General features: G+C 44.5%; 4 protein-coding genes and 1 pseudogene across 22 annotated transcripts in view; 1 reads left to right on the top strand and 4 right to left on the bottom strand.

Annotated features, from left to right (window-relative positions):
- The window catches only part of LOC110524516 (phospholipid phosphatase 3), a 42,774-nt gene extending 24,052 nt beyond the window's left edge, over nt 1-18,722 (bottom strand). For both annotated transcript variants that reach the window (XM_036978327.2, XM_036978326.2), the window contains exon 1: nt 15,117-18,722. In XM_036978327.2, the coding sequence (XP_036834222.1) occupies nt 15,117-15,222 (106 nt within the window). In that variant the 5' untranslated portion in view covers nt 15,223-18,722. The remainder of the gene's footprint in view (nt 1-15,116) is intronic.
- Nucleotides 18,723-24,652: 5,930 nt separating this feature from the next.
- On the top strand, nt 24,653-39,551 carry LOC110524515 (5'-AMP-activated protein kinase catalytic subunit alpha-2). 5 transcript variants are annotated; one of them, XM_090235883.1, is made up of 12 exons: nt 24,653-24,883; nt 26,812-26,953; nt 28,211-28,347; nt 30,014-30,107; nt 31,831-31,975; nt 32,511-32,598; nt 35,022-35,246; nt 35,409-35,571; nt 35,794-35,976; nt 36,245-36,400; nt 36,756-36,882; nt 37,155-39,551. In XM_090235883.1, the coding sequence occupies exons 4-12, from the start codon at nt 30,048-30,050 to the stop codon at nt 37,409-37,411; spliced, it is 1,404 nt and encodes a 467-aa protein (XP_090092009.1). In that variant the 5' UTR covers nt 24,653-24,883; nt 26,812-26,953; nt 28,211-28,347; nt 30,014-30,047; the 3' UTR covers nt 37,412-39,551. The 5 variants fall into 5 exon arrangements, with proteins under 5 accessions (XP_090092009.1, XP_090092007.1, XP_090092011.1 ...); XM_090235882.1 differs by having other exon boundaries at nt 24,776-24,883; nt 30,014-30,122; XM_090235881.1 differs by lacking the exon at nt 28,211-28,347 and having other exon boundaries at nt 24,658-24,883.
- A 309-nt stretch (nt 39,552-39,860) lies between these two features.
- Nucleotides 39,861-56,279, bottom strand: LOC110524513 (uncharacterized). 11 transcript variants are annotated; one of them, XM_090235870.1, is made up of 19 exons: nt 56,030-56,265; nt 55,776-55,880; nt 52,676-54,165; nt 52,377-52,555; nt 51,505-51,678; nt 51,156-51,294; nt 50,832-50,968; nt 48,113-48,138; nt 47,743-47,925; nt 47,114-47,273; nt 45,082-45,267; nt 44,495-44,579; nt 44,230-44,264; nt 43,110-43,179; nt 42,929-43,024; nt 41,158-41,198; nt 40,566-40,602; nt 40,346-40,442; nt 39,861-40,244 (listed from the first exon to the last, which is right to left on the bottom strand). In XM_090235870.1, exons 2-18 carry the CDS (start codon nt 55,782-55,784, stop codon nt 40,367-40,369), a joined length of 3,123 nt encoding a protein of 1,040 aa, XP_090091996.1. In that variant the 5' UTR covers nt 55,785-55,880; nt 56,030-56,265; the 3' UTR covers nt 39,861-40,244; nt 40,346-40,366. The 11 variants fall into 11 exon arrangements, 9 of the variants coding, with proteins under 9 accessions (XP_090091996.1, XP_036834213.2, XP_090091995.1 ...); XM_036978318.2 differs by having other exon boundaries at nt 52,365-52,555; nt 56,030-56,219; XM_090235869.1 differs by having other exon boundaries at nt 52,365-52,555; nt 55,776-56,279.
- Nucleotides 56,280-62,902: 6,623 nt separating this feature from the next.
- Nucleotides 62,903-63,637, bottom strand: LOC110524512 (uncharacterized; annotated as a pseudogene).
- Nucleotides 63,638-65,903: 2,266 nt separating this feature from the next.
- Nucleotides 65,904-70,000, bottom strand: part of LOC110524511 (disabled homolog 1) — a 96,116-nt gene continuing 92,019 nt past the window's right edge. For all 4 annotated transcript variants that reach the window (XM_036978313.2, XM_036978315.2, XM_036978317.2 and 1 more), the window contains one exon: nt 65,904-66,619. Coding sequence is in view for 2 of the 4 variants with exons in the window: in XM_036978315.2 (XP_036834210.1) it covers nt 66,554-66,619 (66 nt within the window). In the remaining 2 variants the exon portion in view is untranslated. The remainder of the gene's footprint in view (nt 66,620-70,000) is intronic.

Genomic DNA, 70,000 nt, shown 5'->3' with positions numbered 1-70,000 from the left:
GTGTGTGTGTGTGTGTGTGTGTGTGTGTGTGTGTGTGTGTGTGTGTGTGTCTGTGAGCGTGAGCGAGCATGTATGAGAGGGTGCCTGTTTAGCGCCGGGTGCCTGTTTGATTGGCTTTGGGGTTAATTTTGGGGTTGCGCTCAAGAGGATGGATTCCTTTCTGAACTTCTAGTGGCACTATACATGGCTTTAGACCCAGACAGCATTAGAACTATATATACCCTGCTCACTGCTCACTGACTAAAATGTAAACTAGGGGAGGGATGGGAGGATGGGGGTGAATGGCCGGAGTTGTAGCGAAGAGGAATAGGCATTGTGATCTGCTCAAAACAGAGGATTTCCTCTCTGTCTCTCTGTCACACAGACCATGGTCAACCCTGACCGTGGAGACAGAAGGACAGGGGATAAGGATAGAGGGGAGGGGGTAAAGGGTTTGACCCTGTTCTCCCTGCTAGTCTATTAAAGCTACACTCCTTCTTTTCTGTCTCTCCTCCGCATGAAGATACTGTAGATCAGCTCAGCATTAGTGTGCATGCAACTGTGTTTCACAAAGGCCTTTTGTGAAAAGGCTGGAGAAACTGGAGGGAAAAATGTGTGAAAAGGAGGGAGAGTTCAGTAGGGTACCTGACACCTTTTTATTTGTATTTTATTTCACCTTTATTCAACCAGGTAGGCCAGTTGAGAACAAGTTCTCATTTACAACTACGACCTGGCCAAGATAAAGCAAAGCAGTGCGACACAAACAACAACACAGAGTTACACATAAACAAACGTACAGTCAATAACACAAAATAAAATAAAATGTGAAAAATCTATGTACAGCGAGGTGTACACCTTTCTGAGGAACTGAACATTCTATCTGGTCCTAATTGATGACGTTCATTAGCTGAGCCCTAGTTCCCCTATAGAACACTGTGTGTGTGTGTGTGTGACATTAAGCCATGTGTTGACCCTGAGGAACTATTGCACTTTGCAAGGTTAGAGATTAATGGTCAGGGGTCAGAGAGTGACCTCACACAAGATGAGTGTTAGCCTGAAGTATTGTAGGCCTACCAATGACTTGAACATCTTCTCTCCTCCCTTCTTTCTTTATTTAACTAGGCAAGTCAGTTAAGAACTAATTCTTACAATTGACACTGGGCCAATTGTGCACCATCCTATGGGATTCCCAATCACAGCCAGATGTGATACAGCCTTGATTTGAACCAGGGACTGTAGTGATGCCTCTTACACTGAGATGCAGTGCCTTAGACCACTGCTCCAGTCAGGAGCCCTTCTCATACTTTCGATTCCTCTGTTCTCGTCTCCCCTCTTTGCTCGCATTTTCAATTCTACCCCACAGCTGATCTGTGTATGAGTGTGTTTGAGAGAGCTTTGTCTACACAAGCTGCTGTCACACACACACACACACACACACACACACACACACACACACACACACACACACACACACACACACACACACACACACACACACACACACACACACACACACACACACACACACTGCTGTGTCAGCAGAGCAGTGTACAGAATGAATGGCCTCTTTTCTGCTGCAGTGAAAAGCTGCCAGCTAGCCAGGGCTAGGCAGGGTAGGGGGTGTGGCTCAAACGTGCTTACTCTGAAAGATTTTATTCACACCAATAAACAACCAGCTTTTTACACAAAGGCACCTGATTGGACAACCTCTGGGCCAGGAGACTTTACAGACATGCACCTGCAAAGGAGAGCCGCTGGGGTTCTTGTTCCAGCCCCCCCATAGAGATGGAAAGAGGCCTCATCATTCTATCTGTGCTATTATGGCATCTGTGACAGCATGGGCAGCGCCATTGAGGCAATCTCCATTTTGAAGTAGTCATTTTCTTCTTCACAGTTGGTTGATCCCTCCTGATGACCCGGTTGGAGTCACTAGGAGGGATCAGCCAATGAAGTTGGAAGTCCCATCCAGTTGACTACATTAAAATGGTGGAAGCCCTCAATGGCGCTGCCCACGCTAATACTGCCTTTTGGCCACTATAGGTCTCTATCATTCTATATGAGCTCCCCCTACCCTCTACCCCTAGCCCTTAAGTGTTTTTAGATCGGAAGGAAGAGAGTAGCTGTTACATAACTCAACCTTCCCCCTAGTCTTTTCTTTGTAAGTGGAAAAACAGCTGCTTTCCATAGGATGGGGAGGCTGTGCCCAGCACGACACTTTTGAGGCAGTTCTGCTGTGCACAAAGTTCAAACGATTTGATCTTCCACCTGCTCCTGTGCCTGACCCCATGGGGACTGGGGAGTCCAGCACATTTCTGCCATCATGTGAAATCTAGTTTAGGAGGGAAACCCGAGACCACATATGACTCCAGCAGCACACAAACTCCCAGAGCTATATAGAGTATAGACTATAGAGTATGGAGCCGTCTGTCAGGCCCGCTGGGCGTTTCTCTATTGTTGCTATAATGGTGTTATTACAAAGACCTGGTCTGGAGAGGAGGGCTGGATGCCCTTTGAAAGTTGATGACCCTCCTCTCCTCTACCCCTCCGTCTCTCTACCTCTACTCATTCCCCTCTCCTCCTTCCCTTCTCCACCCATCCCTACCTCAAGGCCCTGATATCAGAGCAGCAGAGTTCCAGCTGTCACTAAGGGCAGAGTGTACTGTAATAGCGGCTAGGGTGTCTCTATCTGGGCTAGAGATCAGGGCTGGTTTCCCAAAAGCATAGTAGCACTAAGATCATCTTAATTCCATTTAAACTAAATGGATGAAAGATTATCTTAGTGCTACCATGATTTTGGGAAACCAGCCCAGCCCAGACCTGCTACCCCTGTCATAGACTACAATAAGGACTACTGCCAACCACAAGTCAGTGTGTGTGTGTGTGTGTGTGTGTGTGTGTGTGTGTGTGTGTGTGTTCCTAAATCAAGACAATGGGTGTTAAATCATGGCTAGGCTGTGAATGTTCTCGGTATTGTTCTCCAGTGAAGCTGTGAGCCTGTCAGCCTCTCCTCTACATACCTCTGTATGTAAACAGGATAGAGAGATAGAGATAAGGACAAGAACTAAAAGCTGGATGAAACCACAGCCAAACAACAATCTTACACAGTGTAATATACAGCCACATATCAACAAGCTCTCTGTCTCACTGCAGAATCAGACGTTTGTCCATAAAAGTCAAATTTGGAAGGTTAAGTTTAGGCACTACTTACAAATGGTCAAGGTTTGGGGTAGGGTTAAAACATTACCTGGACGGATGTCAAATTTCGCAGTGGATCTTGAGCGACCTGTCTGCCCATACAGCCACCTCTGTAAATCAGTCTCCTGTCAACTAAATGACCAGCCAATGACACTGAGGGAGGGGAGGAGTAGCTGAGAGATACACAAGAAGTGAGGAACTCTCTCTCAATTAAATTCGAAGGGCTTTATTGGCATGGGAAAATCATGTTTACACTGCCAAAGCAAGTGAAATAGATAAACAATCTCTCTCTCCGTCCCGCTCTCCCTTTATCTCTCCCCCTCCATCGCTCGCTATACTAGAGGACTATTAGTGCTCATTAGCGATACGATACAAAGAGTCCAGACGCATCAAAAGAACCATTGTTCCCCTAAACAGTGAATATCTCCCCACCCCGAGAGAGAGCGAGATAGTTAGTATTGAGGACAGAGGGGCCGGTGTGACATTGAAGAGAAGAGATGAGGCCCTATCAGGGAAGGTAAGGCCAGACAGAAGGGAGAAGGAGAGACCAGAGGTAGAAACCAGAGGGAGAGCCCAGAGGTAGAAGCCAGAGGTAGAGGCCAGAGGTAGAGACCAGAGAGAGAGACCAGAGGGAGAGACCAGAGGTAGAGACCAGAAAGAGAGAGACCAGAGGTAGAGACCAGAGAGAGAGACCAGAGAGAAGGGAGAGGTAGAGACCAGAGGTAGAGACCAGAGGTAGACCAGAGAGAGAGACCAGAGAGAGAGACCAGAGAAGGGAGAGGTAGAGACCAGAGGTAGACCAGAGAGAGAGACCAGAGAGAGAGACCAGAGAGAGAGACCAGAGAGAGAGACCAGAGAGAGAGACCAGAGAGAGAGACCAGAGGTAGAGACCAGAGAGAGACACCAGAGAGAGAAACAGAAGGGGTGGTCAGATGTTTATGTGTCATCCCCACACACAGAATTCCACTTAACACACACTTGAAACCCAAACTTTAAACCCACACTTAGAACATACTGCTAAACACCCTGGAATTATATTCAAGAGTTCAACACCACTCTAAAACAGTTTGTGGAAGAAAGACCCCCACACACACACAGGAGAAGACAGTTACAGTGAGACCTCATCCCAACTCCTATCACTCAACCTGCTGCTGACAGCACGCACAAGGGGACTGCATATGGCAAACACACACACACACACGTCCAGTCCAGTCCAGTCCAGTCTGTCACACTAACATATATAATGACAACCCTGAGGTCTCAGAAACCTCAGGAGTGTATCATTATCATCTAGCCATACAACCCATAGTCTCATACACCAACTGTGTGTGATGTACTTATAATTTTTTTTTTTTTAACTAGGCAGGTCAGCCAAGAACAAATTCTTACTTACAATGACGGCCTACCTCGGCCAAACCCTAACACGATTGTGAGCCACCCTATGGGACTCCCAATCACAGCTGGTTGTGATACAGCCCAGAATCGAACCAGGGTTTGTAGTGACACCTCTAGCACTGAGATGAAGTGCCTTTGAACGCTGCACCACTCAGGAGCCCTAAAAGTGGTAGTTCCACTGGAGCCATTATACCCAGTAGTCAGAGACCAGCTGGCTGTTTAAGGGACACACATCAGCCTGGGCATGGTGCCACAGTAGCTTATCAACATGCACACAGTCTGGGTGCCCTATATGACGGTTGGTGTAGTCAACATGCAAGGATCTCAATCTACTGTAGTTATGCAACCCAGTACATTTCTGGAGCTAAAGCCTCAGGAGCTGCCTCACCTTTGTAGCTCAGTTGGTAGAGCATGGCGATTGTAACGCCAGGGTAGTGGGTTTGATTCCCGGGACCACCCATACATAAAATATATGCACGCATGACTGTATGTGGCTTCAGATAAAAGCATCTGCTAAATGGCATATATTACACAACACAGGGTCTGAATAGAGAAGCAAACCACACCCATAGGCCTAACCATATACCAACTATCCCATGATATCACAATACCAAACTATAAATGTCCTATAAATGATATGAACCATGTTCACATGCCTGACTGTATTAATGCACAGAACTGTAAATGAATGGAGCAAGGGGAGCATGTGTGCACAGTAAATGTCAGGCATAGTACTGCAGACCTCCTCTCTCACCCTACTACAGCTATGGCAGAGGAGAAATGAGTGGGAGTGTATATATAATTATCTCTAGATTATATATTAGATTACATATAATCTCGTCAATCCAATAATGGTTTGTCTCTTCTCTCCTGAAGTATACAGCCCTGTAGACATATCGGTAGTCTGTGTCCCTGTGAGTATAAACACAGCTCCTCTTCCCATATCAGCCTAATGATTCCCACTCCAACTGCTGTCTGTCTGTAGTGTGGGGGCCGGGATCATTGTGTATATACTCTAAAGTCTAGCCCCGTAAAGGGCTATAATACCGTCTGGAGCTGTAAGAATGGGGTTGTAATACTTCACTGTAAACACAACTGTGTTTGGTCTACAGGAGAATAAACAGCACCGGACACAACAATTAACCCTAAGTACGTGTTTGTTTTTTGTGTTTGTCTATGTCTCTCTGTGTGTGTGTGTGTGTGTGTGTGTGTTTGTCTATGTCTCTATGTGTGTGTGTGTGTGTGTGTGTGTGTGTGTGTGTGTTTGCCTATGTCTCTCTGTGTGTGTGTGTGTGTGTTTGTCTATGTGTGTGTGTGTGTGTGTGTGTGTGTGTGTGTGTTTGTCTATGTGTGTGTGTGTGTGTGTGTGTGTGTGTGTGTGTGTGTGTTTGTCTATGTGTGTGTGTGTGTGTGTGTGTGTGTGTGTGTGTGTGTGTGTGTGTGTGTGTGTGTGTGTGTGTGTGTGTGTGTGTGTGTGTGTGTGTGTGCGCAATAAGCTCTCACAGTCTCACTGCAGAATCAGATGTTTGCCCATAAACGTCAAATTTCAAAGGTTAAGTTTAAGCATAAATTCCAAATGGTTAAATTAAGGGTTTGTGATAGGGTTAAAAGTCCAGTGCAGTCCAAAAAAATTGGGATATTACCCTGTGTTTTATATACAGTATTTGCACACTGAGGTAAAATAATACTGTGAAATCGTGAAAATTAAGAAGTCATTCCCCCCCTCCATCCTTAACTTATCCTAAATAAGTCTATATAACATACTGTCGTTGTTAGAAGTTTTTATATCACAAACAAAACTGGAGTTATAACCAGTTTTAGGAGGGAGTGTCATTTTTTTGAATGTTTTCCACGTTGCCCCTCCTTCTCCCAAACATTTGAAGGTGCCGTGCCCAATTGATAATCACCCGATAATTGCCTCGAAACTGAACCTAAAATATACGGAAACTAATTTTACACATATAAACAGATGAAATATGATGGGAAAGAATTGGTTGAGTTGATGGCGAGTAGCAGCGAACAATGCCTAATTATGTAATCACCAATTGTGAATGAAGAACGGGGCAGGCCATTCTACTGTATTTATTAATTAATTATTAACTAATTATAATCTCTAAATGATATGTCCCCTATATTAGTCCACCAAATCCAAGTAGTCTTATCAGTCCACTCTGGCCTACTTGGAGTACACAGTGAGAGTGCACAATTTACAATGGCATGAAGACCAGACAAATGGATGCACATGCTGTGTTAGCATTGCTGCAAAATCTGAGTGAAAACGACTCAGATGGTGGGGACGTTGCACACTGATCAGGTGCCCGTGCCACCACCTAATAAAACGGTGAGACAGCAGAGAGGAAGGAATGACACTGTTTGGATAGAACAAGCCGGTGACAATGCCAATTATCAGACCAAAATGTCATCACTGACTGTGCGTCTTGGTGGTTGGGGTATTTATTTTTATTTGGTTGTTATAAAGCTGTTACCGCATTCCAACACGACTTTCTTTTTCATAGTTGTAACAAAGGCATCCACCAATAACATTTATTAAAACACTTGAAGTTGTGTTTTTCCTTTTTACATGTAGCCTACAGAAACATAAACTAAAAAAAATGCAGTGTTATTTGAAATTAATTTTAAAAAATAGTCATATTCTAATGTTACCTAAGACCTTCATAAACACAACTAAATCATTATTTTTGCCAATATAAAATGTATTAATTACACTGGTAGAATGTTGCTGTCACGCACTGACCTTAGAGATCCTTTTAATGTCTATATTTCGGTTTGGTCAGGGCGTGAGTTGGGGTGGGAATTCTATGTTTTGTTCTATGTTTTCTATTTCTGTGTGTTTGGCCGGGTGTGGTTCTCAATCAGAGGCAGCTGTCTGTCGTTGTCTCTGATTGAGAACCATACTTAGGTAGACTTTTCCCACAGGGTTTTTATGGGTAGTTAATTTCTGTTTAGTGTTTTTCACCTTGCAGGACTGTTTCGTGTTTTCCCTTTGTTGTTTTTGTTTATTCAGTGTTCAGTTCAATAAAGAAATATGAACACTTACCACGCTGTGCTTTGGTCCGACTACTCTTCCTCATCCGACGACAAAAGCTGTTACAGAACTACCCACCACCAAAGGACCAAGCAGCGGGGTGTAATGGACTCCTGGACATGGGAGGAGATTCTGGACGGTAAGGGACCCTGGGCACAGGCTGGGGAGTATCTCCGTCCACAGGAGGAACTGGAGGCAGCTAAGGCTGAGCGGCTTTGGTCCGACTACTCTTCCTCATCCGACGACAAAAGCCGTTACAGAACTACCCACCACCAAAGGACCAAGCAGCGGGGTGTAATGGACTCCTGGACATGGGAGGAGATTCTGGACGGTAAGGGACCCTGGGCACAGGCTGGGGAGTATCTCCGTCCACAGGAGGAACTGGAGGCAGCTAAGGCTGAGCGGCTTTGGTCCGACTACTCTTTCTCATCCGACGGCGAAAGCCGTTACATTTGCAGTCAGAATGAGCTCAGCGGTTCTAGTGTTAAAACCCCCAAATAAAAAATTGTCAAACACTGGGATTCAACACGCGACCCTAAGCTCATGGCTTACCCCCATCCGGTATCCCCGTCTACAATGCCCTAGCAAAACCCAAGCCTACTTGAAGTCATCTTCGGATATCCTGCTTACCTGGACGGATGTCTAATTTCGTAGTGGATCTTGCGCGATCTGGCTGGTGTGTGTGTGTTTACAGTTGCCATGTGAGCCACCTATGATTAGTCATCCATCCAACAGGCGCCTGGCAAACACTAGCCCTAACAGCCTGCCTGTAGACCACTCATGCTAGGCCCAGCTACATCTATAACTCATTACTTCCACAGACCCAACACATTCCTCCCTCTACAGGGTCCCACTCGCACCATCACTCCACTGATTGGAGGGAGAGGGAGGAGGGGAGGAGGGAGATGGCAGAGTGGAAATGGGGTTACAGGGAGGTAGAGAGAGGGAGAGGGAAGAGCCGGAGGTAGAGGGATGTGAAGAGGAGGGGGGAAGGGCTGGAAAGTGGATGGTATTATGTTTCACAGCAAAGTGAGCCACACCTACATCCGACTGACACTACCTTTCCGTTTCCCACCCTTTCCTGAGTGCCCCCTACACACACACACACACACACACACACACACCAGATGTCACTTCAAGAGAGCTCGGTACTGCTGGCTGATGAGGAATGTAAGAAATTCTGGAAAATATTTATAGAGCCGGTTGGTCAGTCAGAGTAAAGAGCCTGGGGAAGTAGATGTACAGGTAACTGCCAAATTAAAGGAAACACCAACATAAAGTGTATTAATAGGGTGTTGGGCCACCACAAACCAGAACAGCTTCAATGCACCTTGGCATAGGTTCCTCAAGTGTCTGGAACTCTATTGGAGGGATGCGACAACATTCTTCTACAATAAATTCCATAATTTGCTATTTTGCTGATGGTGGTGGAAAATGCTGTCTCAGGGGCCGCTCCAGAATCTCCCATAAGTGTTCAATTGGGTTGAGATCTGGTGACTGAGACAGCCATGGATTATGGTTTACATCATTTTCATGCTTATCAAACCATTCAGTGACCACTCGTGCCCTGTGGATGGGGGCATTGCCATCCTATGGGGGCATAGCCATGGTAGCCAAAATGATGGCCTGCCTAACATTTTTATACATGACCCTTAGCATGATGAGATGTTAATTGCTTAATTAACTCAGGAACCAGACCTGTGTGAAAGCACCTGCTTTCAATATACCTTGAATCCCTCACTTTCTCAAGTGTTTCCATTATTTTGACAGTTACCTGTACCTTTTACCAGAGGAGGAGAAGTACTGGGTTAACGAGATGTATGTGACTGAATGGGTTAAAGCTAGAATGTGAAACTGATGTAATATAATGTAACGCTATAGGTCTTAATGGGAGGTAGAGATGAGGGTTAATGCTAACATCAGCTATAGGAGTATAATACTAGCATAGGGTGATTTCCCCGGGCTGTAAGGCTACTCTCCCATCTCCCACAGAGACTGACTTCAGGTCAGACTGCACATAAAAACACACATTACCTCAATTCTTATGGTCAGCTAATGGTAACACGGTAACAGGGCTGAGATTTCACTCAGCTGTATTTCGAAATTAACAGGAGATGTGTCTCTGCTCAAATTAATAAGATTGGCCGCTATAGAGACTAGAGGTCGACAGATTAATCGGAATGGACGATACCTTTATTATAATCGTTATACCTTTACTATACCTTTATTTAATATTTATTTAACAAGGTAAATCCGTTAAGAACACATTCTTAATTTCAATGACGGCCTAGGAACGATGGGTTCACTGCCTTGTTCAGGGGCAGAACGACAGATTTTCACCTTGTCAGCTCGGGGGATCCAATATTGCAACCTTACAGTTAACTAGTCCAACGCTCTAACCACCTGCATCTCGTTGCACTCCACGAGGAGCCTGCCTGTTACGCGAATGCAGTAGAAGCCAAGGTAAGTTGCTGGCTAGAATTAAACTTATCTTATAAAAAACAATCAATGAATCATAATCACTAGTTATAACTACACATGGTTGATGATATTACTAGTTTATCTAGCGTGTCCTGTGTTGCATATAATCGATGCAACGCTGGGGAATTACTTAACAAAAGCGCATTTGCGAAAACAATCGTTGGATGACTGTACCTAACCATAAACACCAATGCCTTTCTTAAAATCAATACACAGAAGTATATATTTTTAAACCTGCATGTTTAGCTAAAAGAAATCCAGGGATGCCACCCGTTAGATAAAATACGGAACGGTTCCGTATTTCACTGAAATAATAAACGTTTTGTTTTTGAAATGATAGTTTCCGGATTCTACCATATTAATGACCATAGGCTCGTATTTCTGTGTGTTATTATGTTATAATTAAGTCTATGATTTGATGGAGAAATCTGACTGAGCGGTGGTAGGCAGCAGCAGGCTCGTAAGCATTCATTCAAACAGCACTTTTGTGCATTTTGCCAGCAGCTCTTCGCAAGCACAGTGCTGTTTATGACTTCAAGCCTATCAGCCTAATGGCTGGTGTAACCGATGTGAAATGGCTAGCTAGTTAGCGGGGTGCGCGTTAATAGCGTTTCAAACGTCACTCTCTCTGAGACTTGGAGTGGTTGTTCCCCTTGCTCTGCATGGGTAACGCTGCTTCGAGGGTGGCTGTTGTCGATGTGTTCCTGGTTCGAGCCCAGGTAGGGGCGAGGAGAGGCACGGAGGCTATACTGTTACACTGGCAATACTATAGTGCCTATAAGAACATCCAATAGTCAAAGATATTTGAAATACAAAATGGTATAGAGAGAAATAGTCCTATAAATACTACATTAACTACAACCTAAAACCTCTTACCTTGGAATATTGAAGTCTCTTGTTAAAAAGGAACCACCAACTTTCATATGTTCTCATGTTCTGAGCAAGGAACTCAAACGTTAGCTTTCTTACATGGCACATATTGCACTTCTACTTCTCTTTGTTTCTGCATTATTTAAACCAAATTGAACATGTTTCATTATTTATTTGAGGCTAAATGTATTTTTATTGATGTATTATATTAAGTTAAAATAAGTGTTCATTCAGTATTGTTGCAATTGTCATTATTACAAATAAATAAATAAAAATCTCTCTAATAGAGACCTTTACTTAGCATTGACTTTCACTCTTTGTTGCTTTCTGAGCAGCCAACTGGATAACAAGTCAGAGTGGAGAGGAGAGAGGGAGAGGAGAGAGGGAGAGGAGAGAGGGGGAGGACTTGAATTTATATTCTGAGAAAGACACCAACCTTGAATAGCTTCCCAGCTCTAGTCCGAACATGAACACACAGACACACACAGACACACACAGCACTCCAGTCCCATTGTGCAGCTGTAGAGCAGGGCTGGGGTCTGTTTTTAGAAGTGTTGTTTCCTAAAGAGCACAGCGTCTCTCCACATAGAACATCTCTTCTAAAAAACATCCGCAATCTCCACTCTCCCACAGCCCCGGGACGCTGTGTGTGTGTGTGTGTGTGTGTGTGTGTGTGTGTGTGTGTGTGTGTGTGTGTGTGTGTGTGTGTGTGTGTGTGTGTGTGTGTGTTATGCTAATCAGCAGATACTGTTTGTGTCCAACTGCCAGTATGGGATTATCTCTCCACAGTAAATCTGTCTGTCTCAATTGTTCTCTGGGCTGCTGTTCTCTCTGGCAGTATGGGATTATCTCTCCATAGTAAATATGTCTGTCTCAATCCCTCTCTGGGGTGCTGTTCTCTCTGGCAGTATGGGTTCATCTCTCCATAGTAAATCTGTCTGTCTTAATTCCTCTCTGGGCTGCTGTTCTCTCTGGCAGTATGGGATTATCTCTCCATAGTAAATCTGTCTGTCTCAATCCCTCTCTGGGCTGCTGTTCTCACTGGCAGTATGGGATTATCTCTCCATAGTAAATCTGTCTGTCTCAATTGTTCTCTGGGCTGCTGTTCTCACTGGCAGTATGGGATTATCTCTCCACAGTAAATATGTCTGTCTCAATCCCTCTCTGGGCTGCTGTTCTCACTGGCAGTATGGGATTATCTCTCCATAGTAAATCTGTCTTTCTCAATCCCTCTCTGGGCTGCTGTTCTCACTGGCAGTATGGGATTATCTCTCCATAGTAAATCTGTCTGTCTCAATTGTTCTCTGGGCTGCTGTTCTCACTGGCAGTATGGGATTATCTCTCCACAGTAAATATGTCTGTCTCAATCCCTCTCTGGGCTGCTGTTCTCTCTGGCAGTATTGAAGATGATGTATTATCTTAGATCTACCCAAGAGTAACAGGAGGGTCTATAGACTGTCTGCATAGATGGTGTTCACCAGCAGACAACACACACACACACACACACACACACACACACAAACAGACACACGGGTGAGGGCAAAGTCCATTCATAATCACACATTCTTCAAGTGCTCTGCAAACGCACATTCCTCCTTACCCCTTTCATTCCCCCTGATAGCCCCCCTCTATCTCCTCTCCTTAGTCACTAGATCCATCCCCCTCTACATCCCTCCCTCCCTTACCCACACTAAACCAGGCCATCGAATCAATAAAAGACAGCTTGTCTGTATTTAGAATCACAAAGAGGGTATGTGTATGAGTGTGTGTGTGTTGACAACAAGCACAATGCGCCCAAGCCTGTGTTTGTAAAGCGGAGGAAGTTGGTTTGTGGAGGAAATCTACTCCACATGGATTCAAAGACTGTCACAGAGTTTATATGAATCAGTGTTTCTGTTTCGGAGTTTATATGCTAGAGATGAAACACTGTACTGTATGTTCGTCTGAGATGTTTTAATAAGCTCACTAATAGAAATATAAACTCGCTGGAAAACGACGTCTGACATTTGTAGCTATTTCTAGACAGGGTGATGCTTGTGAAGAAACTGGGACATTATCTCTACTATATATGATCAAGCTTGTCTTGTGAGGGCAAAAACTATAGAGCTGTTACTGTTATTTTGCCTTCCCTAATCTCTCTGTCGCTCTTTCTGTCTCTCTCTCTCCCTCTCTCTCTCAGAGCACAGCGCTGGGCTTACAGTGAAGAGGCATTTCCCCCTGCCTCACAACACAAATGTTTAAGCAATTACTCCACGCATTCCCCGTAGAGAGAGAGAGATGGGTTGGCATTGTTCAAACGAGCCATCATCACCTCAGACAAACAAACACAAACACACACCATTGCCTTGCCTGCGTCAATGCTGCATGTCCTATAATGAATGTCTGACATTTATAGCTGTTTCTAGACAGAGTGGTGCTTGTGAGTAAACTGGGAACTTTATCTCTCCTATATCAGATTGTCTTGTGAGGGCAAAAACAATAGAACTGCTATTGTTCTCTTTTACCTATTGCCTTCCCTAATCTCTTTCTCTCTCTGTTGCTCATTTATCTCTCTTTCTCTCTCTGTTGCTCATTTATCTCTCTCTCTCTCTCCCTCTCTCTCACTTTCTCTCTCTCTCTCTCTCTCTCTCTCTCTCTTTGCACACCACTGGGATTACAGTGAAGAGGCATTCCCCCTGCCTCACAACACAAATGTGTAAGCAACTACTACACGTAGAGAGAGAGACAGACAGAGAGAGAGAGAGAGAGAGAGAGAGAGAGAGAGAGAGAGAGAGAGAGAGACAGAGAGAGAGAGAGAGAGAGAGAGAGAGAGAGAGAGAGAGTGAGAGAGAGACAGAGACAGAGACAGAGACAGAGACAGAGATGATCTGGGGGGCATCTGAAGGAGATTTGCTGTAGGGTTGTGGGAGAGAACGTGTAAAGAAAGAGAGAAAAGGGGGGAATGAGAGATAAAGAAAGAAGGAGATGACTGGCATTGTTCAGACAAGCCATCATCACCTCAGTCAAACAAACACAAACACACACCATTGCCTTGCCTGACCTACATAATGCTGCATGTCCTATAATGAATGTCGTAATGGAATAGCACTCCAGAGCATAATCACATTCTATGTTCCATTTATATTCCAATTCCACAGCATTCCATTTGTATTCCAATTCCAATTGCACACCATTCCAAAGCTCTAGTCCTGTTTCATACCATTCCTATTCTCTAGATGGAAAGGCAGCTCAAGAGGGTAATAGCGGCAATAGGGGTAACGGAGGATGGTGGTAGGGGAAAAGGCTGTGGAGAGGGGCTGGCAGACTTTTAAGGGGCAGTAAAATGGTAAAGTTGCAGCACTTCAAAACACCTCCAACATCTCTCACCCCTGGACACACAGACATAAACATAAACACACACACAGCAGGGACCTTTCCCACTGTTAATTGGGATAATATAATATCCAATTATAGAAACATTTATGAACAATTTGACTTAATCGCAACTAAATGCATCGAGTAGGTTTATTCTCATAGAGTATTTTTCAGTCAGACAGTGGTCTTTAGGAAACCATAATAACCTGTTTGACCACTTCACATCACGTCAACCACAGTGTGTTCTCTCACTCTCTCAAGGGCACTTAAAACAGAGTCCCGTGGTCCTGGTTCTCACCGTCTGACAACTATTTTACGGTCTGATCACGTTAACGATAAGCGTGTTAGGTGGACATGTTGCCGGTTGTTAACATATTAAATTATTTTTAATATAGTAGGCCTAACCTGTCCCTCTGTGGAAATGTTGGCGTTGTCTCCTCTCTGACTCCCTCTCTCTCTGCTCAGGGCAGCGTATCCTCTCTTCCTCTTCCTCTCTCTCTCTCTATCTCTCTCTCTCTCTCTCTCTCTCTCTGTTGTAACACACTCTGGCAGAGTGGTTCTGTTTGTATTTCTTACTAATAACACACTACCGCACCATATACATTCTGGCCACACCCTTTAAAGTGTTAAATATGTTATGTAGCCTAATTGTCCAGTGTATTATAGGCCACACTTTTTCCTGATGCCATTACAGTGTGACAGTATTGGAACGTTATTGTCATGTTATAGGGTATTCAGTGCTGTCAAGTCATTTAATTTGTTTACAATATTTGCCGAAGATGTTTTTGAAACTCACCTAGTAGCAGGCAGAAGAGGTCCAGTCCTGTCAACAGCTTCCTCTTGGTGATATCGGTGCCGTTGTTGTTCAATGAGGTCCCTCCGTTTCTGGTCTGTTGTGCCATGGCTTACTTGTACAAAATAGCCAACTGTTGCATGGAAGAACTCCGTCTCCAGTTAAAATTCCACCAGCTCTCCAAACAATCTAAATCACGTTATTTAGTCCGTCAAGGATTCCAGCCGAGAAGAAGCAGATGTCACTCAGAAGCCAACTATGGGAAACGAACTTCCCAACTAAGTAGAGGACCTGCAAACTTTGTATCAGCGCTGCAACGATGCGATGCCTCGTCTGTCCAAATATTTTACTTTAAAAAAGCATACTTTTCACCATAAATCGCCTCTTCAGATACTGGATTAAAACCTTTCGTCTGTCCTGTTCACGATTTGGGATGGTAAACTTCTGTAAAGGCGCTATGATGAATGAATCCTGCTTCTGTCTCCTCTCTCTCTGTCAGCTTCAAAGCCTGGCAGAGAATAGCGCTCTGAGCGCAGAGAGAGAGATATGGTAGTTTTATCAACCCTTCCTCTTCTCCTCCTCCTCCTCACCCTCCTCCTCAGCAGTTTGGCTCAGCCTTCTTCTCTTCTCTCTGCTACGGCTCAGTAATTAGCTCCATACCTCATGCTAGTAAACGTTCTCTGGACCTGGATAAGAGCAGTCTGACACTGCTCCCAGCGGCGGGTACTGGGGAGGCCAACACAGAACACAGAGCGCACAGGGCGCACCATGAAGCGGCGTCGGTGGGCAGCGAGCCCCTTGTCACTACTACCAACCTGGTCTCAGAGCATTTCGTATTATTCTGTACGTAAATCCGTGAAACTGAATTCATCATGATGTTATGTTTCGTATGGTATGTATTAATATGTGGATTTCAATGATCAATTTCGTATGATATGTTACCAATATCAATTCGTATGATATGTTACAAATTGCAATTCGTACAATATGTTACGAATTGTACATACATATGATATGTTACAAATTCCCATTTGTTTTGGATAAAGTTAGCCATGTGGCTAACGTTAGCTAGGCTATGATTCAGGGTTAAGGATTAAGGTTAGGGTTAAGGTTGGAAGTTAGGCTAAAGGGTTAGGGGAAGGGTTAGCTAACATGCTAAATGAAAAGTAGCAAAACATGTGTAAGTAGTTGCAAAGTTGCTAATTAGCTCAAATGCTAAAGTTGTCCATGATGAGATTTGACACGCAGCGTTATAGTATGTAACCATACCAAACATATCATACTAATTTCAGATCCCGGATTTAATTTACTATGTTACGTGTATGAGTGTATGAGACCAGGCTGCAACTATAGTAGGCCTTCATTACTGCATTACTGATGGAGGAAAAAATCTGCCAAATATCTGAGTCATGCATGTACAGTTGGCATGAAACAGAAGAAATCGCAAAGAAATGTAATGAAATTAAGAGGTATCTGAATGTGTCCAAAGGAAGCTTGTTTTAATGCCACTTTGCCAAACGTTTTGGTACAGTATGCCTTAATGAACACGACCTTGTACTCACACGTAACTGGTCACTGAAAGTATGGGCATTCAATTTACAGAGTTTACCAAACAGGACTTGAACCAGCAACCTTTTGTCTGTCAGTCCAACACCTCCCCCAAATACCATTGCCAAAATATCTGAAACTCTTGATGAGATTAATAGTGGCTAACCTAGTCAAAAGTTCCTGATATCCACTCTAGCACAGGTGGGATTGAAAATATTAATAAATATTCCAGATTTAGATTAGATCCTTGGGGCTTTTGCCCATTTATTAGCAGCAAAGATTTTTTTTAAATACTTCAAGAATTCCATACAGGCACATACAGGCCGTAGACACATTTCATAGTTCCAAAGTGTGGATGGTGAGCACGGTAACTGTATAGCAGAGAGACAGTAAGTGGACACAGCATTGTATCGCAAATCCAATCAATTTTTATTTGTCACATACTTTGTAAACACCTGGTGTAGACTAACAGTGAAATGCTTACTTACCAGCCCTTCCCAACAATGCAGAGAGAGAAAATAGAAGTCATAAATACACAAGAGTAACGATAACTTGGCTATAACAGTACCGAGTCGATGTGCAGGGGTACAAGGTAATTGAGGTAGATATGTACAGTACCAGTCAAAAGTTTGGACACACCTACTCATGCAAGGGTTTATCTTTATTTTTACTATGTTCTACATTGTAGAATAATAGTGAAGAAATCAAAACCATCAAATAACACATATGGAATCATGTAGTAACCATAAAAGCATTAAACAACAAAATATATTTTAAATTATTCTGGGCCTCGGCGTAGAGGAGGGCCCCGGCCATGGATCTGGGTTGTACGCCGCACCCGGACTGGGCACCGGCGCAGAGGAAGGCTCCTGCCATGGAGCGGGACCGGACGCCGTGCCTGGACTGGGCACCGGCGCAGGGGAAGGCTCCTGCCCTGGAGCTGGACTGAACGCCTTGCTCGGACTGGGCATCGGCGCAGAGGAAGGCTCCTGCCCTGGAGCTGGAGGTTCTGGACTGTGGACCATCGCAGGAGGTTCCGGACTCTGGACCGTCTTAGGAGGTTCCGTACAGTGGACCGTCTCAGGAGGTTCCGGACAGGGGAGCATCTCAGGAGGTTCTGGACCGGGGACCGTCGTCTGAAGCTCTGGACTGGGGAGGCGCACTGTAGGCCTGATGCGTGGGGCCGGCACAGGTGGCACCGGACTAGTGACACGCACTTCAGGGCAAGTGCGGGGAGCAGGCACAGGACGTACCTGACTGAGAAGGCACACTTGAGGGAGAATGCGAGGAGCAGGCACAGGACGTACCGGACTGGGGACACGCACTTCAGGAAGAGTGCGAGAAGGAGGCACAAGATGTACTGGGCTGTGGAGGTGCACTGGAGACCTGGTGCGTAGAGCTGGCACAGATGGTGCCGGAACGATGACACACTCGCATGGTGAGTTCGGGGAGCTAGCACAGGAAGTACCGGGCTGTGGAGGTGCACTGGAGACCTGGTGCATAGAACCGGCACAAATTGTACCGGAACGGGGACACACACTTCAGGGCGAGTGCGTGGAGGAGACAGGACGTACTGGACTGGGGAGGCGCACTGGAGGCCAGATGTGTGAAACCGGTGCAGATGACACCGCCCGCTCTGCAGCACTCCCATCGCCACCACCTCTCTCCGGAATCTTTCTCAGAGTTCCTCCTACGACTCCCTGACGGTCTCAGGCTCATTCGACCACCCCGTGTGCCACCCCCCCCCCCAAAAAAATAATTTGGGCTGTCTTTTAGGCTTACTCTGTGGCCGCAAACCCCGGCCTTCGTCGCTGTCCTCCCTTCGCTCCTGCCGTCTGTTTCCACGGCAGGCTTTCGTGTCTTGTCAAGACTTCCTCCCAAGTCCAGGATATTCTTTCCTCGATCTCTTCCAAAGACCAGGATGCCATCTCCTCCTGGGCACGCTGCTTGGTCCTGATGTGGTGGGATCTTCTGTTATGATTGTGTGTAGAGACGGACCAAGGCACAGCGTGCTCTGAATTCCACATCTTTATTTTTGTGAAACTTACAAAACAAAAAGAAAACAAACAACATAAGAGGTGCAACATGCACTAACTCAAAACAAGATCTCACAAAACACAGTGGGGAAATGGCTGCCTAAATATGATCCCCAATCAGAGACAACAATAAATAGCTGCCTCTGATTGGGAACTATACCAGGCCAACATAGATATGAACACTCTAGATCACCCACCGTAGTCACACCCCGACCTAACCAAAATAGAGAATAAAAGGCTCTCTCTGGTCAGGGAGTGACATGAACTTGATGGTTTTTGCGACTGCACTTGAAGAAACATTCAAAGTTCTTGACATTTTCCGGATTGACCTTGCTTCATGTCATAAAGTAATGATGGACTGTCATTTCTCTTTGCTTATTTGAGCTGTTCTTGTCATAATATGGACTTTTACCAAATAGGGCTATCATCTGTATACCAACCCTATGTTTCTAAAAGTTAATTTGTGGAATTTCATTCCTTCTTAATGTGTTTGAGCCAATCAGTTGTGTTGTGACAAGGTAGGGTTGGTATACAGAAGATAGCCTTAGTACAGTCGCAAAAACCATCAAGCACTATGATGAAACGCTCTCATGACGACCAACACAGGAAAGGAAGAGTTACCTCTGCTGCAGAGGATAAGTTTATTAGAGTTAATAGCCTCAGAAATTGCAGCCCAAAAAATGCTTCACAGAGTTCAAGTAACAGACACATCTCAACATCAACTGTTCAGAGGAGACTGAGTGAATCATGCTTTCATGGTCGAATTGCTGCAAAGAAACCACTACTAAAGGACACCAAAAAAGAAGAGACTTGCTTAGGCTAAGAAACACAATTAATGGACATTAGACCGGTGGAAATCTGTCCTCTGGTCTGATGAGTCCAGATTTTAGATTTTTGGTTCCAACCGCCGTGTCTTTGTGAGACGCAGAGTAGGTTAACAGATTATCTCCGCATGTGTAGTTCCCACCGTGAAGCATGGAGGGGGAGGTGTGATGGTGTGGAGGTGCTTTGCAAGGCACACTTAACCAGCATGGCTACTACGGAATTCTGCAGTGATACTCCATCCCATCTGGTTTGAGCTTAGTGGGACTATCATTTGTTTTTCAACAGGACAATGACCCAAAACACACCTCCAGGCTGTGTAAGGGCTATTTGACCAAAGAAGTAGAGTGATGGAGTGCTGCATCAAATGACTTGGCCTCCACAATCACCCGACCTCAATCCAATTGAGATGGTTTGGGATGAGTTGGACCGCAGAGTGAAGGAAAGCAGCCAACAAGTGCTCAGCATATGTGGGAACTCTTTCAAGACTGTAATAAAAGGATTCCAGGTGAAGCTGGTTGAGAAAATGCCAAGAGTGTGCAAAGCGGTCATCAAGGCAGAGAGTGGCTACTTTGAAGAATACACAATATATTTTCATTTAATGTTATTCGAAAACATAATGTTAACTTTCACTGCTATGCGGATGACACACAGCTGTACATTTCAATGAAACATGGTGAAGCCCCTAAATTGCCCTTGCTAGAAGCATGTGTTTCAGACATAAGGAAGTGGATGGCTGCAAACTTTCTACTTTTAAACTTGGACAAAACAGAGATGCTTGTTCTAGGTCCCAAGAAACAAAGAGATCTTCTGTTGAATCTGACAATTAATCTTAATGGTTGTACAGTCGTCTCAAATAAAACTGTGAAGGACCTCGGCGTTACTCTGGACCCTGATCTCTCTTTTGAAGAACATATCAAGACCATTTCAAGGACAGCTTTTTTCCATCTACGTAACATTGCAAAAATCAGAAACTTTCTGTCCAAAAATGATGCAGAAAAATTGGTCCATGCTTTTCTCGCTTCTAGGTTGGACTACTGCAATGCTCTACTTTCCGGCTACCCGGATAAAGCACTAAATAAACTTCAGTTAGTGCTAAATACGGCTGCTAGAATCCTGACTAGAACCAAAAAATGTGATCATATTACTCCAGTGCTAGCCTCTCTACACTGGCTTCCTGTCAAAGCAAGGGCTGATTTCAAGGTTTTACTGCTAACCTACAAAGCATTACATGGGCTTGCTCCTACCTGTCTCTGATTTGGTCCTGCCGTACATTTCTACACGTACGCTACGGTCACAAGACGCAGGCCTCCTAATTGTCCCTAGAATTTCTAAGCAAACAGCTGGAGGCAGGGCTTTCTCCTATAGAGCTCCATTTTTATGGAACGGTCTGCCTACCCATGTCAGAGACGCAAACTCGGTCTCAACCTTTAAGTCTCTACTGAAGACTCATCTCTTCAGTGGGTCATATGATTGAGTGTAGTCTGGCACAGGAGTGGGAAGGTGAACGGAAAGTCTCTGGAGCAACTAACCGCCCTTGCTGTCTCTGCCTGGCCGGTTCCCCTCTTTCCACTGGGATTCTCTGTCTCTAGCCCTATAACAGGGGCTGAGTCACTTTCTTACTGGGGCTCTCTCATGCCGTCCCTGGAGGGGGTGCGTCACCTGAGTGGGTTGATTCACTGATGTGGTCATCCTGTCTGGGGTGGCGCCCCCCCCCCCCCCCCCCTTGGGTTGTGCTGTGGCGGAGGTCTTTGTGGGCTATACTCAGCCTTGTCTCAGGATGGTAAGTTGGTTGTTGAAGATATCCCTCTAGTGGTGTGGGGGCTGTGCTTTGGCAAAGTGGGTGGGGTTATATCCTTCCTGTTTGGCCCTGTCCGGGGGTGTCCTCGGATGGGGCCACAGTGTCTCCTGACCCCTCCTGTCTCAGCCTCCAGTGTTTATGCTGCAGTAGTTTGTGTCGGGGGGCTAGGGTCAGTTTGTTATATCTGGAGTACTTCTCCTGTCCTATTCGGTGTCCTGTGTGAATCTAAGTGTGCGTTCTCTAATTCTCTCCTTCTCTCTTTCTTTCTCTCTCTCGGAGGACCTGAGCCCTAGGACCATGCCCCAGGACTACCTGACAGGATGACTCCTTGCTGTCCCCAGTCCACCTGGCCGTGCTGCTGCGCCAGTTTCAACTGACCTGAGCCCTAGGACCATGCCCCAGGACTACCTGACATGATGACTCCTTGCTGTCCCCAGTCCACCTGACCGTGCTGCTACTCCAGTTTTAACTGTTCTGCCTTATTATTATTCGACCATGCTGGTCATTTATGAACATTTGAACATCTTGGCCATGTTCTGTTATAATCTCCACCCGGCACAGCCAGAAGAGGACTGGCCACCCCACATAGCCTGGTTCCTCTCTAGGTTTCTTCCTAGGTTTTGGCCTTTCTAGGGAGTTTTTCCTAGCCACCGTGCTTCTACACCTGCATTACTTGCTGTTTGGGGTTTTAGGCTGGGTTTCTGTACAGCACTTTGAGATATCAGCTGATGTACGAAGGGCTATATAAATACATTTGATTTGATTTAACACATTTTTGGTTACTACATGATTCCATATGTGTCATTTCGTAGTTTTGATGTCTTCACTATTATTCTACAATGTAGAAAATAATAAATAATAAAGAAAAACCCTTGAATGAGTAGGTATGTCCAAACTTTTGACTGGTACTGTACATATAACTAGGAATAGAGTGACTAGGCAATTGGATAGCTAATAAACAGTAGCAGCGTGTGAGATGAGTCAAAAAAGTTTGTTCAAAAAGGGTCAATGCAGGTAGCTGTTTGCTAATAGTTGTTTAAATAGTTAACCAGTCTTATGGCATGGGGGTAAGAAGATGTTCAGGGTCTTGTTGGTTCCAGACTTGGTGCATCGGTACCACTTGCCATGCGGTAGCAGAGAGAACAGCCCATGACTTGGGTGGTTGGTGTTTTAGGGCCATACTCTGACACCGCCTGGTATAGAGGTCCTGGATGGAAGGAAGCTCAACCCCAGTGATGTACTTGGCCATAAGCATTACCCTCTGTGGCGCCTTGCAGTCGGATGCCAAGCAGTTGCCATACCAAGCGGTGATCCATTATCCCAAGAGGTCCAAACCTGATGACAAGGTCTCTGGTGTCATACTGCAATGTTCTTGAAGCCACTGCACTTAACCTGTCCTGCTTAGATTCAAATTAAAACACCAGCAGTCATCACCAAAAAAATAGAGATTGTCTGTGTGTGTAGAGTAATAGTTGAGAGTTCAGTTTAGAAAACGCAGATGTCTTTTACCTATCTGCATATTGAGGGTTTCGCCTGTCTGTCTGCCTGTCTGTTGTTGAGAGTTAAATGTATAGTCGTGGCCAAAAGTTTTGAGAATGACACAAATATTAATTTCCACAATGTTTAAAGGCATTGTTCGTCACCAAACTGTTCCTGGATGGTTGGGAGAAGTTGCTCTCGGAGGATGTGTTGGTACCATTCTTTATTCATGGCTGTGTTCTTAGGCAAAATTATGAGTGAGCCCACTCCCTTGGCTGAGAAGCAACCCACACATGAATGGTCTCAGGATGCTTTAATGTTGGCATGACACAGGACTGATGGTAGCGCTCACCTTGTCTTCTCCGAACAAGCTTTTTTCCAGATGCCCCAAACAATCGGAAAGGGGATTCATCAGAGAAAATGACTTTACCCCAGTCCTCAGCAGTCCAATCCCTGTACCTTTTGCGGAAAATCAGTCTGTCCCTAATGTTTTTCCTGGAGAGAAGTGGTTTCTTTGCTGCCCTTCTTGACACCAGGCCATCCTCCAAAAGTTTTTGGCTCACTGCGTGCAGATGCACTCACACCTGCCTGCTGCCATTCCTGAGCAAGCTTTGTTCTGGTGGTGCCCCAATCCCGCAGCTGAATCAACTTTAGAAGACGGTCCTGGCTCTTGCTGGACTTTCTTGGGCGCCCTGAAGCCTTCTTTACAACAATTGAACTGCTCTCCTTGAAGTTCTTGATGATCCGATAAATGGTTGATTTAGGTGCAATCTTACTGGCAGCAATATCCTTGCCTCTGAAGCCCTTTTTGTGCAAAGCAATGATGATGGCACGTGTTTCCTTGCAGGTAACCACAGTTGACAGAGGAAGAATAATGGTTCCAAGCACCACCCTCTTTTGAAGCTTCCAGTCTGTTATTCAAACTCAATCAGCATGACAGTGATCTCCAGCCTTGTCCTCGTCAACACTCACACCTGTGCTAATGAGAGAATCACTGACATGATGTCAGCTGGTCCTTTTGTGGCAGGGCTGAAATGCAGTGGAAATGTTTCTGGGGGATTCAGTTCATTTGCATGGCAAAGAGGGACTTTGCAATTAATTGCAATTCCTCTGATCACTCTTCATAACATTCTGGAGTATCTGCAAATTGCCATCATGCAAACTGAGGCAGCAGACTTTGTGAAAATTAATATTTGTGCCATTCTCAAAACTTTTGGCCATGACTGTAGTGTTGTCTTCTGTCTGTCAGTGCGCCTCATAGACATAGAGAGGAGCAGTGGTCCCAGGCACAAAAGTGTTACTGATGAACACCAATGAGTATAGGAGGCCAGGGGATCAACACTGAGCTCTGTCTGACATCTAGTGGTAGAAACACTCAACTGTGCCCTTGTTTAGAAAAAAAAATCCAACTGTACACTGTTCAGAAACAACCCCTCTTTTCCAATCTGGACAAATTAGTGATGTTTTTCTCCCTGAGTTAATTGATTGGCCAGAGAGTCCACTCACTGGTGCCCCAGGTCTGATTTGATTAGAGAGAAAGCAGAATGCAAAACATCAGTAGCCTGGGCCTACTGCTGGCCTTGAAGGCCAGATGTCAGCATTCCTTAACTAGCGTTTCTTGATAGGCACTGAGTTTATGGGAACGTAAATGTAACTATGGCGAGAGAACCAGGGCAATAACAATACTGTAGTATAGGACAGTATGTAATAACAGGCTACATTAATTATCTTACATTATGCCTAGAATAAATTACATGATCTGTAATTGATTTCTGACCCAATATTTGACAAGGCCCAGGCATATTTAACAAAAAAAAGCCTATATCTATAGGCTTCTCCTCCCCTCGCGCAATAGAGCGCTGTTGATATTCGAGATGAGAGTAGTTGGCTTGTCCAGTGTCCCGCGGACACACCTCCCCCGCACGTCGCGCTCGGCAGCCAGCGCACAGAGCAGAGAGCTCAAGCCTACCGGAGCCGTTTAAAGATGGCAGAACGACAGCAGAAACACGAAGGCGGCCGAGTGAAGATCGGACATTATCTTCTCGGAGACACTCTGGGCGTCGGCACCTTCGGCAAAGTAAAGAGTTAAGTCGCGTGCTTGTCCACGGTCATGTCGTGGGGACGTTTGCTGTTATTGAGTGTAAATACTCGTAGCCTGTGTTTTCGCCCCCAACTCTGTGGTGGGCTATTTAGATAGCTAGGCGAAGTACGTAGCTTTGGCTGCGTGGTTACGAATAGGCTAGAATATATTAAGGTTGTCTTCGTTTGTGTAGAGAATGTGGTTTGTTTAAGGTTAATTCTTCCAGCAGCATAGCATACCCTCCTGACCAGTCTCATCAGTAGTGATAGGATTTATATGGATAATTAGGCTACCTTCGGCAACAATGATGGTGTAAACAAACAACTCGCACGTAATTGTAACGTCTGACCTTCAGTGAATGTCGAAGGTTGACTTTGCTAGTGGCAGTAGACCTTTAAACTTGTCTTGTGGCTATGGACATTTTAAAACTAAAATAAACCGTAACGTCATAGCTAAATAGTGCTCATCATCACCAGTATTCCTCAATCAAATCATGGTGTGAATTATCCCATGGCATGGACAGAATGAGCATTTAGAACGCCTCATTAAATGACCTCGTCTTCCCCTCAGCAGTCTCAACTTGACCTTGTCGAATGCAGACCCCACTCGAGAATCCTCCCCTTCCTCTCCCACTGCGCTGCAAGTGGTGTGTTAGATTTGAGACATTAGTAGGAGAGTAACCAGCTACTAGCCAACAATAAGTGTTTATTCTTTGTTACAGACAGACAATATTGTTACAGACGGCCAATAACCGTGTGGCTACAGACAGACTATAATAATGTTAATACAACGTGACAGACAGGTCGCACTTGACTTATTCACCTTGAAGTTAATGTGTGTAGGCTTTAGGCTTACTGTAATTGGTGTGTTGTCTTTAACCTGTTTCACTGAATGTTACTTACTGTTGTGAACAGATATAGCTAGTCCAGTAATGTGGAAATAGAGATGTTCTGACTCATGTCAAGTTGACTACTATGAAACAGCCACGATTCTGTTCTTTATCAGGCAATAAATGTTTAGCTGAGTAGTATACACATTACAGCACACATTTCCCTAGCTGTCGAAAAAAAAACTTCTATGTCCGTATGCAGTGTTTTCAGCGGTTACATTCGCCCACATTTGGCTCCATGTGAATTACAATTCCAACGCGGTGTTTTAACGTTTCGAAAAGTCAACAATAATCGCTTGCATACCGGTTCTCGAAACATATGCTGATATGCCCCTTATCTTTCATATCAGAGAGAAAGAATCCAGTGCCTCGTTAGTTTACACACTTGTTTGGAGCGCGCCTGATAGCTAATTACACAGGTTTTTACACTGAACAAAAATATAAACGCAACATGCAACAATTTGAAAGATTTTACTGATTTACAGTTCACATGTCAATCAGTCAATTTAAATAAATTCATTAGACCATAATATATGGATTTCACATAACTGGGAATACAATTATGCATCACAGAGACCAGTTATGGTCACAGAGACCTTACAAATTATGTTCGCTGTCCATAGTTAATTTCCTGCCCATACCATTGGTGCACTATGTTCATAATGTTGACATTTGAAAACCGTTTGCCCACACAATACAGTTCAAACTGGGATTTATTCTGGGATTTATTCGTGAAGAGGACACCTTTCAGGTGGATGGATTATCTTGGCAAATGAGAAATGCTCACTAATGGATGTAAACAAATTTGTGCAAAACATTTTAGATAAAAAAGCTTTTTGTGTGTATGAAACATTTCCGGGATCTTTTATTTCAGCTCATGAATCATTGGACCAACACTTTACATGTTGCGTTTTATATTTTTGTTCAGTGTATATATGTGTCCCATCAGCACAATTTGTGCCTTATAGCCTACATTGCAGCAATTGAACAGAAACATTCTAGTTGGTTAATGTGTGTTTCTGTCTGTCCTGTCTGTCGGGTAGTTGGAGAGCACCAGTTGACAGGTCATAAGGTGGCAGTGAAGATCCTGAACAGACAGAAAATCAGGAGTCTGGACGTGGTGGGCAAGATCAAACGAGAAATACAGAACCTCAAACTATTCAGACACCCTCATATCATCAAACTGTGAGTACAACATACACACACATAGACTCAGTGTTTGTTTAGGGGGGGGGGGGGGGGGGGAGTGATGCATTAGCCTAAATTTAAACTGACAAAAGCACATATCACAGCATATTACAGGTCGCAGAGTGATCTACCATTTTTGGGTTGGAGAATGACTGTGAGAAGCTCAGTTCTGGTGACTTTTAAAATGATATCCTACTCCAATGAAGGAAAAATATACAGTTGAAGTCGAAAGTTGACATACACCTTAGCCAAATTCATTTAAACTTAGTTTTTCACAATTCCTGACATTTAATCCTAGTAAAAAGTCCATGTCTTAGGATCACCACTTCATTTTAAGAATGTGAAATGTCAGAATAATAGTTGAGAGAGTGATTTATTTCAGCTTTTATTTCTTTCATCACATTCTCAGTGGGTCAGATGTTTACATACACTTAATTAGTATTTGGTAGCATTGCCTTTAAATTGCTTAACTTGGATCCAACGTTTCGGGTAGCCTTCCACAAGCTTCCTACAATAAGCTGGGTGAATTTTGGCCCATTCCTCCTGACAGAGCTGGTGTAACTGAGTCAGGTTTGTAGGCCTCCTTGCTCGCTTACGCTTTTTCAGTTCTGCCCACACATTTTCTGTAGGATTGAGGTCAGGGTTTGTGATGGCCATTCCAATACTTTGACTTTGTTGTCCTGAAGCCATTTTGCCACAACTTTAGAAGTACGCTTTGGGGTCATTGTCCATTTGGAAGACCCATTTGCAACCAAGCTTTAACTTCCTGACTGATGTCTTGAGATGTTGCTTCAATATATCCACATAATTGTCCTGCCTCATGATGCCATCTATTTTGTGAAGTGCACTAGTCCCTCCTGCAGGAAAGCACCCCCACAACATGATGCTGCCACCCCAGTGCTTCACGGTTGGGATGGTGTTCTTCGGCTTGCAAGCCTCCCCCTTTTTTCTCCAAACATAACAATGGTCATTATCGCCAAACAGTTCTATTTTTGTTGCAAACCGTTGCTTCTTCCTTTCTGAGCGGCCTTTCAGGTTATGTCGATATAGGACTCGTTTTACTGTAGATATAGATACTTTTGTACCTGTTTCCTCCAGCATATTCAAATGTCCTTTGCTGTTGTCTGGAATTGATTTGCACTTTTCGCAGCAAAGTACATTCATCTCTAGGAGACCGACTGCGTCTCCTTCCTGAGTGGTATGACGGCTGTGTGGGCCCATGGTGTTTATACTTGCGTACTATCGTTTGTACAGATGAACGTGGTACCTTCAGGCGTTTGGAAATTGCTCCCAAGGATGAACCAGTGGACGTCTACAACAAAAAATTCTGAGGTCTTGGCTGATTTCTTTTGATTTTCCCATGATGTCAAGCAGAGGCACTGAGTTTGAAGGTAGGCCTTAAAATACATCCACAGGTACACCTCCAATTGACTCAAATGATGTCAATTAGCCTATCTGAAGCTTCTAAAGTCATGACATCATTTTCTGGAATTTTCCAAGCTGTTTAAGGCACAGTCAACTTAGTGTATATAAACTTCTGACCCACTGGAATTGTGATGCAGTGAATTCTAAGTGAAATAATCTGTCTGTAAACAATTGTTGGAAAAATGACTTGTGTCATGCACAAATTAGATGTCCCAACCGACTTGCCAAAACTATAGTTTGTTTTAACAAGAAATTTGTGGAGTGGTTGAAAAAACAGTTTTAATGACTCCAACCTAAGTGCATGTAAACCTCCGACTTCAACTGTATATATGCTAACACATGATGCTGACACTATAATTGCCCCCTCTAGAAATGAGCCCAATATAACTTATTAGTCCATATGATCAGGCAGGTGTGTTATTTAGCAATAATTATTATCGCCTGATGTAGCCCACCTGATGCAGCATAGTGGCTATAAATAAATGGGCTGAGGGTTGCCCCATGTACCGCATTGGGCTAGTCATTAGCTAGCTCACAAACTCTAAATTCTAAACATTAGGCTATTGCAAGCTTATTGCAAGTTGTAGCAACATATTGATGACTTGAAATTCCACCCAAAGAAAAACATTGCACTGGCACTCAGCCAACCAAAGGTCACCTTTCTACTGTGAATATAATGTAGGCTGACCTGTTAAACCTGGCGTGTTACATTTAGCCTCAGTCTTCCCTGTGCATTCAACGCCATTGGCGACCACTAACGCACATAAACCATGTCACTGCTAAAAACGTGTATTTTATTTTTAGGGGTAGATCAGCTTTAATACTGCAGATAGATTGCAGCTTCCATCAATGTAGTTGTCTGCATCATTTCCAATCCCCTATATATTTTTTGTAAATATATACTGTACATATACACTACAGTTCAAAAGTTTGGGGTCACTTAGAAATGTCCTTGTTTTTGAAAGAAGAGCAAATGTTTTTTGTCCATTTAAAATAACATCGAATTGATCAGAAATACAGTGTAGACATTGTTAATGTTGTAAATGACTATTGTAGCTGGAAACGGCTGATTTTTAATAGAATATCTACATAGGCGTACAGAGGCCCATTATCAGCAACCATCACTCCTGTGTTCCAATGGCACGTTGTGTTAGCTAATCCAAGTTTTATCATTTTAAAAAGCTAATTGATCATTAGAAAACCCTTGCAATTATGTTAGCACAGCTGAAAACTGTTGTTCTGATTGAAGAAGCAATACAAATTTGAATGCGCCTCAAGGAATATTATTTTTCTCGCATCGAATGTCTTTCGCTCTCTTTCTCTAGCTCTCTCCAGCTTTCTCTCTCTCTCTCTCTCTCTGGGAGTGTTAATTTTAGGGTTAGGCCACAGTGACAGTGTGAGCTATGGTAGACATTTGTTGGCTGCTCTCAGAACAGTGTAATGAAATGACAGACTTTCAGCCTTTCCCAATGTATTCAGCACAATAGCCCTGTCTCTGTGAGAGAAGGAAGGAAACGAAAGAGAACAAGTGTATTTCTGACATTTCTCCTGTGTGTGTGTGTGTGTGTGTGTGTGTGTGTGTGTGTGTGTGTGTGTGTGTGTGTGTGTGTGTGTGTGTGTGTGTGTGTGTAGGTACCAGGTGATCAGTACGCCTACAGATTTCTTCATGGTGATGGAGTATGTCTCAGGAGGAGAGCTGTTTGACTACATCTGCAAACACGGACGGGTGATATATGAAATTGTATTTGTCACATCCGCCAAATTTGTATTTATTATGGATCCCCATTAGATCCCCACTGCCAAAGCAGCAGCTACTCTTCCTGGGGTCCAGCAAAATGAAGGCAGTTTATACAATTTTAAAACATTACAATACATTCACAGATTTTACAACACACTGTGTGCCCTCAGGCCCATACTCCACCACTACCACATATCTACATTACTACATCCGTGCGTGTGTGTGCATGTGTCTGTGTCAATGTTTGTTTTGCTTCACAGTCCCCGCTGTTCCATAAGGTGTTTTTTTACCTGGTTTTTTAAATCTAATTTTACTGCTTGTGTCAGTTACTTGATGTGGAATAGAGTTCCATGTAGTCATGGCTCTATGTAGTGCTGTGTGCCTCCCATAGTCTGTTCTGGACTTGGAGACTTTGAAGAGACCTCTTGTGGCATGTCTTGTGGGGTGTGCATGGGTGTCCAAGCTGTGTGCCAGTAGTTTGCATTCAACATCAACCTCTCATAAATAAAAGTAGTGACATGCATATTATTAATATTAGTTCTCGGTGTGCATCCAAGGGCCAGCCATGCTGCCCTGTTCTGAGCTAATAGCAACGTTTTTTTTTTTGTGGCACCTGACAACACGACTGAACAGTAGTCAAGGTGTGACAAAACTAGGGCCTGTAGGACCTGCCTTGTTGATAGTGTTGTTAAGAAGGCAGAGCATCACTTTGTTATAGACAAACTTCTTCCCATCTTAGCTACTACTGTATCAATGTTTTGACCATGACAGTTTACAATCTAGTGTTACTCCAATCAGTTTAGTCATCTCAACTTGCTCAATTTCCACAATATTTATTACAAGATTTAGTTGAGGTTTAGGGTTTAGTGAGTTTGTTGTTCCAAATACAATGCTTTTAGTTTTAAAGCCAAAATACAACAGGTATTACAATGAAATGCTTACTTAAAAGCCCTTAACCAGCAATACAGTTAAGAAAAAATAAGTGTTAAAGGATTTATGTAGGTATAGGTAAAGTGACTATGCATAGATAATAAACAGAGTAGCAGGAGTGTATAAATGGGGGAGAGGGGGGTTAATGCGAATAGTCTGGGTAACTATTTGATTAGCTGTTCAGGAGTCTTATGACTTGGGGGTAGAAGCTGTTAAGAAGCCTTTTGAACCTAGACTTGGTGCTCTGGAACCACTTGCCGTGCGGTAGCAGAGAGAACAGTCTATGACTGCGGTGGCTAGAGTCTTTGGTAATTTTTAGGGTCTTCCTCTGACGCACTGTCCTCTGTAGTGCCCTGCGGTCGGAGTTGGAGCAGTTGCCATACCAGCCAGTGATGCAACCAGTCAGGATGCTCTCGATGGTGCAGCTGTATAACTTTTTGAGGATCTGAGAACCCATGCCAAATCTTTTCATTATCATGAGGGGGAATAGGTGTTGCCGTGCCCTCTTCACGACTGCCTTGGTGTGTTTGGACCATGACAGTTCGTTGGTGATGTGGACACCAAGGAACTTGAAGCTCTCAACCTTCTCCACTACAGCCCCGTCAATGAAATATACGACTGACTGACTGACTGACTGACTGGACTGTCTGGATTGATTGATTGATAGATATAGACAGAGGCCATTATATGGTGACATTTGTCATAGTGACAGTATGTAGTATCATTAGAATAGAATCATCTAGTAACCTCCTACTCTTTACCCCATATTGTGTGTTTTTAGGTAGAAGACAAAGAGGCTCGTCGGTTGTTCCAACAGATCATCTCAGGGGTAGACTACTGCCACAGACACATGGTGGTGCACAGAGACCTCAAACCTGAGAATGTTCTGCTGGACCATTCCAAGAACGCCAAGATAGCTGATTTTGGTACGCTACACACACTCATGCATGCACATAACAAATTGAGTTAGCCACTATATTAGCAGTAGCAAATGTCAAACAAAACCACTTGTCTTTTAGAATATACTGACACCTATATGACTCTGATTACTCTGGACAGGGGGCTTGGGTGGGGTGCGTGTGTTTGGAGGAAGGGGGTTGTTGCTTAGCAAAAGGCAGGTCTGATATCCACTCTGGCAAGGAGCCCTGTCAGGCCCTGTGTCACTTGATCATAGCGAGAGAAGGGGAGAAAAAGGGGAAGAGAGAGAGGAGGGAAGAGAGAAGATCCTGGGAGGGTTAGTTAAGGTGAGATAAGGTTAGGGAGAAGTTGATCCGATCAGCGCAGCATGTGTGGAGCTTAGAGGACTGGGTTAGTAAAGCAGAATAAAAACATTACACCGGCCTAGAGACCTAACCATGGCACAACCTAACACTAACCCTCTCTTAACATAGTTCCAAGATAGCTTCAGGAACTTAATATTGAAGATAATGTTGTTAAAAAATGATGTGCTCTGGTCAACAGGGTTGTCAAACATGATGTCAGATGGGGAGTTCCTGAGGACCAGCTGTGGATCTCCCAACTACGCTGCTCCTGAAGTCATCTCTGGAAGGTGTTTTTTAAATTTATATTTCACCTTTATTTAACCAGGTAGGCCAGTTGAGAACAAGTTCTCATTTACAACTGCGACCTGGCCTAGATAAAGCAAAGCAGTGCGACAAACAACACAGAGTTACACATGAAATAAACAAACATACAGTCAATAATACAATAATCAATAATACAATAGAAAAAGTCTATACAGTGTGTGCAAATGAGGTAGGATAAGGTAAGACAATAAATAGGCCATAGTGGCAAAATAATTACAATATAGCAAATAAACACTCGAATGATAGATGTGCAGAAGATGAATGTGCAAGTAGAGATACTGGGGTGTAAAGGAGCAAAATAAATAACAGCATGGGGATGAGGTAGTTGGATGGTCTATTTACAGATAGGCTATGTACAGGTACAGTGATCTGGTGAGCTTCTCTGACAGCTGGTGCTTAAAGTTAGTGAGGGAGATATGAGTCTCCAGCTTCTGTGATTTTTGCAGTTCGTTCCAGTCATTGGCAACATAGAACTGGAAGGAAAGGCGGCCAAAGGAGGAATTGGCTTTGGTGGTGACCAGTGCAATATACCTGCTGGAGTGCATGCTACGGGTGGGGGCTGCTATGGTGACCAGTGAGCTGAGATAAGGCGGGGCTTTACCTAGCAAAGACTTATAGATGACCTGGAGCCAGTGGGTTTGTCGACGAATATGAAGCGAGGGCAAGCCAATGAGAGTATACAGGTCGCAGTGGTGGGTAGTATATGGGGCTTTAGTGACAAAACGGATGGCACTGTGATAGACTGCATCCAAGTTGCTGAGTAGAGTGTTGCAGGCTATTTTGTAAATGACGTCAAGGATTGGTAGGATAGTCAGTTTTACGAGGGTATGTTTGGCAGCACGAGTGAAAGATGCTTTGTTGCGAAATAGGAAGCCGATTCTAGATTTAATTTTGGATTGGAGATGCTTAATGTGAGTCTGGAAGAACAGTTTATAGCCTAGACACCTAGGTATTTGTATTTGTCCACATATTCTCAGTCGGAACCGTCCAGAGTAGTGATGCGGGCAGCGATCGTTTGAAGAGCATGCATTTAGTTTTACTTGCATTTAAGAGCAGTTGGAGGCCACAGAAGGACAGTTGGATGGCATTGAAGCTCTTCTGGAGGTTATTTAACACAGTGTCCAAAGAAGGGCCAGAAGTATACAGAATGGTGTCGTCTGCGTAGAGGTGGATCAGAGAATCACCAGCAGCAAGAGGGACATCATTGATGTATACAGAGAAGCGAGTCGGCCCAAGAATTGAACCCTGTGGCACCCCCATAGAGACTGCCAGAGGTCCGGACAACAGGCCCTCCGATTTTGTGTGTTTAGGTTGTACGTATGCAGGTCCTAAGGTTGATACTGTAGGACAGGGGTACTCAAATACTATTTGAGAATGTCCGGACACAAAAATGGCCTAGGTGGCAAAAGTCTGGATGGATATATTGGCATTTATTGGCATAGTAACAAACACCCACCTCGTGACCCATCTGATCTCTCCAGGAATAATCGGACCCTCCGCTACCTGCACCATTTTGATTTCTAACAAACACACACATACACGCGTACTGTCCATGACACAAACTGTTCAGACCTTTCTTGTTGGGAGAGTGAAAAGTTGTAGTTTAAAGCTATTTTCATGCAATTTGACACATTTTGCCATGTTTTATGCGTGTTCATATAATACAAGCTGCTAATGCACTACCAAATTTAGAAATGGCACCTTTTGCATTCTACTATTACAACCTGACCGAGTTCCTTAAAGCTGCAATATGTAACATTTTGGGTGACCTGATCAAATTTACATAGAGCACATAGAACCTTCTATATTTCTTTCTTCTATATTTCTTTTCTTTTTTTTTTTTTCTTTTTTTTTTTTTAAATCACAAAAGTAGTGCACTGGGCCTTTACTAGTCCAGTATTACCAGACCGATATGCAGTCTGTAGCACAGGCAAATAACAATTCCGGGTTCGGATCTGGACCCCGCGGTCTGCCAATTGAGTATGGTTGCTTTAGGATGTTGTGGTGTGATCCTGTATGCTTTGCTTTGGTAACAGGTTATATGCTGGCCCTGAAGTGGATATATGGAGCTGTGGTGTGATCCTGTATGCGTTGCTTTGGTAACAGGTTATATGCTGGCCCTGAAGTGGATATATGGAGCTGTGGTGTGATCCTGTATGCGTTGCTTTGGTAACAGGTTATATGCTGGCCCTGAAGTGGATATATGGAGCTGTGGTGTGATCCTGTATGCGTTGCTTTGGTAACAGGTTATATGCTGGCCCTGAAGTGGATATATGGAGCTGTGGTGTGATCCTGTATGCGTTGCTTTGGTAACAGGTTATATGCTGGCCCTGAAGTGGATATATGGAGCTGTGGTGTGATCCTGTATGCGTTGCTTTGGTAACAGGTTATATGCTGGCCCTGAAGTGGATATATGGAGCTGTGGTGTGATCCTGTATGCGTTGCTGTGTGGGACTCTACCCTTTGATGACGAACATGTTCCCACGCTGTTTAAGAAGATCAGAGGAGGCGTGTTCTATATGCCAGAATACCTCACTCGCCCCGTCGCCTCCCTGCTGCTGCTCATGCTGCAGGTTGACCCATTGAAGAGAGCCACCATTAAAGACATTAGGTAACACCTGACCTCTAACCTTCCCTACTGATGATGCTGATGTTTTTAATGGGATAAAACTGGCAAACCTAGCCACATGCTGGTTTGTGGTGGTTCAAGGTTGGTCCAGAGTGAAAGAATAGAAGAATCATGGACAGTAACTTATTTTGTGTGTGTGTGTAGGGAACATGAGTGGTTTAAGCAGGACCTGCCAGGCTACCTGTTTCCTGAGGACCTGTCTTATGACTCTACGGTTCTGGACGAAGAGGCCGTCAGGGAGGTGTGCGACAAGTTTGAGAGCACCGAGTCTGAGGTGATGTCCAGCCTGTACAGCGGAGACCCCCAGGTACATACTGGACATGTGCACACACACATGCTTAGTCATACAGTACACAGACAAACACACTCCCCCTCTCCCTCAACTCTCCCCTCTCTCCCTCCCCTCTCTCCCTCAACTCTCCTCTCTCTCCCTTCCACCTCTCTCCCTCCTTTTTCTTGCTCTCTCCCTCGCCTTCCCTCTCTCCTTTCCGCTCTCCTTCTCTCTCTCTCTCATTCTTTCTCTCTCTAGGACCAGCTGGCGGTAGCATACCATCTGATTATAGATAACCGTCGTATCATGACCCAGGCCAGTGAGTTCTACCTGGCCTCCAGCCCTCCCCAGGGCTCCTTCATGGAGGATGGCATGCCCCTGCCTCCCGGGGTCAAACCACACCCAGAGAGGATGCCCCCCCTGCTGATAGACAGCCCTAAGGCAAGCAGCTGTACCTGGTTCTATTTTATGAACTAATTAAACCGACTATCGTCGTGTCTAATGTTTATATAAAATCAGATACAATACCTCTAAAGTGTAAACACTTGATGAAGTGCTTCTTCTGTAATAACAGTCTAGCACTCAAAAACAACACTGTTGGAATGTAAATGCAACATTGGCAGTATAGTATATTTGCGTGCAGTCTTGTCATGTATTTGTTGCTGCTTGTTGAGGAAAATGAAAGATTATCTCCTCTCTCTGTCTGCAGGCACGCTGCCCGCTGGATGCCCTCAACACCACCAGAGCCAAACCCCTGGCAGTGAAGAAAGCCAAGTGGCACCTGGGCATCAGGAGTCAGAGCAGACCCTATGACATCATGGCTGAGGTCTACAGGGCTATGAGACAGCTACAGTATGACTGGAAGGTGAGGCGTGGTGTGTGTGTATATGGTAAATGTTAAGGTGTGTTGTGTGCGTATATGGTACATGTCATGGTGTGTGTGTGTGTATATGGTACATGTTACGGTGTGTGTGCGTGTTTTGTGTGTGTGTGTGTGTATATGGTACATGTTAAGGTGTGTGCGTGTTTTGTGTGTGTGTGTATATGGTACATGTTAAGGTGTGTGTGTGTGTGTGTGTATATGGTACATGTTAAGGTGTGTGTGTGTGTATATGGTACATGTTAAGGTGTGTGTGTGTGTGTGTGTGTGTGTGTGTGTGTGTGTGGTACATGTTAAGGTGTGTGTGTATATGGTACATGTTAAGGTGTGTTATGTGCAGGTGGTGAACCCCTACCACCTGCGTGTTCGGAGTAAGAACCCAGTAACAGACAACCTGGTGAAGATGAGTCTCCAGCTGTACCAGGTGGACAACAGATCCTACCTGCTGGACTTCAAGAGCATCGATGGTATAACAGCTCTATAACATGACATATGCTATAATATACACCAAAGCAAACTGTCCTTATATACCTGGGTAAACCGTGGTAACTGATCTTTCTAATAAGTTTAAAAAGTACAGTTACTACAGTTTACCCAGGTATCTAAGGACAGTTTGCTTTGGTGTGTAACAGCATTTAGATTTTCCTGTTATTACAATTGTACAACAATTACTGAGTACAGATGAGTAGCTACAAAAACTAACCTTTCCTCTCCTTACTGCTCATTTCTCCCTCTCCAGATGACATCATGGAGGCAGTAGGATTTAAGTCAGGTTCTTCCACCCCTCAGAGGTCAGGCTCCACTGCAGGGCTCCATAGACCCAGACTCAGTGTGGACTCAGCCTTACCTGCCGTGGATCTCCCCCAGCTCAGCTCCTCCCTGCCTGGGTCGCTGTGCGCCAGCGCTGCCCTCATCACCTCCACCCCACACCAGGGCAGCCACACCATGGACTTCTTTGAGATGTGTGCCAGTCTCATCACCACACTGGCCCGCTAGAGAAGGTTAACCCCGCTGGATAACGTGAAGTCAGGAAAACTCCAGGTCCTACTTGCATAACCTCTAAAACAGAACCCTGCCCTGAGCCTTGTAGTTAGACAGTTTGATATCGATGTGATCCTGGCCTAAGTTTAGTAGAGCACTGTCCGCCTAACCACATATCTAGGGTCAGTTGTGTGTTGTTACCTCCCTATGTTATAGGTTTGGGCTGGGCCTGGGAAACTGATTCTAGATCTGTGGTTAGGCTTCCTGTCTGTCGAGAGCCAGTCTTGCCATGGGAAAGGTTAGAGATCAAACTTGCTGGGGCAGGGTCACGTTAGGTCAAATCTACTTCATCCCATAGACTGTATGGGCAGCTCCTCCCACATTACTCTCAACCTCCAATCAGCTGCGGAATAACTGCAAACAATTTTACGCATCCGGTTTTCAGGGATACAGTTAATTCAACTTAGCTTTCTTTTCCACTGAAAACCGGTTGTGTGAACTCCGCTAAGACATTTATTTTATGCCTACTATGTTAGGTTACACATTTAATTTTTATTTTAAATGGTTTTTATAATGACATTGTTACCCATATATATTTATATTACTATCATTTTGAGTAGATGTTGATTGAATGACATACCAAAACAAATTGTTTTAAAGGTTGTGTGTGGTTACTGATTATTGAAGCACTGCTGATGTTTGAAGAGATTTTAGGTGATGAGGTCGTAGAGAGGCTAGCTGACTGGCAATATTGTTCTGTGGATTAGTTGGCATTGATGCTAACGTGGCTACCAGACGGAGGGAGGGAAGTGTGTCTGTAGCGAGCCTCAGAGGACTCTACGGCACAGAACCTTTCTCTAGGTGCCTTAACACAAATGTTGCTTCTAGCTTGGTGGCAATGTTTTGTTTGTAGAAACAGAATGGAAACCATACGTGTGTGTAAAGGAGTGACAGACCGGAGCTTGCCATTGATTGGTCAGGAGGAGAAGACATACTGTAGTTTGTCAATAGTCAGCAGCATACTACCCTGCATACCACTGCTGGCTTGTTTCTGAAGCTAAGCAGGGTTGGTCCTGGTCAGTCCCTGGATGGGAGACCAGATGCTGCTGGAAGTGGTGTTGGAGGGCCAGTAGGAGGCACTCTTTTCTCTGGTCTAAAAAAATAAATATCCCAATTGGGCACACTACCCTGGAGGCTGCTGACTTTCGGATGGGATGTTAAACGGGTGTCCTGACTGAGGTCATTAAATATCCCATGGCACTTATCGTAAGAGTGTTAACCCGGTGTCCTGGCTAAATTCCCAATCTGGCCCTTAAACCATCACGGTCACCTAATCATCACCAGCTTACAATTGGCTCATTCATCCCCCTCTCCCCTGTAACTATTCCCCAGGTTGTTGCTGCAAATAAGAAAGTGTTCTCAGTCAACTTACCTGGTGAGGACTGGGCTCTGGCTGATCTGATTCATGCTAGTGTGTTTTGAGCCACAGAGAAAATATCCTAAACCTCTCTATCCTAAGTAGCAGTGAGTGCACTCTGTTCTCTCTGTATGGAGACTAAACATTCAATACGGAACCCAGACCTATCTATATTAGATAGATATAGAGCAGTGTTTCCCAAACTCGGTCCTGGGGACCCAAAAGGGAGCACATTTAGTTTTGCCCTAGCGCTAAACATCTGAATCAGCTGTGTAGTGCTAAGGCAAAAAACTAAACGCGCACCCAATAGGGGAAACACTACTACAGAGCCTGGTTTGATCCCGGGCTGTATCCCACAACTGGCCGTGATCGGGAGTCCCATAGGGCGGTGCACAATTGGCCCAGCATCATTCGGGGTAGGCTGTCATTGTAAAAGAAGAATTTGTTCTTAACCGACTTGCCTAGTTAGACTGTAGCCACTACAGGGCCAGGGAGAAACTCTGCTCCCTGCTGCAAGACTCATGCAATTACCCACAGCAACACCCCTGTTCTCTGCTCATACAAGGGGAAGATATTTACACACATCCACTCTACCATTGTAAGGGTTAAGGTGTGTTGTCACTGTCACACAGTGAAATGTACCTCTCCCTCAGTCTGTGTTACATGCACTGCATGGTGTTGTTCTGATTTGCACTTCACTGAGAATTTGTCAAACACAATAAACTGACCTATACAGTAGACCGCTGCTTTGAGTTTATGAACCACCAGATCACAACTAGCAGAGCTGGAGGCTAAATGTTACATCTCTTTAATACTTATGGGAAATTCACTGGGCATATAAAAAAAATAAGACAAGTCTCATATGGCAGGCATCCTATTCCCTGTGTAGTGCACTACATTTGACTGAGCCCTATGTGGCTAACCCTCTGTCACTTAGTTTATGACAGGGAATAGGGTGTCATTTGAGACACAGAAGTAGGTGGATACAGTGAGTTGTCCTAGCAATTTCCAACGTAGACACTTGTAAAGATACAGTGGCACCTCAACCAATGGTATCGCATAATTGTCTTTATTAAACATTCTGTATAATGCCCTTCATCTCATCCGCCATAACCCTGGACAGCCATCAATACAAGAGATTCAATCCAAAACCGCGCTATAGCGTCCTTGACATTTAACAGTAATTTCAAATTGAAAGGTAATTGCCGACAACTTTTCAAACTTTTCAATTTATCTTGAATGCCATCTGAACACGGTTACCTTAAAAGGCTGCATTGTCGACTAGAGTGCTCAGATTGAATCCCAGCCTAAACAATAACAGAAATAGTCCATCCGATTGCAGGTTGTCCAGACAGATTCTACAAGCCTCCGTCATCTGAGTGATTGTCATGGCGATGACAGACATCTTGCCGTTCTTCCTGTGTTCACCAGCTGCTCATAGAAGAGAGAACAGACCCAGACGTCATCAATGCCTTATTGACTGATCAACGGTTCTGCTCAGTGGTGACTATTGGAGCTGTAAAGTAACTCACCTGTAGGTAGTTTGTAGTCTACTAAGCGTCACTGATGATGATGTCTGCATACAGGTCAGGAGGAGGAAGAACCACCATATCTGCTTCCTCTTTACACCTACAGAGAAACACAGATGCCTGTGACACACCCACTCAGTGACAGCTCAATAACATTCACAACCCAAGACAAGAAAACCTGTGATAAATTACACAATGTGGCATTTATTTCTATCCAACTTACAGGTACACCGTCTCTTGTCCTCCTATGTCCATAGGGCCTGGAAATGAAGCAATGTTTTAAACGTGTTTACCCCACTGACATCTGAGTGTCAGATTCAAAAGGCAGAAAGTTAATTCCTGTCATTGAACTCGTGAATTCCAACAACATTCTTTCAACGATGAGCTGGTTTCCTGGACCCAGCTTTCTTATTGAGTCAATTAGACCATGCCAACTTCAAGCTCATCTTTCTAAAAGAGTAAAGGTTATTTCAGAATATTTAGGAAAGTTAGCTGACTAACCCCTCGGGACTATTAAATGTAGGATTTTAAAATAATCCTGCAGAAAATGGAAATGTGAATTATAATTCGAGATTTTTGTAGGGGTTGAAATTTAAAATCAAGTCAAATAATGTCAATGTGGAAGTTAAACTTCAGAAGCCTTTTTTTGCATTACAGGAAAGTTCTCCTGCAACAGGGTGATCAAATGAAGATCCTACATCTGTATTAAAGGCATGCACAATGGATCATTTGTGTCTAGGTAACCAGCCCAAGAACAATATACCTAATGTGTGGAATGTGTAGGACACAGAATCCACCCATAGCACGTTACTTACTGATCGGTTCTTCAGGTCTTAGAGACAGTAGGGGAAGAGAGCTGGTCAAGTAAGGAGAGAAGAGAAAAAACAAACGAGAAGAGCAGCTGAAGAAAATGTAGCCTAATTCAGAAGAACAGAATAGCATACTCAGTTGTCCTCATGTTAGGCCCTGATCTGGCCATGCCATATGGCTGTGGGCTACACTAGTTAATGTAGCAGACAATATTTGCTTAGAATTCCATGGCATTATTTTATAGTATGAATAATACAATTGAACAAAGCTGAATAAGATGATTTGAGGGAGTGCGCACATGAAAAGTATTCTGTGTTGAGCAGTTAAAAGAAACAGGTCCTCCTACATGCTTCATTGAGTTGTAACTTCAATTGTGAAAGAAACGTTGGGCTATACGTTTTGATTTTTAATACATTCTAAGGCTGCATGATGAGACTAATGACTTGAAATGGTTGCATGAAAGGCATGAGCTCTGCTTTGTTTGTTGCGCAGGCTATACACACTTAAATCAGTCCGTCATTCACAATTTCTCAGCTGCATCCCCTTTCATCCATGCCTTTTGCGGCCAATGGCCGCTGTGCCCTTGGGCTGAATATAAGCATTTATAATTCCCTTCTCCCGGCTGCATGCTGAAGCACCGCTCACTCACATGGCTCTCAGTTATGTGATTGGGTCTCTCATAGGCTACAAGTGAAGACACATCAGGGACGCAACTGCTCGCATCCTTATCCGAGGTGCATATTGAAGATATTTGAAGAACTGTCCACATTTACTTTGTCAGCCAACACAATAAGTGGGCCTAACGAACAGCAAAAGCACTAGCCTATGTCAATCTACAATCCCTCAGTACAAAAGTTGACCAATTTATTCTGTGTGAGAAATAAATATTCCAAACATAGCCTGGGACAGTTGTGGGATATGATAGAGCCCAAATTAATATAACCACTAGCATAAAAACAAACATTTAAGCAATGAGCCTGACGCAACAGGTGAGAAGGTATAGCTTAACATTTTTATAAACTATTAGGCTATTTCTTCACATAAGCACGGCAGTAGGCTACTGTATAAGCGCGAATGTTCCATTAGCAGAAACTCAAGTGAGCATACTCAAAAGTGACGACAAATGCAATTATGCATGTATTGGTTATATTATAAAGGTGCATTATGGTGAAAATGATCTTCCCTAAACTTAACTCACTGCGTATGCATCTTCGGCTCCTCACCCGTTGTAAAGTGGATTAATGTGCTTCATTTTAAAGAAGTTACTTGGCCACTTCAGTTGTGATAGAAACCTTATCAAAACATATAGGCCTATGGGCTAGGCTACATGAGGTGTGAGACTATGATTTGAAAAAGTCACAAAAAGAAAATGCGCTGTTCGCCTTAAGCTGGGCATCATTCACAAGTGGTAATATATAATATTGTCACCCATCACACCATTCTTTATTTTATCTTGTCATATACGTGTGAAATTAGTTTTGATTTAGAATGACCATTATCATGCACCTGTCTTGAAACAGGGGCAGCGAAAAAAAATATGTCAATATATCAATACATTTGCATTGATGTCAGAGTGATTATAGGGACAATAGAGTGCAGAGTACCAGACAGTTAGCATGTTTGGTATTCTACTAATGACCATCAGCAGAGCTTGGAGAAGCCCAATTACCATGACTAAAATGGTCACGTGGAATTTGACTGCCATCATGACTGATTGTGTGGCGGTGGTAATACGGTCACCGTAACAGCCCCAGAGAAACATTCATTCACCTTTACCTCTGTGCGCGCACGTGTGTGTACCTCATGATGGGATCCTCTACAACTGGTTTGTGGAAGAAAGTGGCGAGCTTCTGAAGTGCTTCATGTCTCACCCTGCAGAATAGACAGACATCAGAATGGAGGCTATTGGACAGAATATTGTTAATAGTATTAAAATCATTATCTGTGTGTGACTCACTGCATGTCAATGCCATCCATGCTGGCGTCACTGAGTATGTGTTGGTTGTGGATGCTAGACTCTCTGCTTCCTGGAGGAAGAACAAGCACACAATAATAGCCAACAAGCAATAGTTGTAACTAAAGTCTCTGGCTTTCATAAGGAACAAAAAACAATGTAAGAAAAACAGGAATTGAAGGTTAGTGTAAAGCTGTTCGCTGATAGTCAGGAAGCAAGTTCAGGGAGTGAATACATTTAATTAATAAATGAACAAAACACGAATAGCGCAGACATGAAACAGCAACAATGACGACTGGGGAATAAACCAAAGGGAGTGACATATGAAGGGCAGACGCCGACCAAGATGATCCCGGGGATCAGGAGTGGACTGGTCACCTCTGCTAAGGCGCGGGAACCTGTCGAGCCGGTTGAGGTGCGTGAGCATGACGAACTAGAGCGCCGGAGAGAGCGCATACGTGACAGTATCCCCTCGCCAGCGTGTTCGGCTCCAGCCGCAGGATGCCAACCACAGGGACGATCCTGGGGACCCAGAGCGGACCGGTCGCCTCCACTGAGGCGAAGAAACCTGACGAACCGGCAGAGGCACGGGAACCTGTTCATCAGCTGAGGCACGGGAGCCTATCGAGCCTGCTGAGGTATGGAAACCCGTCGGGCCAGCTGACGCAGAGGAACCGGAGGCCTCCCAAGTAGCTCCGGTTTGGACACCCTGACTCAACATCACCTCCAACACCAAAACAAACCCAAAAAAAAAACACTCCCTGATGCTTCCCTTTGTTGAGTTGTCATTCTGTAACGCTGAGAGTCAGGAAGCAAGTTCAGGGAGGGAAGCCGTTTCATAAATAAATGAACAAAACAAGAAACACGAACAGAGCATCAACATGAAACAAGAACAATGATGACTGGGGAAGAAACCAAATGGAGTGACATATAAAGGGCAGGTAATCAAGGAGGTGATGGAGTCCAGGTGAGTGTCATTATCGTAACGCTGGTGACAGGTGTGCGCCATAACGAGCAGCCTGGTGACCTAGAGGCCGGAGAAGGAGCACACGTGACAGTTAGGCCAGTCACGTCTCATTGATAGATAGATCATTGTGTGGTTTGACTGTGGTGTTTCACTCACCCATCTCTGGCATGGACATTGTTTGGATGTGGTCTCTGTAGAAGAGAATGGAGAACATTCATAGGTTAAACCTGCATGGATTTTGGACACAGCTGTAATCAGACGTAACACCCTCAACCTCATGTATAAACCTTGTCTATACATATTCCATAATCTCCCTTCGTTAAAAGTTTTTCCAATTAAAGGACATATACTCTAACAGTCCCTACTTCTAAATGTCACTGTTAAAATAGTCAATATTGGAATTTCTGTGTTATGGACTGACCTCTCTGCGGGGTCTTCCTCGATGAGGGAGGAGAGAGGTTCATCATCATCATCATCATGTGCCCACTCCTCACTGTCGTCTGTGACTGGGGAGAGAACAGAGTTTATTTGGATCCACAATATCGCATGTGTGCATGTTGTGATGACCCTCCCACTCTGTCTGCCGTATTCTTTCTCTTTGCTCTCATTTTCCTTATTAGGATGCCAGTGGGCGGAGCCGGGAGGGTCGTCAGTGACATGGGACATACCTGGGCCTGTCCCAGGATAAATACACCACTTTCCCGTTCATGGAGGAGACTCTCTCCATGCAGACACCTTTATAGATTTTGTTGTGGTACTTTTGTGGCCTTTTGTTTGTTTGCTTTGGCACCTTTCAACATCCGCATTATCACATTTATGCATGCAAACACTCACTTACACTACTGATTACACACACACACACCATTGTTAATTGTATTTAGTTTACTTTATTTAATACATATAGTTTGTTATTCCTCGTCTCCACGTTGTCTCTCTTTTGTTATGAACTTCGAGCCAGTTTGTGACAATGTGCACTAAATTATTGACTGTAATCAGTGAAGTACTTACAGCTGCCTGTATCTTCCTGAAATGGGTAGTGATTGGGTGTCCTGCTGTCCATACTGGCCACCTCGCCTCCTCCCTGTTCTACCATAGTGGTAATGTTTTTACAGCTGATGGTCCGAGAAGCCCTCTTCCCCATTTCCAACATCTCCTTAATGTCCAGCTCCACGTCGCTCACTGAGATGTATCCATCTACATACACACATACAGTACCAGTCAAAAGTTTGGACACACTTAGTCATTCAAGGGGTTTTCTTGATGTGTACTATTTTCTACATTGTAGAATAATAGTGAAGACATCAAGACTATGAAATAACACATGGAAAAATGTAGTAACCAAAATAGTTTAAACAAATCAAAACATATTTTAGATTCTTCAAAATAGCCACCCTTTGCCTTGATGACAGCTTTGCACACTCTTGGCATCCTTTCAACCAGCTTCATGAGGAATGCTTTTACAACAGTCTTGAAGGAGTTCCTACATATGCTGAGCACTTGTTGGCTGCTTTTCCTTCACTCTGCAGTCCAACTCATGTGGACTGCAGATTGTGGAGGCCAGGTCATCTGATGCAGCACTGCATCACTCTCTATGGTCAAATAGCCCTTACACAGCCTGGAGGTGTGTTTTGGGTCATTGTCCTGTTGAAAAACATGATAATCCCACTAAGCGCAAACCAAATGGGATGGCGTATTGCTGCAGAATGCCGTGGTAGCCATGCTGGTTAAGTGTGCCTTCTAAATAAATCACATTAATGTCCATTGCTCGTGTTTCTTGGTTCAAGCAAGTCTCTTCTTATTGGTGTCCTTTATTAGTGGTTTATTTGTAGCAATTGACCATGAAGGCCTGATTCACATGGTCTCTGAACAGTTGATGTTGAGATGTGTCTGTTACTTGAGCTCTGTGAAGCTTTTATTTGGGCTGCAATTTCTGAGGCTGGTAACTAATAAACTTATCCTCTGCAGCAGAGGTAACTCTGGGTGTTCCTTTCCTGTGTCGGTCCTCATGAGAGCCAGTTTCATCATAGCGCTTGATGGTTTTTGCGACTGCACTTGAAGAAACTTTCAAAGTACTTGAAATTTTCCAGATTGACTGACCTTCATGTCTTAAAGTAATGATGGACTGTAATTTCTTGTTGCTTATTTGATCTGTTCTTGCCATAATATGGACTTGGTCTTTTACCAAATAGTGCTATCTTGTGTATACCACCCCTACCTTGTCACAACACATCTGATTGGCTCAAGCGCATTAAGGAAATAAATTCCACAAATGAACTTTTAACAAGGCACACCTGTTAATTGAATTGCATTCCAGGTGACTACCTCATGAAACTGGTTAAGAGAATGTCAAGAGTGTGCAAAGCTGTCATCAAGGCAAAGGGTGGCTACTTTGAAGAATCTCAAATGTATTTTGATTTGTTTAACACTTTTTTGGTTACTACATGATTCCATATGTGTTATTTCATAGTTTTGATGTCTTCACTATTATTCTACATAGTAGAAAATAGTAAAAAATAATGAAAAACCCTTGAATGGGTAGGTGTGTCCAAACTTTGACTGGTACTGTACATATAACATATACAGATGTAGGATCTTAATTTGAGCCTGCAGCAACATGAAATGTGAATGATTATTTGTGGACATTTTTGTAGGGTTTGATACATTTTTCGTTAGGACAAATCAAGTCTGACATTTCAAATGGGAAATTACAAGCTTTAGAAACCTTTTTGAAAGTCAAATACACTACAAGTTTGAATTTCCTACTGTGCACCTGTTATAACCCGGGTTAGGGATTGGCCGGGGTAGGCCGTCACTGTAAATAACAGTGTGTTCTTAACGGATTTGCTTAGTTAAATAAAGGTTAAATAAAATACAAAATAAATAATAACAATGAGATGTACCCGTCTATTCACACACATAGATATGTAAACCTATATTTCAAACAACTACTCCAGATTGAGCCATTCATTTGACAGATTTTATGCACATCTGTATTTGTGTAGAGGTCAGAGGTCAGGGATTAGGGAGGTGTGTAACCTACATGTATTAGTGCTGTTCCTGGCCAGCCATTTTCCTTTCGGGCAGTTTGTGGTCCGTATGATGCTGACTATGTCCCCGTTCTTCACAGCCAGGTCGTTCTTATGTCCTTTAGACGCTACCATCACTGTAGCCTGGTATATAGCCTCCTTCTGACCTGTTATCTACACACACACACAGGTAAATATACTCTCAGCAGCCCATACTGTATTTACTGTAGAGGAGCGTGATTAATGTAAGTCTGTTAATCCATTAACGGCATAAACTGCTAGTGGGGCTGCTACTGTTGGTATTACCTTGTGTATTAACCTGTGTATAACAGTGCGTATTAGTGTAGTGTGCAGTGTGTATACTAGCAACACTGATATTTCTTTGATAAGTCCCGACTCTTCTCCCATCGCCAGAATTCAGATTTGAGATCCAAAATCATTCATTTATGTCATTGGGAGACTTGCTCAAAAATTCAAGTTAACCCTGTAAATCTCAAGTCAAAATAAATCTCTCTGTGATAGAAGTTATTACCGTGTTAACATGTTGTTCAGATAATCTGCCATCCTGAGGAATGAAATCACTGGTTTCTACTGCCGAGAATACTATTTCACCCTCCTCTCCTCTTCCCTTAGGGTTACTTACCTTAAACTTCTTCATCTCATTTTCTTTCTTCTCTCTCTCTTTCTGCTCTTTCCTCTCTCTTTCTTTCCGTTCTTTCTTCTCCTTCTCCAAACGTTGTTTTTCTTTCTTTTTCATTTGTTTCTCATCTGGGGTTTCCGAGGCAGTCTTCTTCAAGAACAAGTCAGTCTTGGGTGTTTCTTCTGTCTGTAAACAATTGGAAGATGAAGGACATGTCTGTCCAGATCTTTACTGGGTCATTAGATTTACACAGGATAGATGCAGAGAAGTACCTGAGCGATAGATCAGGCTTACTGTGTGTAATACAGACCTGGGTCAAATACCTTCAAATACTGAGCTATCAACTAATCAAAACACCCAGAATATTCCTTACCGGAAGCTGAGTCTCAGCATATGGGTCTGTGAAAGATGAAAGGAAGAGAAATAGTTAAGAAAACATGATGACATCTGAGCCCATCATTTCTGTTCATTTGTTGTATTGGCTGCAGTTATGGCTAGATAAGATCCAATCATGAGTGAGAAAGCAATGTCAGTCTTAAGGGTGATAGGAGAAAAGATTAAAGGAGTAAGATGTCTCCGCTCAGACATAAAAACACATTAGCCTCACTGTCTGGACTACATTACATTACATACAGTACACACACACACACACACACACATCTGACCTCATCTCTCATACCCACAGCTGGAAAGTGTCATATGGTGGACAGCATCTAATGTTCTTTCTGATGCAACATGGCGCCGACAGAGATGGACGCCTCGCTTCGCATTCTTAGGACACTATGCAGTATTTCATTTTTTTATGTATTATTTCTTACATTGTTACCTCAGGAAATCTTAAGTCTTATTACATACAGCTAGGAAGAACTATTGGCTATAAGAGCAATGTCAATTTACCAACATTACGATCAGGAATATGACTTTCCCGAAGCGGATCTTCTATTTGGACCACAACCCAGGACAATGGATCGGATCCCAGTAGGCGACCCAAAACAACGGTGCCGCAGAAGGGGCAGACGGAGCGGTTTTCTGGTCAGGCACCGTAGACGGGCACATTGCTCACTGTCCCCGAGTATACTACTCGCCATTGTCCAGTCTCTTGACAACAAGGTAGACGAAATTCGAGCAAGGATTGCCTTCCAGAGAGACATCAGAGATTGTAACATTCTTTGTTTCACGGAAACATGGCTCACTCGGGATACGTTATCAGAGTTGGCACAGCCACCTGGTTTCTTCACGCATCGTGCCGACAGAAACAAACATCTCTCTGGTAAGAAGAATGGTGGTGGAGTTTATTAGCAAGTCCATCGGTGATGTTGTACCCACTGTGATTATTAAAACCTTCCCCAACCAAAAACCGTGGATTGATGGCAGCAATCGCGCAAAACTGAAAGCGCAAACCACTGCTTTTAATCATGGCAAGGTGACCAGAAACATGACCGAATTCAAACAGTGTAGCTATTCCCTCCGCAAGGCAATCAAACAAGCTAAGCGTCAGTATAGAGACAAAGTAGAGTCGCAATTCAACGGCTCAGACATGAGAAGTATGTGGCAGGGTCTACAGACAATCACGGATTACAAAAAGAAAACCAGCTCCGTCGCGGACATCAGTCTTTCTCCCAGACAAACTAAACAACTTCTTTGCTCGCTTTGAGGACAATACAGTGCCACTGACACAGCCCGCTACCAAAACCTGTGGGCTCTCCTTCACCGCAGCCAACGTGAGTAAAATGTTTTTACGTGTTAACCCTCGCAAGGCTGCCGGCCCAGACTGCATCCCTAGTCGTGTCCTCAGAGCATGCGCAGACCAACTGGCTGGTGTGTTTACGGACATATTCAATCAATCCCTATCCCAGTCTGCTGTTCCCACATGCTTCAAGAGGGCCACCATTGTTCCTGTTCCCAAGAAAACTAAGGTAACTGAGCTAAACGACTATCGCCCCGTAGCACTCACTTCCGTCATCATGAAGTGCTTTGAGAGACAAGTCAAGGATCATATCACCTCCACCCTACCTGACACCCTAGACACACTCCAATTTGCTTACCGCCCAAATGGGTCTCGACCCCACCCTGTGCAACTGGGTCCTGGACTTTGATGGGCCGCCCCCAGGTGGTGGGGGTAGGAAACAACATCTCCACTCCGCTGATCCTCAACACTGGGACCCCACAAGGGTGCGTTCTCAGCCCTCCCCTGTACTCCCTGTTCACCCATGACTGCGTGGCCATGCATGCCTCCAACTCAATCATCAAGTTCGCAGACGACACCTCAGTGGTAAGCTTGATTACCAACAATGACGAGACGGCCTACAGGGAGGAGGTGAGGGCCCTCGAACTGTGGTGTCAGGAAAATAACCTCACACTCAACGTCAACAAAACAAAGGAGATGATCGTGGACTTCAGGAAACAGCAGAGGGAGCACCTCCCTATCCACATCGACGGGACAGTAGTGAAGAAGGTGGAAAGTTTTAAGTTCTTCAGCGTACACATCACGGACAAACTGAAATGGTCCATCCACACAGACAGCGTGGTGAAGGTGCAGCAGTGCCTCTTCAACCTCAGGAGGCTGACGAAATATGGCTTGTCACCAAAAACACTCAAACTTTTACAGATGCACAATCGAGAGCATCCTGTCGGGCTGTATCACCGCCTGGTACGGCAATTGCTCCATCCACAACCGTAAGGCTCTCCAGAGGGTAGTGAGGTCTGCACAACGCATCACCGGGGGTAAACTACCTGCCCTCCAGGACACCTACACCACCCGATGTCACAGGAAGGCCAAAAAGATAATCAAGGACATCATCCACCTGAGCCACTGCCTGATCACCCCGCTATCATCCGGAAGGTGAGGTCAGTACAGGTGCATCAAAGCTGGGACCAGGAGACTGAAAAACAGCTTCTATCTAAAGGCCATCAGACTGTTGAGTGGCATGCTGCCAACATACTGACTCAAATCTCTAGCCACTTTAATAATTAAAAATTTGATGTAATAAATGTATCACTAGTCACTTTAAACAATGCCACATTATATAATGTTTACATACTCTACATTACTCATCTCATATGTATATACTGTACTCGATAGTAGAACTTACTGTAAGGCGCCTGTGTCTTACTCTTCGTTGTTCCTTTCTTTTTCTTGGTGGGTTGACCCTTGACCTTCTGCTTGGCTGAGGGCATGTCCTCATAGGCATTGCCACAGCTCTCATTGGTGCTGTCTTCTGCCTGGGCTCTGGAGAGTTGGGGGTGGGAGAACGGTCAGTCAGTGACAAAACATGACATAGAGCACTATTCTAGTGGAGAACAAGAGCTGGATATGTTCTTGAGAACTAGGTACGAACTAGGTAACTAGGTAAGAGATGATTGTTAGTTTGTCTGCATTTAGTGGGGCAAACTCAGGGTCACCGTATTCTCCGTACCCCCACTTAGACACCCCTAATTCCACTAAGTCTGCAGGCTGGAACTCCGGGGCTTCCAATTCCAGAACATCTGATCCTACATCCTCAAACTCAGGAATGTTGAGAGCAGAATCAGCTGAAGGAACAGGAATCTCCACAGCTGTGAAGAGACACAGATAGTTACTCAACAAGAACAACCACACACTGATAACAATACACTATCCTTTCCATTTTAGCGTGTGTGTCTGGGAATGTGAGATATGCTTGTTTATGTGTAATGTGTTTTGTTTCTGTGGTTTGTAAACACAATGCTGTGGAGCTCTTTAGAAACAGAACATGTCCAGTATGAGGAGAAGTTGGTAAAATGGACCATAGGCAGTAAGGTCCACGGAGGGGAGTTGGGGGGGTTTCTCTGGCGGGGATCCTCGGGTGGAGGCCTCTGGGAGGCACTTTCTTGGGGGAGGAGGGAGCACCACAAACAGGTCTGGTAGGAGGTCCCTTGCACCCTTCTCTGCTATCCCCTCCAACATAGGAGGCGCCTGCCCTAAAGAGAGAGAGGGAGGGAGGGGGAGAGAGAGAGAGTGGTTCAATACTAAGAAAGCTAAAGCAGTGAAACCTACAGTGTAGGTTATAGTGTTGTTGTAGTGTAACGCTGTGAAGCGAAAAGACTTCAGTCAACACCTATGGCCTCTCTAAAAGGCTTTGTTAAAGTTGAAGACAATAACAGCAGCACCCAATCATGCTGTTCCTCTACACCACAGTGACAGTGATAGTTAAAATACCTTCTCTACTCCTCCCTACTCTTCTCCTCTCTTCCCCCTCTACTCTGCCTACATTCCCCCACTCCTGTTCTCCTCCTCTACTCCGCCCTACTCTCCTCCTCCTCTACTCTGCCTACATTCCCCCACTCCCGTTCTCTTCCTCTATGCCGCCCTCCTCCTCTCCTCCTCCACCCTACTCTCCCCCTCTCCTCTCTCTCCCCTTCTCAGGACAGAGTTGTTTCTGGCTCTGAGAGGTATTTTACCTGCTCTGCTTTTTAGTGTCTGCAGCTTTGCAACAACACCCATTGTCTTACCTGGGGTGTAAGGGATGAGCTGCTCTCCTGTGTACTTCATGTTCAGAGTACAAAAGCAGAGTGAACAGAAGATGGAAAGAGAGGGAGAGGAAGAGAGAGAACAGGGGTCTCAGGGAGAGAGATGTACAGAGAAAGAGAGGGAGAGAGACACTTACTAATGTCAATACCTTTGACTAGGGCCGGTATCAGGGTTGTAGGGGCCGCCGCCCCTGCCTGGTCATCGTAGTCGATTGGTGGGAGCTCAGGTAGCGATTTCACCGGGGTGGGGCTAGGACTGTGGGGGGGTGGGGTTAGGTCCTCTATGGTGGGTGTGATAGGTCTGGAGGGGATGGGGGTCATAAGAGGGCTGGGGGGAATGGAGTTAACATTAACATAATAATAACAATATGGTCATTTATCGGACTCTTTCATCCAAAGTGACTGGGGGATAGTGTTAATGTGTATGTATTGAAGTTATATTGTGTACCTGGTGAGCGTCCTCTTAGCTTTCTCCAGCGCATTGAAGATTATCTCTGATCCTCTTTTTTTTGGTGGACTCATCTCTTCTGCTCGTCCTAGAGCCAACAGGGCCGAGAGTGGCCGTTCCTGGACTCCCACGGGCCTCTCAGGCTGGAGGGACGGGGGTGCGACTGAGGGGTCACCAGCCGGGGGAGGGGGGGTGTGAGAGGGAAGTCGAGAGGCAGAGGTCTCGACTATAACAGCAATATCCACTACTACAGACTCAGGGTCAAGTTCAGCAGCTGGAGGTGTAGGGGGAGGAGGAGGAGGAGAGGGGGTAGGGTCAGGGGGTGGGGATGGAGTGGCAATAACAGGTGGAGGTGGGGTGGAGGTAGAGATTGTAGGTGGGGAGGGGACAGCAGGGAGTATATGGGTGACTGGGGGAGCTGGTATTGGGCTGAATGGGGCAGTAACAGGGGAAGGGGTAGGGCGGACTGATACTGGCAGGGTGGGGGCTGGGATGGTTTCAGCTGGGGGTTTAAGACTGAGGGTTTCAGGAATGTGATCAATGATAGGAGGGTCAGGGATCACTGGGATGGGGTTAGGTGGTGTAACGACTGTAATGGCTTCAGCAGCTGGTGCAGGTTTCAGGGTGGGGGTTAACAGGGTAAATACTGGGTTATGAGTCAGCTCCAGGGGTAAGGGGGAATCTAGTACTGGGGCAGGTATCGAGGCAGAGGGTAAGTGAACATTGTGTACTGCTGGGGAAGGTGGGATAATGACGGTACGTATAGGTATATCACCAAGGGGGGCTGGGGTTCCGAAGGTGGTTAGAGGCATGAGAGGTTCAGGGTCAGCCAGGTCTGGGCTCGCTATGTCCAGTATGGGGAAAGGAAGAAGCTCAACTCTCCCCTCTTTCCTCTTCTTCCCTGTTTTCACTGACTTCCCGATGCCCAGAAAACCCTTCTTTGTTGTGTTTATGGGTGGTGGTGACATGTCTACCAGCTCAACACTACCCCCCTTAGACCCCCCAGGGGACAGCAGGGACACCTTCTTGTTCTTCATGGCCAGGTCTGCTTCTTTCTTCTGTTTCTGGTCCAGCAGATCTGACCTCACCACTACTTCTACAATATCTTTCCCTCCATTCATCCTTTCATCCGACTTCTCTTTATCAGCCTTCACCTCTGCCTTCTTTTTACCTAGTAATTTCACCTTCCCCTCATCCTTGTCTTTGCTCTTCACCTTCTTCTCCTCCTTGATGACTCTGGATGCGATGCCACCCGGCCCCTGAAGGGAGGAGAGGAGGGAAGGTCGAGCACCGCGCGGTAGGAAGTGCGAGTTGGAGGGTGTATGTGATGTGGAGTTGAGGGTAGGAAGGCAGTTTGTAGGGCTTTGAGGAGGAGGCAGGACTTTAGGTTTCTCAGGGAGAGCAGATTTGGTCCCGGGCTGCTTCAGCAGCAACACTTCCTCATCCTGGAACTTTGCCCTCAAGGACTTGAAGTCCAGAAAGTCTTCTTCCTATCAGACAGAGAAAGGAGGGGAGGACATTTCAAACTTGTAGTGTATTTGAGGTTTAAAAAGGCTTCTGAAGTTTGTGATTTCCACTTTGAATTTATTTAGACTTGATTTTGTATCAACCACTACAAAAATGGAATTCATTATAATCAACATAATAATTCACATTTCCTGTTGCTGCAGGATTATTTTCCTGCTGTAGCAAACTGGCTCAAATGAAGATCTTACATCTGTATCTCTCTCTTTTCACAGTCTAATTCAACATGAGATAAAACAAACTAAGTGACCGTATCATTATTTTCAAGGTGGGGTGCACAACCCCCAAAGCATCTTCCAGACACTCTGGCACCAAAACTGCCAATAGAAACCCATAGAAGCCTAATTCCTTTAGGTGAGAGCCTGGGGGCAATAGAACTATAGGTCAGGTATACCACATGATGACTATTACACACACACACACACACACACACACACACTTTAAATCAAATCTGAAGTTATTACAAAAAGTGTTGCCATTACCTGCATTAAATAATGTTACATTTAAACAATAAAGCCACACATAGTAATAAACGAGAGAGAAGAACCTCTGTCTTATTTCAACATGGAGTTACAAGCCATCGAACACACCTTGTCCATTTGTGACAACCAGCCAAATCACAGGTTGGTTGTCACACAGTATGGGTTTGGTTGTCACAATGTTTGCTACTAGTTTATTCCCTTTGTAACAGGACATTAAGCAATATAGTATACTTATGCAATAAGGCCAGAGGGGGTGTGGTATATCTCCAATATACCACGGCTTAGGGTTGTTCTTAGGCATGACCCAACATGTTTATAAACTGGTTACCAACATAATTAGAGCAGTAAAAATACATGTTTTGTCCTACCCATGGCATACGATCTGATATACCATGGCTGTCAGCCAATCAGCATTCAGGGTTCGAACCACCCAGTTTATAAAGCGACTTAGAAATCGCCTTTCTTTGATATTCCCAACAAAATTCTGCATTTTATGCCTTGAGAACAATATATGACATTTTGAGTAAATTTGTGTGTATGCACAAACATCTGTAGATTGAGAGTGTGTGACAGAAAATATATGTTTGTGAGAGAGAGGCAACAAACCCAGATAGCACAGATACCTCGGCCCAACATGATGCTTCGGGAAGAAGCAGTTTAACACATTGTTTGACAATTTGCCAGACGTCTCACAGATGTTTGTAGAATAGCTACATTCGAAATGCTACAGTTTTACATCGTTTATTAGTCGGCCAGGCATCAACATTCTTCCCAATGTCCAATCGCTCTCCACACCACATATCATAATTTTAAAAAAACGTTGAAACACAAATGCCCCTCACCTCAATGTTTTGTCATGCTGACATTAAATTGTTCAGGTGGATGAGTTCTTTCAAAGAATTCACACATTTGAATTTTACAATTATCACACAGCACCCTGTAGAGTGGGAGTACTATGCACTATGACAACCAACCCGTGAGACAATCAACCCCGGTCTCCGCTATACCGGGACGGCGCTGTGTGCGTGCAAGGGAGAGAGAAAATGAGAAGCGACCAGTACTGAAAGTGTAATAACACCAGATAAAAGTATTACCTGGTCCATCGTGCGTAATTCCACCAGGCAGAGAGACAGCTATGGGTAGCCTTGTTCCGCCGCTCTTGTATTTCTCCAGGTGTCAGCTTCTGCCTCTCATTCTGGCTATTTCATGTAGCATCATTACACCAAGCAGTTACACAAAACAATCAACGCAATAACTCTGAATAACTTTTTTCCAGTGGCAACAGCCCAGGAGGCTACCGGTAATACTGTTGTCATCAACTAATAGAGGATTGGGCTAGTCTACATACCTTTACACTCTCTCAGGATGTCTTCCTTAGCTTCAGGGGTGGACGGTCTCGGAAGAGAGTCAGGTGGAATTATCTCTCTCGCTCTCATATAATTATTCACGCTCACATCGCAGAAACGGTCCGTCCAGCTAAACGGGTCAGTCAGCCAGCGGGTATCGTGGTGTATGTCGAGAGCGCAAGGCATTTCAACGCAACGTGCATGATGAACTTTCTGACAGCTTTCATCAAAAAGGAATGCCGCCTGACAGGTGTGCGTGCGTGTCATTACTCGCAGCTGGTGCCATAGAAGCGCGATTGTTGACAAATCACAATGAAATGCTCATTAAACTTGTTCCCCCCTCCTTTACCAAGGTAGGCTATACACTTTGCTCATATGACACATGTTGGGCAAACAGAACCGTGTTGCCTAATTACAGATGTGATAGTCTACATGCTATTGTGTGTGCCTATTAATATGGCAGTGATACAGAATATTTGGCCCTAGAACCATGTTGTCTAAAGCTATATTAAATATTCTAGACTGGTGGTTCCCAAACGTGTTATAGTCCCGTACCCCTTCAAACATTCAACCTCCAGATGCTTACCCCCTCTAGCACCAGGGTCAGAGCTCTCTCAGATGTTGTTTTTTTGTCATCATTGTAAGCCTGCCACACACACACTATATGAAACATGTATTAAAACCTCTATAGGATCAGTGGGCGATCACTGGACGGTTGAGCTAACGTAGGCTAATGCGATTAGCATGAGGTTGTAAGTAACAATACAATTTCCCAGGACATAGACATATCAAATCAAATCAAATCAAATTTTATTTGTCACACATACACATGGTTAGCAGTGCGAGTGTAGCGAAATGCTTGTGCTTCTAGTTCCGACAATGCAGTAATAACAAGTAATCTAACTAACAATTCCAAAACTACTGTCTTGTACACAGTGTAAGGGGATCTGATATAGGCAGAATGCTTACATTTTAGTTAGCTACTGTACATTGGACAGTGCAGTTATTACAGTGAAAGAATATCATGCTATTGTTTGAGGAGAGTGCACAGTTATGAACTTGAAAAGTTATTAATAAACCAATTAGGCACATACACAGGCAGATACACTGCAAAGTGGCCAACAGTGGCCAAAATCTAAATTGCTCCTGGGCTGGAAATATACATTATGGCCTTTCTGTTGCATTTCAAAGATGATGGTACAAAAAAAAACGTTTTTTTCTTTGAATTATCTTTTACCAGATCTAATGTATCTCACATTTCCACAAACTTCAAAGTATTTCCTTTCAAATGGTATCAAGAATATGCATATCCCTGCTTCAGGTCCTGAGCTACAGGCAGTTAGATTTGAGTATGCCATTTAGCCGCCCATTTTCTTTCCATTTTTGCATAAAATTACATACCCAAATCTAACTGCCTGTAGCTGTCACGTTCTGACCTTTATTTCTGTTTTGTATTTATTTAGTATGGTCAGGGCGTGAGTTGGGTGGGCAGTCTATGTTTGTTTTTCTATGTTTTGGGGCAGTTCTATGTTTTCGGCCTAGTATGGTTCTCAATCAGAGGCAGGTGTCATTAGTTGTCTCTGATTGAGAATCATACTTAGGTAGCCTGGGTTGCACTGTTTGTTTGTGGGTGATTGTCTATGTTAGTGGCTTGTTTCAGCACAGGTCTCATTTTGTAGCTTCACGGTCGAATTTGGTTTATTGTTTTTGTTACTCTCTTGTATAGTGTTCAGTCTTTCGTTATTAAAGATTTACCATGGACACTTACCACGCCGCATATTGGTCCTCTGATCCTTTTCGCCTCTCCTCTTCAGACGAAGAGGAGGACGACCGTGACAGAATCACCCACCAACCAAGGACCAAGCGGCGTGGTAGGAAACAGCGACGACAGCAGCAGCAGCAGCAACAACAACAGCGGCCGGTATCACAGGACTCCTGGACATGGGAGGAGATACTGAACGGAGAGGGACCCTGGGCACAGGCTGGGGAATATCGCCGCCCCAAAGCAGAGCTGGAGGCAGCGAAAGCTGAGCGGCGGCGATATGAGGAGGCAGCACGGCAGTGCGACAGGTACGAGAGACAGCCCCAAATTTTTTTGGGGGGGGGGCACACGAGGGGTGGAGCTAAGCCAGGTAGCAGACCTGCGCTCACCCCTCGTGCTTATTATAAGCAGCGCGATACTGGGCAGGCACCGTGTTATGCGGTTAAGCGCACGGTGTCGCCAGTACGTGTCCATAGCCCGGTGCGCTATGGGACAGCCCCCCGAGAGTGTCATGCGAGTGCGGGCATCGAGCCAGGGCGTATGGTGCCTGCTCAGCGGGTCTGGTCGCCGGTACGCAGTTTTGGCCCAGGGTATCCTGCGCCGGCTCTGCGTGCTGTGTCTCCGGGGCGCTGGGAGGGTGCAGTGCGTCCTCTGCCCGCGCTCCGCTCGTGCCGGGCGAATGTGGGAATGGAGCCGAAGGGAGAGGTGCGTGTAGTAAGCACTAGATCTCCCGTGCTTACCCACAGCCCGGTTCAACCTGTGCCTGCACTCTGGATGGTCCGGGCTAGAGTGGTTATCCAGCCTGGGGAAGTGGTGCCAAGGTTGCGCACCAGAGCTCCAGTGCTCCCCCACAGCCCGGTCTTTCAGGTGCCTCCTCTTAACCCCAAGCCTCCTGAAGGTCTTCCCAGCCTGGTGGTTCCTGTGGCAGCCCCACGCACCAGGCTGTCTCTCTGTCTCCTCCCTGCAGGTGGTCCTGTCTGTCCGGCGCCGCTGCCGGAGTCTCCCGCCTGTCCGGCGCCTCTGCCGGAGTCTCCCGCCTGTCCGGCGCCTCTGCCGGAGCCTCCCGCCTGTCCGGCGCCTCTGCCGGAGCCTCCCGCCTGTCCGGCGCCTCTGCCGGAGCCTCCCGCCTGTCCGGCGCCTCTGCCGGAGCCTCCCGCCTGTCCGGCGCCTCTGCCGGAGCCTCCCGCCTGTCCGGCGCCGCTGCCGGAGCCTCCCGCCTGTCCGGCGCCGCTGCCGGAGCCTCCCGCCTGTCCGGCGCCGCTGCCGGAGCCTCCCGCCTGTCCGGCGCCGCTGCCGGAGCCCCCCGCCTGTCCGGCGCCGCTGCCGGAGCCCCCCGCCTGCCCGGCGCCGCTGCCGGAGCCCCCCGCCTGCCCGGCGCCGCTGCCGGAGCCCCCCGCCTGCCCGGCGCCGCTGCCGGAGCCCCCCGCCTGCCCGGCGCCGCTGCCGGAGCCCCCCGCCTGCCCTCAGACGAAGAGGAGGACGACCGTGACAGTAGCTCAGGTCCTGAAGCAGGGATATGCATATTCTTGATACCATTTGAAAGGAAATACTTTGAAGTTTGTGGAAATGTGAAATTAATGTAAGAGAATATAACACATTAGATCTGGTAAAAGAAAATTCAAAGAAAACTGTTTTTTTTGTACTATCATATTTAAAATGCAAGAGAATGGCCATAATGAATTATTCTAGCCCAGGCGCAATTTAGACTTTGGCCACTAGATGGCAAAACTATATGTGCAAATGTAACGGATGTGAAACGGCTAGCTTAGTTAGCGTGGGCGCTAAATAGCGTTCCAATCAGTGACGTCACTTGCTCTGAGACCTTGAAGTAGTAGTTCCCCTTGCTCTGCAAGGGCCGCGGCTTTTGTGGAGCGATGGGTAACGACGCTTCGTAGGCGTCAGTTGTTGATGTGTGCAGAAGGTCCCTGGTTCGCGCCCGGGTATGGGCGAGGGGACGGTTTAAAATTATACTGTTACATTGATGCTGTTGACCCGGATTACTGGTTGCTGCGGAAAAAGAGGAGGAAGGTCAAAAGGGGGGTGAGTGTAACGGATGTGAAACGGCTAGCTTAGTTAGCGTGGGCGCTAAATAGCGTTTCAATCAGTGACGTCACTTGCTCTGAGACCTTGAAGTAGTAGTTCCCCTTGCTCTGCAAGGGCCGCGGCTTTTGTGGAGCGATGGGTAACGACGCTTCGTAGGCGTCAGTTGTTGATGTGTGCAGAAGGTCCCTGGTTCGCGCCCGGGTATGGGCGAGGGGACGGTTTAAAAATTATACTGTTACACAAAATTTTAGAGTGATACAGTGAACTCTTGCATATCTATTCAAAATGTTGTATTAAGACTGCCCAAATGTGCCTAACTCATTTATTAATATATTTTCAAATTCATAATTGTGCACTCTCCTCAAACAATAGCATGGTATTCTTTCACTCTAATAGCTACTGTAAATTGGACAGTGCAGTTAGATTAACAAGAATTTAAGCTTTCTGCCCATATCAGATATGTCTATGTCCTGGGATTTTTTTTGTTTCTTACAACCTTATGCTAATCACATTAGCCTACGTTAGCTCAATGGTCCCGCAGACGGAACACTGATCTTGAAGAAGTTTTAAATAATTGTCCACACACAGTCTGTGCCTGTATTTAGTTTTCATGCTAGTGTGGGCTGAGAATCCACTCTCAGATAGGTACGTGGTTGCAAAGGGCATCAGTGTCTTAACAGCGCAATTTGCCAAAGGGAAAAACTGAGTGCAACCCTATCCAGAAATCTGGCAGTGTCTTCTGATTAAATTACATTTTCACAGAACATTTGACGTTGTCTGTAAGCTTGAGTTCATTTGCACACAAAAAATAATACAATGATGGAAAGACCTGTGTGTTGTTCTTGTTAATGCAGACAGAAAAGAGCTCCAACTTCTTACATCAAAGCCTCAGTTTTTTCCCGCACATTGAATATAGTTGCGGAGAGTCCCTGTAATCCTAGATTCAGATCATTCAGGTGAGAAAAAACATCACCCAGATATGCCAGTTGTGTGAGAAACTAGTCATCATGCAAGCGGTCAGACAAGTGAAAATTATGGTCAGTAAAGAAAACTTTTAAGTTTGTCTCTCAATTCAAAAAAACGTGTCAATACTTTGCCCCTTGATAACCAGCGCACTTCTGTATGTTGTAAAAGCGTTACATGGTCGCTGCCCATATTATTGCATAGTGCAGAAAATACACAAGAGTTCAGGGGCCTTGCTTTAACAAAGGTAACCATTTTCACTGTAGTGTCCGAAACATCTTTCAAGCTGTCAGGCATTCCCTTGGCAGCAAGAGCAACTGCTTGCACGTGCGTTACCACTCCACTACGTCTCCCTGTCATGACTTTTGTGCCATCAGTACAGATCCCAACACATCTTGACCACCAAAGTCCATTTGATGTCACAAAGCTGTCCAGTACTTTAAAAATATCCTCTCCTGTTGTCCTGGTTTCCAGTGGTTTGCAGAAGAGGATGTATTCGTTATTTGACCCCCATAAACGTAACTTACATATACCAGGAGCTGTACCAGGCCCGCCACATCTCTTGACTCATCCAGTTGTAACGCATATAATTCACTGGCTTGTATGCGAAGCAGTAACTGTTTCAAAACATCTCCTGCCATGTCACTAAGTCATTAAGTCCTCCACAACAGTACGGAGCTTGCCGGTCCTAGCCAATCGGTAGCTCACCATATAAGACGCTTCTAGCCCCTTCTTATTAATGGTATCTGTTGCTTTTATACATGTCTTACTACTTGAAAAGTGTCTTAATTCTTGCTCTTACAACTCGTGTGGCTAATTTTTCAAATTGTCATGTTTCATTTCTAAATGTCTGCGCAAGAGTGAAGGTTTCCTGCGAGAGAGTAACTGTTAATGTGATTAGATGTTAATTATTTGACAAGGCTACCTGTATTTGACATTGTGTTGTTATTTCACTGAACACAAGATGGTTTCATTTTATGTTTGGCAGTGAACGAGGCTACTCAGGCAAGAAAGAAACCTCACCCAAATGTATAGTCCCATTGGAAAATATAAATGTACTGTTTAAAAATGTGAAGAAAATGTAAAAAAGAAAAAAAAAGAAAAGTGAATGACATTTTATTCTGTGTACCCCCGATGGCATTGCGCGTACCCCTGGGGGTACGCCTACCCCAGTTTGGGAATAGCTGTTGTAGACAAACAGACACAGAGAAAAGGGACACCATTTGGGGAGTCTGTCAGCATTCCAAAGTAGAGAACAGGGGTATTTAAAGTGAATTCCAAAGCGGCAGCCATTTAAGAGATGGACATGGACATGTGAAAACATAATACATGTTATATTTCCATCATGATATGGCTATTTAGAGAAACATATGTATGTCATACTGTAGGATATTATTCATACAATTGGTCTACTAAATCATAATTAAAGCCATCCTTTCTTGATAGATGTGTGTCAGGCAGGTGAGAGAAGGGGCACACACACACACACACACACACACACACTGATCACCCAGACCCAGCTGGCATTGGGATGTGTTTAATAGTAACATTATTACATGGTGGAGACGTAAATCAACAGAAAATAAATAAGTATTCTAAAAATCCACAGTAGAATGCTATCGTATTCATCAAGATAAAAATAATGTGTCAATTTACATTAAGAAAACGTTATCTGCGGTAAGCATAAAATATGTCTAGAAATATTATGTAATCAAACAGCATGTTTCCCTTTTACTCCACTTCCTCATCTTCTTCTTCTTCGTCTTTTTCTATTGTCCAAACAGTTATTCAAGTTGTCAGTCCAGATGAGTCTAATTACGCATAGACTTTGGCCATAAAATAGGGAGTCACTGGCATCAGAGTTGATGTAGTACTAGCAGTAGCACAGACAGACAGGTTAGGGGTCGATGACAGCCAGCTATGAGTGTCTGGTGTGGTTGTGATGATGGGTAAGGGTCCTATCACTCAGACTGAGGGATGATATGAAGCATGGAGGTGGTGATAGTATGACTGTAAGAGGTTACAGGGTACATCAGTGGAAACGTGTTATTGGCACATGGATATTGATAAACATGGATTCTGCTAAAACAGATATAGATAAACATGGATATTGGTAAACATGGATTCTGCTAAAACAGATATTGATAAACATGGATTTTGATAAAAACAAATATTGATAAACATGGATGTTGATAAACATGGATGTTGATAAAAACAGATATTGATAAACATGGATGTTGATAAACATGGATGTTGATAAAAACAGATATTGATAAACATGGATATTGATAAACATGGATGTTGATAAACATGGATGTTGATAAACATGGATGTTGATAAAAACAGATATTGATAAACATGGATATTGATAAACATGGATTTTGATAAAACAGATATTGATAAACATGGGTGTTGATAAACATGGATGTTGATAAAACAGATATTGATAAACATGGATGTTGATAAACATGGATTTTGATAAAACAGATATTGATAAACATGGATTTTGATAAAACAGATATGGATAAACATGGATGTTGATAAACATGGATGTTAATAACACAGATATTGATAAACATGGATGTTGATAAACATGGATGTTAATAAAACATATATTGATAAACATGGATGTTGATAAACATGGATGTTAATAAAACAGATATTGATAAACATGGATGTTGATAAAACAGATATTGATAAACATGGATGTTGATAAAACAGATATTGATAAACATGGATTTTGATAAAACAGATATTGATAAACATGGATGTTGATAAACATGGATGTTAATAAAACAGATATTGATAAACATGGATGTTGATAAACATGGATGTTAATAAAACAGATATTGATAAACATGGATGTTGATAAACATGGATGTTAATAAAACAGATATTGATAAACATGGATGTTGATAAAACAGATATTGATAAACATGGATGTTGATAAAACAGATATTGATAAACATGGATGTTGATAAAACAGATATTGATAAACATGGATGTTGACAAACATGGATGTTAATAAAACAGATATTGATAAACATGGATGTTGATAAAACAGATATTGATAAACATGGATGTTGATAAAAACAGATGTTGATAAAACAGATATTGATAAACATGGATATTGATAAACATGGATGTTGATAAAACAGATATTGATAAACATGGATGTTGATAAACATGGATGTTGATAAAACAGATATTGATAAACATGGATGTTGATAAAACAGATATTGATAAACATGGATGTTAATAAAACAGATATTGATAAACATGGATGTTGATAAAACAGATATTGATAAACATGGATGTTGATAAAACAGATATTGATAAACATGGATGTTGATAAAACAGATATTGATAAACATGGATATTGATAAACATGGATGTTGATAAAACAGATATTGATAAACATGGATGTTGATAAAACAGATATTGATAAACATGGGTGTTGATAAACATGGATGTTAATAAAACAGATATTGATAAACATGGATGTTGATAAACATGGATGTTAATAAAACAGATATTGATAAACATGGATGTTGATAAACATGGATGTTAATAAAACAGATATTGATAAACATGGATGTTGATAAAACAGATATTGATAAACATGGATGTTAATAAAACAGATATTGATAAACATGGATGTTGATAAAACAGATATTGATAAACATGGATGTTGATAAAACAGATGTTGATAATAAAGGGCTGCAGTATAGACAAGGGCTGTGTTAAGGAAAGACACTTATAGGCTCATAGACAGAACAGAGGTTGAGAGAGCTACAGAAACCTAGACAGACAGACATGTTGGTATTGCTTGATACCTTCTGGTTGCATAACTGAAGCCTGCCTATTTTATGGCACAGAAGTCTGTGGACAGAATGATCATTGTTATTATCATTTACAAAATGAGTTTGGCAAATCGACAATCAGCTCTTAAAGTCTTGTGACTGTATAACTCCAGGAGAGCTGACTCCAGCGGCTTGATTGACTTAGAAAATAAACATTTCCGTTTGTCTGTTTTAATCCATATTGTACAAAAGCTATTATAGAGAATGAGCAATTCATTCACAGAATCAGTTAGTTTGGCAACATACATCCGAAGTCCGGCACTATCCGATTTGTCAATGTTCGTTCATGCCAGGCAATGCCTGTTAGGTTGGCAACATCCATGCCTCAGTGTCCATTCACTTTGAAGCCTTCCCATTCCCTCTGAGAAGAGACATTTGGAAAAACAGTGTGTGTGTGAGCAGCTCCCAGAGAGTCTGTTCCTGCATAGTGATCCAGCAGACACTCACAAAAAGGCGAAACACCCAAACAGCCAATCAGATGCCAAGATCCCAATAAACCGGCCAATCAGAAATAAGGATCTCAGCATACCAGTCCATACCAGGATCCACTTGCTACAGACACTAATTCTGTCCATGTCTGATGCTGTGTGTGTTGGGAAAGGAGACAACGCTTGGCCCAGTCACCCTTAGGTAGCATAGCCTCTAGCAATGTTTGATGGAGAGAAAGAGAGAGAGAATGAAACGCGAGTAGAGGGGGTAGATGGAGTGTTCCATCCTTTGTAAGAGGGGATGCCAGGCTGCTGCTAGAGATGAGTAACACACACACACACACACACACACACACACACACACACACACACACACACACACACACACACACACACACACACACACACACACACACACACACACACACACACACACACACACACACACACACACACACACACACACACACACACACAAGCAAGCCCAGGGCCCCTGACCTATAGTTCTATTGCCCCCAGGCTCTCACCTAAAGGAATTAGGCTTCTATGGGTTTCTATTGGCAGTTTTGGTGCCAGAGTGTCTGGAAGATGCTTTGGGGGTTGTGCACCCCACCTTGAAAATAATGATACGGTCACTTAGTTTGTTTTATCTCATGTTGAATTAGACTGTGAAAAGAGAGAGATACAGATGTAAGATCTTCATTTGAGTCAGCTTGCTGCAGCAACAGGACATGTGAATTATTATGTGGATTATAATTAATTACATTTTTGTAGGTGTTGATACATTTTTCATGACAAATCAAGTCAAAATTCAAAGTGGAAATCACAAACTTCAGAAGCCTTTTTAAACCTCAAATACACTACAAGTTTAAAATGCCTTGCACTTGCAGGAAAGTTCTCCTGCAACAGGGTGATCCTACATCTGTAGAGTGGGCTCAATGATAACCTGTGATTTGAAATTCAATTAATATCCTTTAGTCTTTTTCAGGTATGAGGTACCTGTTTTCAACCCATCTCTCCCCCGTCCCCTCCTTTCTCTGTCTGAGAGGAAGAAGACTTTCTGGACTTCAAGTCCTTGAGGGCAAAGTTCCAGGATGAGGAAGTGCTGAAGCAGCCCGGGACCAAATCTGCTCTCCCTGAGAAACCTAAAGTCCTGCCTCCTCCTCACAGCCCTACAAACTGCCTTCCTTCCCTCAGCTCCACATCACACACACCCTCCAACTCACTCTGGAGGGTGTGTGTAGCTTGAACCTCCCTCCTCTCCTCCCTTCAGGGGCCGGGTGGCATCGCATCCAGAGTCATCGTCAAGGAGGAGAAGAAGGTGAAGAGCAAAGACAAGGATGAGGGGAAGGTGAAATTACTAGGTAAAAAGAAGGCAGAGGTGAAAGCTGATAAAGAGAACGTGCGTGCACACACACATGGGGTTGGTTGGTCAGCATTGGTAGGTCAGTCCAGTTTTCAGTCTCTTTATTTCCTCCCTTTGTTGATCTGGGCATAGAGAGGATCCTTCCCCTGCAGACAGAGATCCTTCCCCTAGGCAGACAGAGAGGAGACACAGTTAGCATGTTAGTATTAGCATGACCCACTGGGACTGAACACAGGTCAGCTACTCCCTAGACTCACAGACCCTTTCTCCAGCTGCAACACATGCAGTTCCTGTTGTCAACACCAGATGGCAGTAGCACCCTGCTGCAGACAGAGACCAGTCATAGTGCAGAGGCTGAGGGTATTGTTGCATAGAGAGTGTGTAGCCCAATCCCAAATCCCAAATGGACCCCTAAACCCTACGCACTTGTGGAGAGGATTTGACAGGTGTAGTAGCTTCAACTTGCTTAGACCAATAAAATCCTCTCAGATCTTCACAAGTGTGTAGGGTTTGTGTGTGTTCTCTCTCTCCCACCCACCTCAGCCTGTCAGATCCTAACTTTGAACAATGGATCTATCACTGTTGGAGTGTGTGTTTGCATGTGTGTGTCTGACACACTGCTGTCTGCCTTCCTCCTACAGCAGCGTGTGAGTATGTGTGTGTCTGACACACTGCTGTCTGCTATCCTCCTACAGCAGCGTGTGAGTATGTGTGTGTCTGACACACTGCTGTCTGCCTTCCTCCTACAGCAGCGTGTGAGTATGTGTGTGTCTGACACACTGCTGTCTGCTATCCTCCTACAGCAGCGTGTGAGTATGTGTGTGTCTGACACACTGCTGTCTGCTATCCTCCTACAGCAGCGTGTGAGTATGTGTGTGTCTGACACACTGCTGTCTGCCTTCCTCCTACAGCAGCGTGTGAGTATGTGTGTGTCTGACACACTGCTGTCTGCTATCCTCCTACAGCAGCGTGTGAGTATGTGTGTGTCTGACACACTGCTGTCTGCCTTCCTTCTACAGCAGCGTGTGAGTATGTGTGTGTCTGACACACTGCTGTCTGCCTTCCTCCTACAGCAGCGTGTGAGTATGTGTGTGTCTGACACACTGCTGTCTGCCTTCCTCCTACAGCAGCGTGTGAGTATGTGTGTGTCTGACACACTGCTGTCTGCCTTCCTCCTACAGCAGCGTGTGAGTATGTGTGTGTCTGACACACTGCTGTCTGCTATCCTCCTACAGCAGCGTGTGAGTATGTGTGTGTCTGACACACTGCTGTCTGCCTTCCTCCTACAGCAGCGTGTGAGTATGTGCGTGTCTGACACACTGCTGTCTGCCTTCCTCCTACAGCAGCGTGTGAGTATGTGTGTGTCTGACACACTGCTGTCTGCCTTCCTTCTACAGCAGCGTGTGAGTATGTGTGTGTCTGACACACTGCTGTCTGCCTTCCTCCTACAGCAGCGTGTGAGTATGTGTGTGTCTGACACACTGCTGTCTGCCTTCCTCCTACAGCAGCGTGTGAGTATGTGTGTGTCTGACACACTGCTGTCTGCTATCCTCCTACAGCAGCGTGAGTATGTGTGTGTCTGACACACTGCTGTCTGCTATCCTCCTACAGCAGCGTGTGAGTATGTGTGTGTCTGACACACTGCTGTCTGCTATCCTCCTACAGCAGCGTGTGAGTATGTGTGTGTCTGACACACTGCTGTCTGCTATCCTCCTACAGCAGCGTGTGAGTATGTGTGTGTCTGACACACTGCTGTCTGCTATCCTCCTACAGCAGCGTGTGAGTATGTGTGTGTCTGACACACTGCTGTCTGCTATCCTCCTACAGCAGCGTGTGAGTATGTGTGTGTCTGACACACTGCTGTCTGCCTTCCTCCTACAGCAGCGTGTGAGTATGTGTGTGTCTGACACACTGCTGTCTGCCTTCCTTCTACAGCAGCGTGTGAGTATGTGTGTGTCTGACACACTGCTGTCTGCCTTCCTCCTACAGCAGCGTGTGAGTATGTGTGTGTCTGACACACTGCTGTCTGCCTTCCTCCTACAGCAGCGTGTGAGTATGTGTGTGTCTGACACACTGCTGTCTGCCTTCCTCCTACAGCAGCGTGTGGGTATGTGTGTGTCTGACACACTGCTGTCTGCCTTCCTCCTACAGCAGCGTGTGAGTATGTGTGTGTCTGACACACTGCTGTCTGCTATCCTCCTACAGCAGCGTGTGAGTATGTGTGTGTCTGACACACTGCTGTCTGCCTTCCTCCTACAGCAGCGTGTGAGTATGTGTGGAAACATATCACAGCAGGTTTGATGGAGATGTCCACAGACTACAACAGTCAGAACAGGCCTGTGTTATTACCATACACAGTGTTACACTGCAATCAGCCTGTCAGCAGGGAGTTGCATAGGTTCACTCTGACACGTGATTGGCTGATTGGTCCAGCACTTCCATATCTGACTCCTAAGTGGAATGACCATATTTGAGAATTCTATTGTATGCAGATGGAACCTTTGAGTGTGTGAGTCAAATACATGTACATTTGTGTGTATGTCAGTATGTGGCCGAGTGACAAGACCACAAACATACCTCTGGTCTCTCTCCTTCTACTCCCCAACCCTGGCTCCTCAGTGATTGGGTTTAGGGTTCTTCCTAGATATAAACTAATGCTAATTCATATCACCCAGTTGTTAGTGGTGGCAGTCCAGTATTACTGATAAAACCACTGACATTACATATTTCCCTGTGTGTGGGCCTGACTGACACCACCTATCATTGCACCCACACTATAAGAAGTAAGTGTGTGTGTGTATGTGTATGTGTGTGTGTGTGTGTGTGTGTGAGATAAAGGGAAGCCACTGCCATAGGAGGAACGTCTCTACAGTACAACACTGACTATCTCCAACCCTGAACTGCAATCCAGGACATATACATTTGACCACATATTACATTTGACATCACATAACATAATGTACAGGACAGTATATACACTGAGTGTACAAAACATTAAGGACACCTTCCTAATACTGAGTTCCACCCCCCCTTTGCGCTCATAACAGCCTCAATTCGTTGGTGCATGGACTCCACCAGGCGTCGAAAGAGTTCCACAGGGATGCTGGGTGGTGGACCATTCTTGATACACGCAGGAAACTGTTGAGTTTGAAAAACCCAGCAGCATTGCAGTTCTTGACACAAACAGCACCTACTACCATACCCCATTCAAAGACACTTAAATATTTTGTCTTGCACCTTCTGAATGGCACACACACACAATCCATGCCTCAATTGTCTCAAGGCTTAAAAATCCCTTCTTTAACATGTCTCCTCCCCTTCATCTACACGGATTGAAGTGGATTTAACAAGTGACATCACTAAGGGATCATAGCGTTCACCTGGATTCACCTGGTCAGTATTTGTCATGGAAAGTCATGGAAAGTCTCCTTAATATTTTCTACGCTCAGTGTACATTGAATATCAAGATGTTGAAAATGCATCTGAGACAAACAAAATGACATGATGACAGCGTGCCCATGCATGGTGAGTTTTAAACACACACACCC

This window comes from Oncorhynchus mykiss, chromosome 5 (assembly GCF_057628025.1).
Source record: "Oncorhynchus mykiss isolate SJ-2025 chromosome 5, ASM5762802v1, whole genome shotgun sequence".
Lineage (NCBI taxonomy): Eukaryota > Metazoa > Chordata > Actinopteri > Salmoniformes > Salmonidae > Oncorhynchus > Oncorhynchus mykiss.
Note: the sequence above shows the minus strand (reverse complement) of the source record. Positions and strands in the feature narration are given on the sequence as shown.

Bases quoted from the DNA above. Each gene is read 5' to 3' on its own strand.
- LOC110524515 (XM_090235885.1), top strand. From the start codon at position 24,784: ATGGCAGAACGACAGCAGAAACACGAAGGCGGCCGAGTGAAGATCGGA. The intron at 35,572-35,793 runs GTACATACTGGA...TTCTCTCTCTAG, and splicing joins TGTACAGCGGAGACCCCCAG to GACCAGCTGGCGGTAGCATA. The intron at 35,977-36,244 runs GCAAGCAGCTGT...CTCTGTCTGCAG, and splicing joins TGCTGATAGACAGCCCTAAG to GCACGCTGCCCGCTGGATGC.
- LOC110524513 (XM_090235869.1), bottom strand. The intron at 45,268-47,113 runs GTAGGTTACACA...GTGTGTATGTAG, and splicing joins CAGGAACAGCACTAATACAT to ATGGATACATCTCAGTGAGC. The intron at 43,025-43,109 runs GTGAGTCACACA...TCTATTCTGCAG, and splicing joins ATGGATGGCATTGACATGCA to GGTGAGACATGAAGCACTTC.